This window comes from Nicotiana tabacum, chromosome 8 (genome assembly GCF_000715075.1).
Source record: "Nicotiana tabacum cultivar K326 chromosome 8, ASM71507v2, whole genome shotgun sequence".
Lineage (NCBI taxonomy): Eukaryota > Viridiplantae > Streptophyta > Magnoliopsida > Solanales > Solanaceae > Nicotiana > Nicotiana tabacum.
The window spans coordinates 56,943,135-57,015,223 of NC_134087.1; the positions used below are offsets into that span (position 1 = coordinate 56,943,135).

General features: G+C 39.2%; 1 pseudogene; it reads right to left on the reverse strand.

The window, feature by feature from the left end:
- Positions 1-21,023: 21,023 nt before the first annotated feature.
- On the reverse strand, positions 21,024-45,497 carry LOC107791682 ((2Z,6Z)-farnesyl diphosphate synthase CPT6, chloroplastic-like; annotated as a pseudogene).
- Between the last annotated feature and the right edge of the window lie 26,592 nt (positions 45,498-72,089).

A 72,089-nucleotide genomic window follows, 5' to 3' on the forward strand; every position in this document is an offset into this window, starting at 1 on the left:
TATTTAATAAAAATCGAGATAATTAGGCCAATAATAAAAACAGTTAAGCGACCGTGCTAGAACCACGGAATTCGGAAATGCCTAACACCTTCTTCCGGATTAACAGAATTCCTTACTCAGGATTTCCGGTTCGCAGAATAAATAACAGAGTCATATTCTCCTCGATTCAAGGATTAAAACTGGTGACTTGGGACGCCCTAAAATTCCCAGGTGGCGACTCTGAAATTAAATAAATCCCATTTGGACTGTCCTTCAATTGGAGAAAACTCCCCCACGCGCCCCCGCGGGCGCGGTAAAAAGGAGGTGCGACATATACATCCGAAGGATCTCCCGGGATCCCGTCCCGTAGTCTAACTATCAGTGCGTGGGGATCTACCAGAATCCTGATCTATAGTCCCAAATATAAATAACCAGTACTGGGAGAATCTACCGGATGCAGTCCCGTAGTTCCATATAACTGTGTAGGGGGATCTACCGGAATCACACATTCGTAGTCCTAATTAAATAGATAAGGGGGATTTACCAGAATCCCACATCCGTAGTCCCAAATAAACAGACAAGGGGGATCTACCAGAATCTCACATCCGTAGACCTAATGTAAATACACAACAGCCACAGGAAACTATTCAGCAAATGTCAATTTCATATTAAGGAAAACAAGTAATTCTAGTCTAGCATGTTGCACAAGTATGCACTCGTCACCTCACGTACAAGGTATTTTAATTAACAATAATACAAAATCCTAAGGGAAAGGTCCCCCACACAAGGTTAGACAAGCCACTTATCTTGGACCGGCTCAATAATCAACTCGAAATCACGCTCTTGCTACGAGTACTCGACTTCAAATGGCCCAAATTTATTATATTCAATTGCATAATATAAATAACACTTAAAGTAACTGACTCTACAAAGAAATTCTAAGTTAATACATGAAATTAGGTAAAATGACCAAAATGCCCCTCAAGCCCACGTCTCGAAATCGGTTAAACTTTATATTTTCAGAATCCTCATACTCTTACGAGTTCATGCATACCAAAATTATCCAAATCTAAGGTCATATTCCCACTCAAAAGTTAAATTGTTGGTCTAAGAACTTTCTTCCAGCTTTTCCCCAATTTCATCTCCAATCCGAAATTAAATGATGAAACTAACTATAGATTGATAGAATATAACTATAAAGGGTTAAATAATTGTTACTCAATGATCTCCTCTTCAATTTCCTCTCAAAATCACCCTCTCCGAAGCTCCAAATCGAATTTTTAACTTTTGAAACTAAACCCTCACAATTTCCTATTTCTGCCCAACTGTTACCGCATCTGCGATCCCGCTTATGCGGAACACTGGTCGCACTTGCGACTTCTCACATAAATCCCATCTTCCGCATCTGCGACTCCCCTTCCGTAGATGTGGTACCGCTCCTGCGGAAATCCTTCCGCTTCTGCGGTCCCCGCTAAACTTCCCCATTTCCGCTTATGCGGTTGATCCGTCGCTTCTGCAGCTCTGCACCTGCGGTCCCACACTCGCAGGTGCGGTTATGACAGAAAAATAGCTAAAGCTGCAACTCAATTCCAAAAATCTTTTCGTCAACCATCCGAAATCATCCCGAGGACCTCGGGACCTCAACCAAACCTACAAACATATCTCATAACTTCATTCAAAGTTGTTCCAACCTTCAGAATGCTCAAAACAACATCAAAACACCTATTATTCATCGGATTCACCGGATGAACTCCAGCCAAGCTGGGAGGTAAGGCAAGCTCATAAGCAACCTCCCCAACACACCTCAATATCTCAAAAGGGCCAATAAACCTCCGACTCAACTTCCCTTTTTTCCCAAATCTCATAACGCCCTTCATAGGCGAAGCCCGAAGCGGAACCCGCTCTCCAACCATATAGGAAACATCACTAACCTTCCGGTCCGCGTAACTCTTCTGTCTGGACTGGGCTGTACAGAGTCTATCCTGAATCAGCTTAAACTTCTCCAAAACATCCTGAACCAAGTCGGTGCCTAATAATCTAGCCTCACGCGGCTCAAACCAACCTACCGGGGACCTAAACCGCCTACCATATAAAGCCTCATATGGTGCCATCTGAATGCTGGACTAATAGGTGTTGTTGTATGCAAACTCCGCCAATGGCAAGAATTGATCCCAAGACCCTCCAAACTCAATCACACACGCACAGAGCATATCCTCAAGAATCTGAATAGTGCGCTCGGACTGTCCGTCCGTATGAGTGTGAAATGATGTACTCAACTCCACCCGAGTACCCAACTCATGCTGAACGGCCCTCCAGAACCGTGATGTGAACTGAGTACCTCTATCTGAAATAATTGAAACCGGAATACCATGCAGACGAACAATCTCTCGGATATAGATCTCCGCCAACCGCTCTGAGGAATAAATAGTACACACAAGAATAAAGTGAGCGGACTTGGTCAGCCGATCCACAATCACCCAAATAGCATCGAACTTTCTCAAAGTACGTGGGAGCCCAACTACAAAGTCCATGGTGATTTGCTCCCACTTCCACTCCGGAATCTCTATTTGCTGGAGCAACCCACCCGGTCTCTGGTGCTCATACTTCACTTGCTGACAATTGAGGCACCGAGCTACAAATCCAACTATATCTTTCTTCATCCGTCTCCACCAGTAGTGCTGCCTCAAATCCTGATACATCTGCACGACACCTGGATGGATGGAATACTGCGAGCTATGGGCCTCTTCCATAATCAACTCCCAAATCCCATCAACATTGGGTACACAAATCTGACTCTGCATCCTCAATACGCTGTCGTCACCAATGGTTACATCTCTGCCATCAGCATGCTGAACCTTGTCCTTGAGGACAAGCAAATGAGGGGCATCATACTGATGCTCCCTGATACGATCAAGTAAGGAAGACCAGGACACCACGCAAGCTAGAACCCGACTAGGCTTCGAAAGATCCAATCTCACAAACTGGCTGGCTAAGGCCTCAACATCCATCGCCATAGGCCTCTCTGATACTGGTAAATAAGCCAAACTCCCTAAACTCTCAGGCCTGTGACTCAAAGCATCGGTCACCACATTGGCCTTGCCCGGGTGATAAAAATAGTGATATCATAGTCCTTCAGCAAATCTAACCACCTCCTATAGCACAAATTTATATCCTTTTGTTTGAACAGGTGCTGCAAGCTCCGATGGTCAGTATAAATATCAAAAGGCACACCGTATAAATAGTGGCGCCAAATCATCAGGGCGTGAACAATGGCAGCTAACTCAAGGTCATGGACAGGGTAATTCTTCTCATGTACTTGTAACTGTCTGGACGCGTAGGCAATCACTCTACCGTCCTACATCAACACCGCTCTGAGGCCAATCCTCGAGGCATCACAATAAACCGTATATGACCCCAAACTTGTAGGTAGTATCAAAATTGGGGTTGTAGTCAAAGCTGTCTTGAGCTTCTGAAAGCTCGCCTCACACTCCTCCGTCCACTGGAACGAAGCACCCTTCTAGGTAAACCTGGTCATAGGGGCTGCAATCGATGAAAACCCCTCCACAAAACGACGGTAGTAACCCATCAAGCCAAGGAAAGTACAGAACTCTGTAGCTGAAGATGGTCTGGGCTAACCCTGCACGATCTCTATTTTATTCGGATCCACATGAATACCGTCACTCGATACTATGTGGCCTAATAATGCCACGGAATCCAACCAAAAACTCATATTTCGAGAACTTAGCATATAACTTCTTTTCTCTCAAGATCTGAAGCACTGTCCTTAGGTGCTACTCATGATCTTCCCGACTCCGTGAATATACCATAATATCATCAATAAAAACAATGACGAATGAGTCAAGATACGGCCGAAACACACTGTGCATCAAGTGCATAAAAGTTTCTGGGGCATTGGTCAGCCCAAATGACATGACAAGGAACTCGTAATGACCATACCGAGTCCTGAAAGCAGTCTTTGGAATATTTGGCTCCCAAATCTTCAACTAATGGTAACTTGAGCACAAGTCAATCTTAGAAAACACCCGTGCGCCCTGAAGCTGGTCAAACAGATTATCCATCCGTGGCAAAGGATTACGGTTCTTCACTGTAACCTTGTTCAACTGGCGATAATCGATACACATACGCATAAAACCATCCTTTTTCTACACAAACAAGACAGGAGCAACCCAAAGTGATACACTGGGCCGATTAAAACCCGTATCAAGCAATTCGTGTAACTGATCCTTCAACTCCTTCAACTCAGGAGGAGCCATACGATACGGAGGAATAGATATGGGATGAGTGCCCGGCAACAGATCAATGCCAAAATTAATATCTCTATTAGGCGGCATGCCTAGAAGATCCGCTGCAAATACATCGGGAAAATCCCGTACTACTAGAACTGAATCAACTGAATGGGTATCAATACTGACATCTCTCACATAGGCTAAATACACGTCACACCCCTTCTCAACCATACGTTGAGCTTTAAGAAAAGAAATAACTCTAATAGGAGTGTGATTTAAAGTACCCCTCCACTCAACACACGGTACACCTGGCATAGCCAACATCACGGTTTTTGCATGACAATCAGGAATAGCAAAATAGGGAGACAACCAGTCCATGCCCAAGATAATATCAAATCTACAATGCGGAGCAACAATAAATCGGCTTTGGTCTCAAAACCACTAAGAGCAACAAAACACGACCGATAAATGCGGTCCACAACAAGAGAATCTCCCATATGAGTAGAAACATAAATAGGGGAACTCAAAGAATTCTGAGGTACACCCAAATGCGGAGCAAAATACGAAGACACATAAGGATAGGTGGAGCCTCGATCGAATAAAATCGATGCATCTCTATGACAAACCAGGACAATACCTATGATGACAGAATCGGAGGCGACAACCTCGGTACGGGCAGGAAGGGCATAATATCTAGCCTGGCCTTCCCCTCTAGCTGGTTGAGCAGGTAGAGTAGCAACTGGAGTTGTGATCATATCCTGATAACTCTGCAGAGTGCGCTGTGGCTGAGAAATCTATGGAGGTGCACTCCTCCCAAGTCTATGGCAATCCCTCACCACACTCAAAACAAGTTCTAGAAGGACATGGTAGTGGAAACTGTGCGGTACGGGTACACTGAGACCCCTAAACACCTGAAACACTGTATGAAATCTGAGATGCAATATGAGCTAGCTGACCTACAAAACCTCCACCATACCGTACTCTTCCTCCAAAATAAGGACCAGTGGGTCTCTCCAGTCTACGAGGTCTCCGCACTTCCCTATACTCCCTCTCCTGACCTCGTCTATCCTCTCTCTCCTGGACCCACCTATCTTTTACTCAGAGAGAGGTCCTCACCACCCACTGAACTGTGACCACAGGCTGTGTCGCTATGACACCTGGAACCTGACCAATGAGAACTCGCTGCTCTAGAGTGGGGGTGGCAGAAGTCTGGGTCCCTTCCCCGATCTGTGAAATGGTTGGTACAACCTGAATCAACCCCTCCTGAACTAACGTACCAAACATGCTCAGGAACTGTGCTAATATCTCCTGAAGTGCTGGAGAAGTAGTAGCAGCAGGCGCATCCGGTGCCTGGGCTCTGGCTGGAACTGGTGGTGGCTCCTCGGTGGTAGCTCGCACGGGTGCTCTGGCTGCACCGCGTGCGCATCCTCGACCTATACCCTAGCCCCAACCTCTGACAGCTCTTGTAGCGGGCACATGTGTCTAATCATCTCTGGTAGCACGTGTCCTCACTATCTATGAGAGAATAAAAGCTAAAGGTTTAGGATTCGAGATGTCAAAAATCTCGCATGACAAGGAAATCAAATGAAGTGGAATTTTCCTAACGGTTACATAGTCACTCATAGGTAAGTACAGACGTCTCCATACCGATCAGCGAGACTCTAATAAACTGGCATGTGATTCATGACTCCTATGAACCTAGAGCTCTGATACCAACTTGTCACGACCCCGGTTCGCCCTCCGTGAACCATCGTGATGGCACCTAGTCTATATGACTAGGTAAGCCTAAGATGCGTAAAATAAACCAAATTTGCTAAAGAAAACAATTTAAAATAGAAATAGAGTAATAAAATAGCGTTTTAAAGTACTGCTCGGAATACACAATATTAACTCTTAAAACCAATACACTTTCCCAAAACCCGAAAACCCATGAATCACAAGCTAAGAGATACGTAAGAAGCTCTAACTTTAGAAATGTCTAACAAAAGGGGAATGCTAAAGGACTATACTATAACAGAAAGATAGAAAGAGACTCCTCGGTCTGCGGACGCGGCAGATATACCTCGAAGTCTCTACAGAAGCACCTCGCCTCAAGGATGATAAGACAGAGTGAAAGTACCTGGATCAGCACATGAAAAACATGCGTAGAAAGGGCATGAGTACAGCACAGCGGTACTCAGTAAGTGCCAAGCCTAACCTCGATCGGTTAGTGACGAGGAAGGTTAGGGCTCTACTGAGGTTAAATAAAATATAAGGGTTAATAGTGTAAAACAAAACAAGTATAAATAAGTGCAACAGTAAGAAATAACATAGAATTGAAAGAACAACAACAACTAGAATAGAGACAAAATAAATCACGGGGTAGAAATGCAGCTCAACACAGAGATAACAACCGGGGCACCTTCTAGGATACCGTTCTGTAGTCCCTCATATATATATCCGAAGGATCTCCCGGGATTCCGTCCCATAGTCCAACTATCAGTGCACGGGGATTTACCGGAATCCCGATCCGTAGTCCCAAATATAAATACCCAGTACTGGGGGATCTACCGGGTGCAGTCTCATAGTTCCATATAACTGTGCAGGGAGATCTACCGTAATCCCACATCCGTAGTCCCAATTAAACAGACAAGGGGGATGTACCGGAATCCCACATCCGTAGTCCCAAATAAACAGACAAAGGGGATCTACCGGAATCCTACATCCGTAGTCCCAATGTACACAACAGCCACAGGAAAATAATCAACAAATGTCAATTTCATATTAAGGCAAACAAGTAATTCTAGTCTAGCATGCTGCACAGAATTCAAGTAAAGCATTTTGATCAAATAAAGTAATAAAATCACTTAGACATGCTTTCCTATGCTAACAGGTTTAAAGTGCAAGTAATATAAATAGAGAAGGAAACATACTAGTAATTACTTAATGAAAATCGGATTTTCAACAATTAGCACAAGTACGCACTCGTCACCTCATGTACAAGACATTTCAATTAACAATAATAACAAATCCTAATGGGAAGGTCCCACACACGAGGTTAGACAAGCAACTTACCTCGAACCGGCTCAATAATCAACCTGAAACCACGCTCTTGCCACGAGTACTTGACTCCAAATGACCCAACTCTATTCAATTCAATTGCATAATGTAAATAACACTTCAAGTAACTGACTCTACAAAGAAATTCTATCTTGGGCATTTCCCTAATTACAAAGAAATTAGGTAAAATAACCAAAACGCCCCTCAAGCCCATTTCTCGGAATCGGGTAAAATTTATATTTTCAGAATCATCATACTCTCGCGAGTTCATGAATACAAAAATTATCCAAATTTAAGGTCAAATTCCCACTCAAAAGTCGAAGTTTTAGTCTAAGAACTTTTTTCCAACTTTTCCCCAATTTTCATCTCCAATCTGAAATTAAATGATGAAACTAACTATAGATTGATGGAATATAACTAGAAAGGGTTAAAGAATTGTTACCCAATGATCTCCTCTTCAATTTCCTCTCAAAATCGCCCTCTCCCGAGCTCCAAATCGAATTTCCAACTTTTGAAACTAAACCCTCAAAATTTCCTATTTCTGTCCAACTGTTACCACATCTGCGGTCCTGGGACATGCTTCTGTGGTCCTGCTTTTGCAGAACACTGATCGCATCTGCGACTTCTCACTTAAATCCCATTTTTCGCATCTGCGACTCCCCTTCCACAGATGCGGTACCGCTCCTGCGGAAATCCTACCGATTCTGCGGTCCCTGCTAAACTTCCCCGTTTTCGCTTCTGCGGTTGATCCGTCGCTTCTACGGCTCTGCACCTGCGGTCACACACTCGCAGGTGCGGTTATGAAAGAAAAACAACTGAAACTGCAACTCCAATTCCAAAAATCTTTCCGTCAACCATCCGAAATCATCCCGATGCCCCCCGGGTCCTCAACCGAACCTACCAACATATTCCATAACTTCATTCAAACTTGTTCCAATCTTCGGAACGCTCAAAACAACATCAAAACATCTATTTTTCATCGGATTCAAGCCTAAGAATTCCAAAAACTTTAAAAATACATTTTGGATCAAAAAGTCTATACCTCGTCTGAATGACCTGAAATTTTGCACACACGTCACATTCAACGCTACGGAGCTACTTCAACTTCCGGAATTCCATTCCGACCCTCGGATTAAAATCTCACTGTCGAACCGGAAACTTTGAAATTCGACCTTTTGGTATTTCAAGCCTAAATTAGCTATTGACCTCCAAAACATAATTTGCACACGCCCCTAAGCCCGAAATCACCCAACGGAGCTAACAGAACCATCAGATTTCTATTTCGAGGTCGTCTTCACACTGTTCCGACTACAGTCAACTTTCCAACACTTAAACTCTCATTTAAGGACTAAGTGTCCCAAAACTCTCCGAAACTCAAAACCGAACATCCTGGCAAATCAAAATAGCATAAATAAACTCGAGGAAAACAGTTAATAGGGGATCGAGGCGTAAATTCTTAAAACGACTGGGTCGTTATCCCTTTGTGTGATATTGAAGTATAAAACATCATATACTTTTATTGAAAGCTAGAAAAGTGGGTTGGCACTGGCCCAGCTCTTCAAGAGTGACAAATAATCCATTTTATCATGTGTGAGAAAGTGTGGTTACTAGGATTTAGAAGTTCAATCAATCTTCAGTACTACATTAACCTTATATTCTGTTCGAGTTTTTCTTTCTTTTGTATCTTTCTTTCCTTTGTCCTTTTTCTTTCTCAATTGTATCTTTTAAAACTCAAACTAAGGTTGCTGTTTATAATACACGCCTCAATGTGTAGTCAAAAATATATTGACTATGATTTCAAACTTGGAGTCTTAACAAAAACACGTGGCTTGATAGTAATGAGAGCCTAACTAAAATTCAAACTAAGGCTACTATTTATAGTAAATGCCTCAGTGTATTCAAAAACATATTGAAAGAGACTTCAGCTTTTGAATCTTAATAAAATCTTGAGCTTCTTACTTCTTTTCTTCTTCTTTTTTTCCTTTTTGCCAGTGAATGAAACTTTTATTGGAAGTTAGAAAAGTGGGTTGTCCCAGCTCTTCTAAAAGTGACATGCAACCAATTTTATCATGTGTCAGAAATTATGGTTAAAGAATTTAGAAGTTCAATTAATCTTCAGCACGCACCGTATTAACCTTAATTTTTTGTTCGACTTTTTCATTCGTTCCTTTGTGTCTTTCTTCCTTTTGTCCTTTTTTTATATCTTTCTTCCCTTTGTCCTTTTTCTTTCTTCAATTGTATCTCTTATTTCCTTTTCTTTTTGTTGTTCACATGGGTTTGTTCCCATTGAGTCCGAAACTTTTTTGATGATTTTTTGGACAAAAAATACTTTTCTACTACTTAAAAAAAGTTACATAAATGAGTAAAACGCAGTACTATACTGTGAACTACTTTAACGGAAATTTAGTCATTAAAGTAAAACGCAGTACCATACTGCGTTTTACTTTAAAAATTTTTTTTTGTAATTCGCAGTACTACACTGCGTTTTACTAATTAAATTTGTAAAACGTAGTATAATACTGCATTTTACTTAAACGTATTATTATACTGCGTTTTACTCTGGTTTTTGGCCCCACCAATAATGAACTGACATAACAATAATTCAATACATAAAACGTAGTATTGTACTGCGTTTTACATTCGGACTTGCCTTGTTTAAAGGCGTTTCAATTTTATGAAAATTCATTCAATCTTCAAACTTACGTTCATACTTCTCTCTTCTTCTTATCAATCATTTTTTTACAATGTCTGAAATGGCAAAAATAAGGGTTTCACTATATTGGGGGTGAGGTTGTGTTGGAGAATAACTCTGTGAGGTATAGCTCACCTCCAAAATGTCATGTTAAATTGCTGCTTACTATGGAGTACGATAAATTGGTATCGTTGTTACGTAAAAAAAATGAATGAGAGGTGGCGTTCGGTTAACCTTAAAATAACCGGTAGATTTCCGTATTCAGTGACTCCGCAGGAGTTTGTTTATTATTTTGAGTTTAACATCGAGGATGATGAAACTTTTAGAGATTTTTTGCGGATTCCGGATGTATACAGGGAATTTATTGTAATAAAATTATTGGAAATGTACGTCAAGGTGGAAAACGTTCCCAATAATGAGGGCGTGCATAGTAGGGATAACCCCCAGTCATCGGGTGGTTATTCTGGAGCAGTGTTTGCCGGACAGATTGCTGATGAAAGAGCTTGCATTGATTTAAACTTGTCACCACCAGCGAATGAGCAGCCGCAAAATAATTTTTCGACTTTATATAATCAACAAGAGGACTGGTAACTTCAATTCCGCGGGTGCTTTAGCGATGTTTATTTTATGTTTTAATTGGATTTGTATTAACACTCATATTTTTCATAGAGGGTACCGTCTGGATACGAATTTTACAAGTTATGACCCCGCCCATAGTTGGAATATGTGTAGTTATGGAGTATTGGACCATGGTGGTCCATCCGGGAGTCATCACCAACAAGCAAATATCCATCATAAAACGTTAAGACAGTACGACTTGTAAGTAAAGTGATATAGCTATATCTAAAGTATTTATCTAGTTGGGTATATTATCATTTTGTTATTTTTGTGCAGTGAAAACGAGATTCTTGAAGCTCCTAACCTCACACAGTTGCCCATAGACGACGTATTTACTCGTGATTTGGCAGATGCGCAGAGTCAGGAAGATGATAGTGATTATGACAACAATACGGATGAGTCTGGGGATGACACACCCTTCCATGATGAGGGTGATGATGAGGAGGAAGTGAATGTTAAACCTGAGCTGACGAGGGAGCATGTTCCTCCACCTCCCACTAGACCAAGAGTGTACGAGTCCCACGTGCCATTTCATGAGCGGAATATTCCCTACCTTGATAATTTGCCAAGCATGCCGAAAGTGGATGCCCTTACAAGGGATGATGATGAATTTCGGTCAGCGATGTGGGATGAGTCTAGACCAGTTGTTCTAACAGAGGGCATGTATTTCCCTGATAAAGCTCGCTTAATTAGGGCTGTAAAAATCTACAGTATAAGAGAGTGCCGTGAGATGACGGTAAGTGAGTCAACTACGGAGAAATACAAGGCTGTATGTCGTAGAGACTTTATGGGTTGTCACTGGATGTTGCGTGCCACCAAGAAAAAATCAGGTTTGTAAAAAGTGGGTAAATTTATTAGCGAGCACAGATGTGAAATGGACACATACAATGAGAATCACTTCAACTTAGATGTGGGCTTGATTTCTCTTGTCTTGATTCCATATTTGGAAGTGTCCATTAGGTTCAAGATTAAAGAGTGTATTACAGCCGTCCACCAGGAGTATGGTTGTATTATAACCAAAAGAAAGGCATATCTCGATCGCAAACGTGCCTTTGAACTTATTTATGGCGACTGGGATAAGTCTTTTTCAAATATGCCCAGGTACATGGCCGTACTGCAACACTTTAACCCCGGTACTGTTGTTGAATGGAGGCGTGAGTGGAGTCCGGACAGACCCGAATATATTTTCAACTATGTGTTCTAGTCATTTAAACCAGCAATTGATGGTTTTGTGCATTGTCGTCCTGTTATTTCCATAGACAGTACTCATGTCTATGGAAAGTATGATATTAAGCTTTTGACTGCAGTTGCAGTAGATGCCAACGGGCAAATATTTCCACTAGCTTTTGCCATATGTGCCAATGAAAGTGAAGAGATATGGATACTTTTTTTGAACCACTTGAAGCAGCACGTTGTCAAACAATGTTCAAGTATTTGTCTAATATCTGATCGGCATAGTGGTATTTTAAGTTCTGTACGTCACTTGCCTGAATGGCAGGAACCATATGCATACCACCGTTACTGTGTGCGTCACCTGAAGGCCAATTTCCAGAAGAAATATCCTGACAAGGCATTGCATGACTTAATGTGGATGGCTGCAACTGAGCACCAGCAGTGCAAATTCACGAGGCGCATGGAAGCGATCCGGCAGTTAGAACCACGAGCCTATACTTGGTTGATGGGGCATGAGCTTCACATGTGGACATTGCATGCTGATGGCGGAAGACGATGGGGAGCCCTCACTATAAACGTGTCAGAGTCATTCAACGGCTTGTTGAAGTCTGCCAGTGGACTGCCTGTCACTGCCATGGTCCGCATGACATTCAAACATAGTGCGGAGAGGTTTGTTGAAAGGCATGCAGCTGCATCAACATTGATGGACAGGGGTGTTCAATTTATGCCAATACCCATGAGAAGATTTGAAAGGTCCAGGAGGCGAGCACAGTGGCATTCATTTCTTCAGTACGATCATGAACGGGGTGTTTTTGAAGTTAAGACCGCTATCCGCGGACACCGTGGGAATAATCTATAGACGGTGAATGAAAATAGAAGGTTATGTTCATGTGGGAAATGGACCATCTACCACATGTCGTGCGCACATGTGTTGAAGTGCTTTCAACAAGTTGGATATGGGGCAACAAACTATATTGATAGGCAATACAGTGTTGCTGCATACATAGACACGTATAGTGGGAAGTTGCAGCCATTAGGTGCTGAGCATTATTGGCCGCCGGAACCTTTTAAGATGGTATGTAACAAGGACTATTTGCGCAAGCTGCAAGTGCAAAAGAGAACGCGTATACGGAACCAAATGGATGTTGGTGACACCGTTTATGCGCGTAAATGTGGCATATGCTCGCAAACAGGACACGACCATCGTAAATGTCCTTCAGGTGGTGTGCGTGGCGGTGGTAATCCAGCTCATAGTTCAAGTTCGTCGAATGTACCCAACTATCAAGGATATCCCTAGTCTTTTATTTTGGTATTGTTTTTTGTAATACGTGTTTGTACTTGTGTATGCTGCAATATATATCAAATAAAATTATGTTCCACAATTTGGAATGAGTGAAGAAAAAGTTGTTTAATTGTAGGAAAATGTAAATAAAACATTACTACAGCACAAACACAAACATAACAGGCCAACATAATAAAAATACATGAAATATGAAAAATACACTAAACACATACATGCCAATATTTAGTCCCGGTTGCCATTTATTCTTCGCTCCAACCACTTAAATCGTTCTTCCATTCGTTCTTTTTCTTCTTCTACCTCTTTCAATTTCGCCTTCACCTCCGCAAGTTTCCGTTTATATTTTTCTTTTCGTTCCTTTTGTGTTTCACAATTCCATTGTGCTTTCCATTTTTCTTCTCCCACCTCCTTCAATTTCGCCCTCATTTCTACAATAATTCTATTGCTTTCTCTTTGTGTTTCCCATTGGTATAAACACATATTATGAAGAAACTGCAGTTGTTCTCTGTAGCATTCCTGATAACATGGTTCATCAACCCATTCCTCAAAATCACAAATAGGTTCGTCGGGAACCTTGTATAACTGGTTCATACAGCACCAGTAGCGGCGTGCAACTTCACCATCGTCCCAACAATTTTGCATCGAGCATTCTTTTCCACAGTTGCACTTTGGTTGACGAAGAGGTTGAGCCATTTAATGAAATATTTGCTTTTAGTAAAAAAAAAAACCTTACTTTTAATGAAATATTTGTTTTTACTAATTTTTGAGCACACAAAATAACTACAATGATGTCGTTATTTATAGGCGAGACAAAATACATAAAGCATGGTATAGTACTGTGTTCTATGGAGTTGTCTTGTCGTTCTGAAAAAGATGAAAACCATGTGAAAAAAGATGGTTTATTGCAGAAAAATTTAATACATAAAGCGTGGTATAGTACTGCGTTTTATGGAATTGTCTTGTCGTTCTGAAAAAGATGAAAACCATGTGAAAAAAGCTGGTTTATTACAGAAAAATTTAATACATAAAGCGTGGTATAGTACTGTATTTTATGGAGTTATCTTGTCGTTCTGAAAAAGATGAATACCATGTGAAAAAGCTGGTTTTAGTTATCCTTTGTGCAGTGATGGTTTTAGTTCTACTGTTTGTTTTTGTGTTACGTTTGCAATATTTGTGTTTCTTGTGTACTGTTTAAGTAAAACTGTTGTTCAAGCGCAATTAAAATAAAAATGTTGTTAAAAGATAATTGTTATCATTATTTACATAATGCACTATTTACACAAACTAAAAACCTAAGTAGATCAGTGTGTCCCGCAGCTGTGTGCTTCAGTGCTGCTGCTGGCCTGAGTCGCATCCCCTGTCGCCCGGGTACACTATCTGGATCATCATCATCAAACCGCCTCTTTATGTGAGGATGTGCAGCAACATCGACACCACAGCTGGCAGGATCGGAAGAATAGGTCGCCGGGCCGTCAACAACCTACAAAACAAGTACTAAACTTAGCAGGTGACAAAGTATATTTGTATTGTACGTGTTAAGTCAAAAATATATTCCCACCGCGGTCTCGTCGGCCTCCTGAATATATGCATCTGTGGTGTCCTCATCAAAGCATGTAGTGGCCTCAAAGATGGGCTGGGACGAAGCCTTCATAAGAAAGTTAAAAATTAATTAATGGCAGCTCATTAAGGAAAAGAAAACAAATTGAAATTTTAAAGTAATACAAACATACCTGCGCCTGTGGTAGATCCGCATCAACTGCCGGGGATGAGGCATAACTCAACCTGCGCCCGCCATCCACGTCCTGGGTGGGTCGATCCTCAGCTGCGGTAGATGGGCATGCAAAGTACTGGTATACATCCCTATTGAATGTACCCATGATCGATAATGCTCCTGACGGGGTGACCTGCGATACTGGAAGAGATAGCTGAAGGTTGTACGAAGGCATGCTGCTGGAAGGCTCATCTTCCTGAGGTATATAACCCGGCTGATCATCTCCAAGCGCCAAAACTCCAAAGTCCTCATCATGTCCCTCAACAGGTGGGTCGACAGGTGCCTCAACGCCCCCTTGCTGGGGACCACTTCCTCGCCATCCCCCGCGACCCCCGCGACCCCGTGGGGCACCCCTACCTAGTGAGGCACCCCTCCCTCGTGCCCTACCCCTGCCTCATGGGACACCCCTACCCCGATGGTAGTCCTCTGGCGCCGCATACTGAGCCTCGTGGTCCAACCTCGCGACATCTCGCCTGAAACAGGGTCCGACGAGCCAACTGTGCCACCCGCCGGCCATAGTCAACGACTGCAGGGATGTCGGTATGCTGCTGTATCTCCTGTCCCAACTGGTAGAGGTGATGATGCCCAATAGCCTGTGAAATATTTAAAATATTAATTAAATAATGCTATATTACAATTATACGATATTAATAAGACAAAAAACATACCAGTGCCTCGTGTCTCCCGGCATATGGTCTGTAGCGCTCGCCAATTACATGAATGGGGTTCCCGATAATCAGTCGGGTATGACGGCGGTACCATGACGCATACATATGAATAGTGGCCTCCTGGGTAAATGTAGGTGCTGGCGGAATACGGTCAGCTCGCTGCTCCTCCCAAATAAGGGCCTGTTGCTCTAGCTATCCCATATATATATCGTCCAGCCTGGCACGGTCATCACGCTGATAGTGTATAGCCACCCATCCAGGATCCCTCGGTATAGGCTGGGGACGGTGAAACTGGCGAAGCACATGCTCTGTGGCATGATACTCAACCATATCGAAGAAGATCATCGGGACGGAGGTGCTCCAAAGCATTCGATCGACTGAGCAATAAAAGGGCAGCTAAGCTACCAACTCGTCGTTGTATGGCGTCCAGATGAACTATCAAATAATAACATAAAAGTGAGTATGTCCAACACAACTCAATTTAAAACAAGTAAGTGTAGGTACATATCTACCTGTCCATCCACCAGCATATCTAGCACATCCCTGATAAGGGGGAGATTATGATGAGCATCGGTCCCTCGGTAGTTCCCACGCCGGAGAATCTACCTAGAAGCTAGAGGGAGAAACGGATAAGCCTCACCAGGCGCAAGTGCTGGTAGAGGTGGCTGCAACGGCATGATCCGCTGCCAGGCCCAAACCTAAGATAAAAGGTTGATGTAAAATTTATGAGTAATTTGGACCATATAGAATTCGGAGAAATGAATAGAGTATTCGAAAATGTTGTCACCTGTAGGAGGGGCAGAAAACCACATATGTCCACCGCTGGGCCCATGCTCGCCCGGCACATGCTCCTATACAGGTATGCGAGAACAGTAGCACCCCAACTGTACTGGGTTAAACCATCCAGCTCCTGAAGATGATGGAGAAAGCGCATATTCACTTTACTCCCCGAAGTGTTCGGGAACAAGACACACCCAAAAAGCAGGAGCAGCGCCAACCGCGTGTACCTCTCAATATGGAGATCCTCCGTCTCGCCGGTAATGTCTGGGTGCAAAAATGCCATATGATCTCTGATGGCTGACAAAGCAACGCGACTGCGCCCAGCGTCACCCTGAGGTCTATAACTAGTAAAATGCCTCATCATATCCAAAAACTATGCACGCGTCATGGATCTAATGTACTGGGGCAGTGCTACGGCCCGTCCATCTACACGCAGCCCGTACAAAACCTGAACATTCTCCAGCGTGATGGTGGCCTCTCCAGTGGGCAAGTGAAAAGTGTGTGTCTCCGGTCGCCACCGCTCTACCAAGGCCGTGATGAGAGACCAATCAAGCTGCATCCGTCCAAGCTCAAAAATCGTATAGAAGCCCGTAGCATGTACGCGCCCGACTACGCGGGCATGGAAAGGATGTTCCCCGATGAACTCCCACAAATCGTCAGGTCTCCTGGGGCGGAGAGGCTGCATCGATAGTTGTCCCTCCCATACAAAGGAGGACCTATGGTCGCCCTGCAATACTAGTAGCTGATCCTCGGCAGGTCCGAGATGCGCATGCGGAGGAAAGTCCATGTCGTCTACTATAATTTAAACAAAATTAATTGTGTGTGTGTTAGCTTAATAAATTAAATAATTAATTATGTTTAAAATTGGACTGATTAATTATGTATGTGTTCCAGGCTCGATATTTGAGGTCCGGTAGCACCGAGTTATCCTTAATTATTATGCGTGTCAATTTCAATATTTTTTGAATTGTGTGTGTTAGCTTAATAAATTAAATAATTAATTATGTTTAAAATTGGACTGAATAATTATGTATGTGTTCCATGATCGATCTTTGAGGCCCGGTAGCACTGAGTTATCCTTAATTATTATGCGTGTCAATTTCAACATTTTTAGAATTTTGTGTGTTAGCTTAATAAATTAAATAATTAATTATGTTTAAAATTGGACTGAATAATTATGTATGGGTTCCAGGCTCGATATTTGAGGCCCGGTAGAACCGAGTTATCCTTAATTATTATGCGTGTCAATTTCAACATTTTTAGAATTTTGTGTGTTAGCTTAATAAATTAAATAATTAATTATGTTTAAAATTGGACTGAATAATTATGTATGGGTTCCAGGCTCGATATTTGAGGCCCGGTAGAACCGAGTTATCCTTAATTATTATGCGTGTCAATTTTAACATTTCTAGAATTTTGTGTGTTAACTTAATAAATTAAATAATTAATTATGTTTAAAAATTGACTGAATAATTATGTATGGGTTCCAAGATCGATTTTTGAGGCTCGGTAGCACCGAATTATCCTTAATTATTATGCGTGTCAATTTCAATATTTTTAGAATTTTGTGTGTTAGCTTAATAAATTAAATAATTAATTATGTTTAAAATTAGACTGAATAATTATGCATGGGTTTCAGGCTCGATATTTGAAGCCCGGTAGCACCGAGTTATCCTTAATTATTATACGTGTCAATTTCAACATTTTTAGAATTTTGTGTGTTAGCTTAATAAATTAAATAATTAATTATGTTTAAAAATAGACTGAATAATTATGTATGGGTTTCATGCTCGATATTTGAAGCCCGGTAGCACCGAGTTATCCTTAATTATTATACGTGTCAATTTCAACATTTTTAGAATTTTGTGTGTTAGCTTAATAAATTAAATAATTAATTATGTTTAAAAATAGACTGAATAATTATGTATGGGTTTCAGGCTCGATATTTGAGGCTCGGTAGCACCGAAATATCTTTAATTATTATGCTTGTCAATTTCAACATTTTTAGAATTGTGTGTGTTAGCTTAATAAATTAAATAATTAATTATGTTTAAAATTGGACTGTATAATTATGTATGGGTTCCAGGCTCGATATTTGAGTTAATTTTACAACATATATTAATTTGTTACTTTTGTAAGTTTATTGTTATAAATTAAATAATTAATTTTGTAAAGTGTAATTGGATAGAGTTTGCAGTTACTACATACTTAAACTACATAGACTCTACGCTAAAAGGCTCTACATTTTACTACGCTAAAAGGCTCTATATTTTACAATACTAAAAGGCTCTATATTTTACTATGCTAAAAGGCTATATATTTTACTACGCTAAAAGGCTATTTATTTTACTACGCTAAAAGGTCAATATTACATATAAAAACAACTAACATAAAATACAAATATGAACAACAAACAAAATAAATAATATTAATTTTTTAACAATACAAATAATTTATCAAATTTTAACATTTTTTTGTACCAAAGCTAATAAATCAATCCGGATATAAATAAGATACAAATTTAAACACAAACATAACACAAATTAACATGGAAACACATTAAACAATACAAATATGCATGTACTATACGAGTTTCGACATAAACAAAATCGAAATACCTTGATTTAAGTTTTTTGAATTTGATTGAAATCGAATTTTTGCACCCGAAAGAAGGAATCCAAAGCTTGTCTTGTATGTGGGACCTACACTCCTTGCTCTTTAGGTGACGGGTGGGGCCAATTTTTTTTTTTTAAGTTTGTCGCGGGGTGGGGGGGGGGGAGGGGGACCAGCAGAATCGGAGTTTTTAAAAGAGGGGGTGCGTCAGTTCAGTGGTCCAAGGAAGAAGAAGGGGGTTTAAATTATTAAAGTTGTTCGCAGTATTATACTGCGTTTTACTTAAAATGCAATATAATACTGCGAACAACTTTAATAATTTAAACCTGGGCCTAGATTTTGAGTAAAACGCAGTTTAGTACTGCGAATTACAAAAAAAAAATTAAAGTAAAATGCAGTATGGTACTGCGTTTTACTTTAACGGCTAAATTTCCGTTAAAGTAGTTCGCAGTATAGTACTGCACTTTACTCATTTATGTAACTTTTTTTAAGTAGTAGAAAAATATTTTTTGTCCAAAAAATCATCAAAAAAGTTTCGGACTCGTTCCTTATTAGCCTGCCACCCAGATACTGAAATTATGGCTTACCATACAAATCTGTACTTGTCTGGATTGGATGGCCTCGTAATTATAACTATTTATGATTGATGGAAGAACTCTTTCAAGTTTGATGGAAGAACTCCGAAAAAGATATATATTAATATCTTTTGCCTAGTTTAATATTGGGTCCACACGCACGTACAAATATATACAATCGACAATTAGTAAAGTGATAAGACAGTATCATTTCCACAAAAATTTCTAATTTACTATCGACTAACCTAAACTAGTTGCGAGCATTCAAATGATATTTTGAAAGATGATTGTGATTTTTCTTAACTAAAGCTACTACAAAAATTTATAAAATCAAGGAGACAAGAATGCAAGCAGAACACACGAAAAACTTAGAAGCAAAATTAGGGAGATGGGGATATTCTGGGATTATGAGATTAATATCTATCTTTTTAAATTTTTCGTTTTAATTAACTACTTGATCTATATGATTTGTTGATTAGTAGGGTTATATTGCTCGCAGCGTTCTTTCGAAGTCTCTCTCACCTATCATAGCCAACCTAATACTATATGTCTATAAGATCAGAATCGACAAGAATGCATAAGTAATTTCTGCAATAATAATCAAGTAACACAATTAGCTTATGTGTATCCTACTTGCGAATTATTATCCGATACCTGGATTCAAGAACTTACTTTATTCAATCCTATATGCAATCTATAATTCTCACTTTGGAGTTTAATTATAAATTTGTAGATAGTATTCTACTATTAGTTACGCATTGAAATAATTACAACAAGATCGAATAAGCAAATCAATATGATATAATCTAGTAATCTCAACAACCATTAAACGTTAATAATCAAGAACTACTCATAACCCAGGATAAGAGACATTTTATCCACTCATAGTCATATGAACAATCATCAAAGCTCTTAGGAGTATAAAACTGCAAATACTAGAGGAAGGAATGAAAGATGTGACGATTTTGTGCTCCAAACTTATTCTATACCTCTTCTTGCATCTAAAATATGTTCAATAACGTCCAAAACGAGTTTAGAGGGTAGTTATAAGTTAGGATCAAAGTGTTCAAATACAAAATCAATAAGAAAACCAACTCTTCTCTAACACATGGGACAATGCCGCGAGGCGCTGCCTGGGAGACTACTTTTCCCTCAATAGGTTTAATTTTGTCCCTCGCGAAGCGTCATGGGGGAACGACTTGGTTGGTGTCCTGGATGAAGTAAGGCGCCGTTTGGAGGCAGGCCTTTCCATCCCTTGCATCGTTTTTCTTCTCGTGCTCTATTTCTATGTCTTCGACACTACCTTGTGACACTTTCTTTCCACTCGTATTCAAATATTCCTACATATAAAATTAACTCAATTAATTTTCAATGTCGCAAATATTATCATTAAAATATCAATATGTATATCATAAAATATATAATTATACCCAAATATCATCACCCTACACTTAAATGTTGCTCGTCCTCGATTCAACTAACTAATTACTCTATCTTCAAGTACATTATAATTTAGCACATTCAAAGCACGATGTACTTATGACCATGGTTGATAGCAACAATTAAACTCTAGTATATGCATTCAATACACATTTCCCATAACACATGCCATACTTTAAAATATTCAAAATACTGACAACATGCTCATTACAATCTCAGTCTCAAATAAAACCGACTCAATATCACAATGCACTCAAGGCTTGTAGGGGCGGACGCACATGGGTGGAAGTGGTTTCATCTGACTCTGCTTTGCCGGAAAAATATATTAAATGCTTATACTAATGTTTCAATATGTGTGTCCACCAGAACGTCTGTGTCTTCGTTGAAAGGAAAGTATCACCTCTTTCAAATCTTCTTCCCCAAAGTCAGGAAATAGAGTGTTTGTGAAGTACACATTCAAAGTAAGCAAGTTGCCACAGTAAGAAGTTACTGATTCTCTGTTCTCCACCAGTTCTTATGAGTAAATCAGGTTTAGCAAACTTGGCACACTTGGTAGCGAGTTCTTGCTCAAATAATTTGTTGTCAATATCCTCTAACCGCAGAAGACCGTCCTTTTGCTTTACTGGCAATGCTCTTGGTTGCTTCTAATATATCATAATGTCCTCCATAGTTTATTGCCAGCATAAGATGAAGTCTTGTGTTGGCTTTTGTTCCTCTGTTAACTCCATGCATTTCTGTAAAGTGATGGGAAGATTGGATCTACCTCCAATAACAGGCACTCGTACCCCAACCTTGTTGATTTAAAGTAATATGAAAATTGGAAAGTAGCACTCTCTATATCCCAGTTTATGTGATAATTTAGTATGTTCCAATAGAATGGGACATTTATATATTTAGAAGCAATTTGTCTTTAAACACTCATTTTACCAATGAGACTATTTATAATCACAGTAATGTCTTGGCATCTTCTAAACTACAAATTTCAAAAGAATTTATTTCTTTCATTCTCTTTTAAACTTCGTGTTCAGTTAAATATCCTCATATAAATTGAGACTAAGGGGCTTTATGATTGGAGGAAGAGAAAGGGTGTGTGTGGTTAGTGTGTCACTTGGTTGGGGGACATCCCCTCCCCCTCCCCACAAATTCACATAAAATATTTCTAACATAAGCATAAACGAAATCCTGAATTGCGTATAGAAACAAAACAAATCACTTTTATTATCGGTGCTGGGTACATGAAGAATGGCTTTTTGGTCCTTTTTGTCCAATGATTCGGACATGTCTGTTCATGTAGGATTACCGTAAGAATAATGGAGTATTTATAAATATTTCTTTTTGTTTTCAACATTTTTAATGGAATCCACTTCCCAAATATTCAATCGATGAATAAATGGCAAGTGGGGGGACTATCTGTATTGGAAAAAATTGAGTTTATATATTAAAGTGGTGTAAAGATGACGTGTCATGACACATAGACTGGTCAAAGAGATACAACTGGAAAAGAGGCACGAGTTGCAACAGATGCGAGCAGAGGCAAAGGAAGAGGCACGAGCGGTTATGTAAAAGACTCAGCGCTCGTACTTATTTAAGTCCAAGAATTAAGGGGAATGAATCTGACATTACATGGGAGTATAGATACAATATTTATTGAGCCTTAAATACTAAAAACGTTAGAGAATCTGTATTAAATGCAATGATTATGTATCGTAGCATTTAATGTCTTTAATTATCCATAATAGTCTTATTATGACAAAAACAAAACGCATATCCCCATAATAGCTATAAAAGGGGAAGAGTGGGTCAATTGTAAGGGACACGAAAAAAACAATCTAAATATACTGGTTTACTTGCTTTCTTTTGATTATATCATTGCAAGTAAAATTACTCTCTTTCATATATACTTTTGATTATCAGTAACCAGAGTTCTTCTAAAATTAAAGCTTTGGCCAAAATCTCATTTTTTGTTTAAACAAATTGGTTCTGTCACCGGGAATCTAATAATCTACCCTCTTTTAGCTTAACTCTCCTTGTTGCATCAACCATGTCGAACAACAATGACCGCATTCAAGGAAACCAAGAAAACCAACAACTTCAGGGAAATCCACAGGGTAATAAAACCCCGGTCCATTCTCCATGAGGCTCTCCTCGGCGGTCTCGTGAAGGCTCTCCTGATGGATCTCAAACAAATGAAAACGCTCAATTTGAAAATGTTGAAGCTATAGATGAAGCTTTGCAGAAACTAATTGCTTCACAGGTCAGTAAAACTCTTGAGGCTTTTGCTAGCCAGTTACATGCTGCACCACCCACACCCACTCCAAAAAATAACACTTTGGAGAACCCTCGTTCCCAGCTTGTCAACTCAGGTAATTTAGTACCAGGTAACTTAGTCAATTCTGATTTACAAAATTTAGTACTAACATTGCAGAAACAGCTCAAGGAGCAAAGTGACCGCATAGAGCAAAAACCCGAGGTGCCGCCCGTAATTAAAGGGATATATACGGATAAATACTCGCAACAACCCTGGAAGCCAAGTGCTGCTCCCCTCCTGATTCCAAAGAAACTCAAAATGCCTGATATTCCAAAATACGATGGAACAACAGACCCACGAGACCACGTGACTGCATTCACAACAAGCGTAAAAGGCAACGACTTGACCAAGTAGGAGATTGAATCAGTATTAGTCAAAAAATTTGGTGAAACACTCACCAAGGGTACATTAACATGGTATTCCCTTTTACTCGAAAATTCTATAAATTCTTTTGCTGAGCTTACAGATTCTTTCATCAAAGCACACTTAGGATCTCAAAAAGTCGAAAAAAGAATGGAAGATTGCAAGGGGACTTAGAATTGCTTAGGGAGTTCGTGGACAGATTCCAACGTGAAAGAATGACATTACTACATGTACCTGATAATTAGGCAGCTATAGCTTTCACAAGTGATTTGAATGAAAAGAGTACAAAAGCTTTGGGGCGACTCAAGGAAAGTCTTCGTGAATTCCCAGCTACAACGTGGAATGACGTTTACGACAAGTATAGCACGAAGCTAAGGATAGAAGAAAATACTATTCCACGATTCCAAAAAGAAGAAAAAGTAAGTTCGAGATGGGCGAAAACAGAAAAAAGGTCTGGTAAAAACAGGTACGAGCCATACATGGGACCTGTAGGAAAAGATTCACGGTCAAAACAGGACAGTCAAATGTATGATCACATATCAAGGAATAGAGAGTCAGGCTCTTCATCAAGATTTAGGAATGACCGAAACACCCATGAGTCACGAGATGATGATAGAAATTTGAAGGCGAGATTTGGCGATTACAATTTCAATGTGAGCACTTCCGAGCTCATAGCTGTTTTGAGAAACATGGGTGACAAGGTACGTTGTCCAAAGGAGATGAGATCAAATCCAAACAGGCGTAACCCTGATCATTTGTGTGAGTTTCATAATGATCACGGTCATAAAACAGCAGACTGTAGATTTCTACAAAGTGAAGTTGATCATTTATTAAAACAAAGGTATCTCACCGAGTTATTCAGTAAGAAAGGTAAGCAAGCTTACATGAAGAATAAGCAAGAACCCCCTAAACCACCGTCTCCAAAAAGGTTCGTCAACATTATAATCGGGGGTGAAGACATCAATGGCGTAACGTACACTGCAGCTAATAAAATTTCAAAAGTCACAATTACCCAAGGAAAATGGGTGCGACATGTATTAGAAGAAGACAACATTACATTTGATGATACTGATGCGGATGGCGTATTATCTCCTCATAACGATGCCCTGGTAATATCTTTAATTATACATGATTCTAATGTGAAACGAGTTTTGATTTATCCAGGTAGTTCCGTGAACATTATTTTGCTAAGAGTATTACGTGAGATGCAAGCTGAGGATAAATTAATACCAAAGGCGCATACTTTATCTGGATTTGACAATTCTAGTGTTGTGACGAAAGAAGAGGTAACACTCACCATATTCGCAGAAGGAGTTGTTAAAGATACAAAGTTTCAAGTAGTAGATATGGAGATAGCTTACAATATAATCCTTGGGAGACCATGGATCCATGAAATGGATGTTTTTCCTTCAACCTTACATCAAGTTATTAAATTTCCATCACCATGGGGAATATGTCAAATTCGCAGGGATCAACTTACATCTAGGAGCATCAATTCTGTAGTAGATTCAAGTACGAAAAAAGAAGAAAAATAGCAATCACAAAAGACAGTTAAGGGCACCACAGCACAAACCTCAACTAAACAAGGGCGAACAGATGTGGATTCGAGGCCTGATACCATTCAAGAACCAGAAGAAAAAGAAAATATCAAAACAACAATTGAAGAATTGGAGGCTATGACGTTATTTGAACAATAGCCTGATAAGAAAGTCTACGTAGGGGCTAATCTAAGCCAAGGCATGAGAGGTAAGTTAATTGAGTTTTTGAAAACTAACGTGGACTGTTTTGCTTGGTCCCACTCTGACATGACTGGAATACCACCGGAGGTAATGACTTACAAATTGAATGAAGACCCAACGTACCCTCCTGTCAAACAAAAGAAAATAAAGCAAGGAACTTTCAAGAATCAGGTGATTCAAGAAAAGTTTCAAAAATTGCTAAAGATTGGATCCATCCGCGAGGTGAAGTATCCTAATTGGTTAGCTAATACTGTCGTAGTTCCAAAGAAGAATGGTAAGTGGCGAGTTTGTGTGGATTACACAGACCTTAATAAAGCTTGTCGTAAAGATTCTTTCCCACTACCACATATAGATAAGCTAATTGATGCTACTGCAGGGCATGAACTATTAAGTTTTTTAGATGCATATTCAGGGTACAATCAGATCAAAATGGACCCGGTAGATGAAGAAAAAACTTCATTCATAACAGACAGGGGGACTTACTATTATAAAGTAATGCCTTTTGGTCTCAAAAATGCTGGTGCAACATATCAAAGGCTGGTTACTAAAATGTTTCAAGAACATCTGGGAAAAACCATGGAGGTTTATATAGACGATATGCTCGTTAAACTCAGCATTCAATAGATCATATATCACACTTGTCTGATACATTTCAGATTTTATGCAAATTTAATATGAAATTAAATCTGGACAAATGTGCATTTGGTATCGCGTCAGGTAAGTTTTTGGGTTTTCTTGTTTCTAACCATGGTATTGAAGTGAATCCCGCACAGATTAAGGCCATTGAAGAAATTCCTAATATGCTTTCAAGCAAGAAAGAAGTGCAGAGGTTGACAGGACGAATCACAGCCTTGAGAAGATTCATTTCTAAATCATCAGAAAAGTGCTTTAAATTCTTTTCAGCTCTTAAAAAGCAAGATCACTTTGAATGGAACGAGGAATGTCAGCAGGCACTCAGAAATTTGAAAACATATTTATCAAATCTACCATTGCTCGCAAAACCAAAGGCTGGGGAAAGACTGCTCATCTACCTTGCTGTTTCAGAAGTAGCGGTGAGTGCTGCTTTAGTCCGTGAGGACCAAGGTAAACAATCTCCAATCTATTATGTTAGCAAATCTTTGTTAGATGCGGAGACACGGTACCCTCAGTTGGAAAAGCTTGCACTTGCATTAATCATAGGATCTAAAAAATTAAGGCCTTATTTTCAATGTCATCCTATTGCTGTAGTAACTGCTTATCCATTACGCAATATATTACATAAGCATGAATTGTCAGGAAGGTTAGCTAAATGGGCTATAGAATTAACTGAATATGATATCACCTACCAATCTAGAACTGATATAAAATCGCAAGTATTAGCTGATTTCATCGCTGATTTTAGTCAAGGGATGCAATTAGAAGCAGAAAAAGAGTTGCAGGTGTTCAACGGAGCTAACCCAGGAACTTGGACCTTGTTTATTGATGGTTCATCTAACGTAAAGGGTGCTGGTTTAGGGATTGTTTTGGTACCACCTACGGGTGAAACTATTCGACAAGCCATAAAATGTCACTCTATAACTAACAATGAGGCAGAGTACGAAGCTGTGATTGCAGGTTTAGAACTGGCACGAGAACTCGGCATAAATCAGATTATAATCAAAAGTGATTCACAGCTCGTAGTTAATCAAATGCTGGGGACTTATATGGCTAGGGAAGCAAGGATGCAACAATACTTAGAGAAGGTACGGGATTTGATAAAGAAATTTCAAACCTGGAAAGTAACACTAATACCAAGGGATGAAAATGTTGAAGCCGACGCTTTGGATAATCTTGTATCTGCGGAAGACGTGGCAAGCAATGAAAATGCTTCAGTTGTTCATTTGTTTCATTCAGTTCTCGACCTCGATAAGAATGAGGTAAGTTATAATAACTTAACTTGGTATTGTAGAAATGAGATTATTGCTTTTTTGTAGTATGGTACCGTCCCTGAAGATAAGAAAAAAGCTCATGTGCTTCGAAAAAAGGCTGCTTGGTATTGCTTAAAGTAAGGACATCTTAACCGAAAAGTTCGGTGGTCCCTTAGCAAGATGCCTCAGACCTTCTCAGATGGAATATGTAATGAGAGAAATACACGAGGGACATTGTGGAAATCACGCAGGAGGAAGGTCATTGGTAAGAACCTTAATTAGGGCAGGTTATTATTGGCCCAAAATGGAAGAAGAAGCGGAACGTTTCGTGGCTAAATGTGATAAATGCCAAAGGTACGGTAATAATATGCATAGGCCTGCAGAGTTACTACATCCGATCATTGCACCGTGGCCATTTATGAAGTGTGGGATGGATATCGTGGGTCCACTACCACAAGCAAAAGGTCAGGTAAAATTTTTACTCGTACTCACTAATTATTTTACTAAATGGGTCGAGGCAGGAGAATTCAAATAGGTGCGAGAAAAGGAAGTTAGAGATTTCATTTGGCGGAATATCATATGCCGATTCGGTGTGCCAAAGGAAATCATGTGTGATAATGGCCCTCAGTTTATAGGCGCTCAAATCACAGAGTTCTTTCAAAGTTGGAAAATCAAAAGGATTACATCCACACCTTATCATTCGGTGGGTAATGGGCAAGCTGAGTCAACAAACAAAGTCATTATCAACAATTTAAAGAAACAATTAGAGGAATCCAAAGGTAATTGGCCAGAAGTGTTACCTGGTGTTTTATGGGCATATCGCACAACAGCAAAAACAAGTATAGGAGAAACACCATTTTCATTGGTTTATGGAGCTGAAGCTTTAATTCCAGTTGAGATAGAAAAACCGAGTACACAATTCACACAGGCGACAGAAGAATCTAATGACGAGGAAATGCGTGTAAATCTTGATTACTTGAAGAAAGAAGAGAAGCTGCACTAATAAGAATGGCAGCACAGAAGCATGTCATAAAACGATACTACAACCGAAAAGCACGCCTCAGATTCTTCAAAATTGGGGACTTCGTGCTCAAAAAGGTTTTTCAATAAGAGAACCGAGTACACGATTCACACAGGCGACAGAAGAATCTAATGACGAGGAAATGCATGTAAATCTTGATTACTTGAAGGAAGAAGAGAAGCTGCACTAATAAGAATGGCAGCACAGAAGCAGGTCATAGAACGATACTACAACCGAAAAGCACGCCTCAGATTCTCCAAAATTGGGGACTTCGTGCTCAAAAAGGCTTTTCAATCTACGAAGGCAGCTAACTCAGGGAAATTAAGTCCAACATGGGAAGGACCCTATAGAATTCATGATATTGCAGGTAAAGGAGCATACGAGCTGGAAACAATGGATGGCAAGATACTTCCGTCACATTGAAATGTTGTTCATCTAAAAATATATTATTTCTGAAGAATACCCACAGTCAGGTATCCATATTTTAAAATTTAATTTTTGAATTGTTAAAATTTTACTAACGGTTTTAGATGGTAGGCAAAACGCTAACCCGTACTAAATGATGAGCCACGACGTACAAGGCACGTGGAATAAATTAAACTTCCTGGCCTAGGGTTACAATTATTCTGATAGAAATTCAAACGGGTTAAGCAGTCTTCATCTATAATCGTACCTCCGAGTCCCGTATATTTCTCCTTTACAGGGAAAGGACCAAATGAGAGGAACAATCAAGTGCTCGAGGCTTCATACTTCAATGCTCAAACACTTGGGGGACTACATAATATACACAGACATGTGTATAAGGAAGGCAAAGAAGATCAAGCTCTGAAAAGTTCACTCATTGTATGAAGTATAGAGCAAAGTCATGAGCTAAGGCCAAAGAAAAACCTTACCATAGTTAGGGTAAAGGCTATGTACTGAAACGGGTTATAGATAAAAACCTTGTGTAAAGGCTATGTACTGAAACGGGTTATAGATAAAAACCTCGTGTTTATTTTTTTTTTTAAATCTGTTACAAGAAAAATAGTTACGAGAAAGTTATAGATGTAATTTAAATACATGTAAAGTGTTATTCAAAACTAGACAAAGTTCAAATAAAAGCTTGTCAAAGTTATTTTAAAGAAACATGTGTATTCCTATTTCTTTTGTCGTATGTTAACACCATTATGAAGTTGAGACGTCTTCTTCGTTAAGTGTCGAATATAAAAGGGCCCTCTTTTATAAATTCATGATTAATGCAAATATTCATGAAGTTAATAGAAACATTTTTAAAGAATAAAAATGCAAATTATTTTATAAGTCCTTAGAAATAAAGGCAAGAATAAACTAAATGGAAGTTCAAGATAGTAACGAAAAAACTTCTTAGTAATTAAAAGCTTAAGACTTAGTACGAACTTAGTCATAAACTGCGAATTGTTTATACAAATTTCCCCGTGAAAGGTCTGGGGACTTGAATTTCCAAAACAAATCCTTAAATGAGACCAAGGGTTTTACCACAATGCTTTTAAAAAAAAACAACACAAAGAAATTCAAATGACTTAAACTTATCACTAAGAAGATGTAGGAACTAAAGTAGGTGCATCAACAACAACGGGCTCAACTGGGCTTGAAGGAGTTGGGATACCCGTATCAACTTCAACATTCACGGAAGCTTCGGCCATGGGAGAAGGAAAATCTTGAGTTTGCTGAGCTTTCTCAATAGTTTCATTAATTTTAGCTAACTCAGATTCCAAGTTAAAATTTTCTTGGCTAGCTTCAACTAGGGTATCACAGCGAAATTCAAAATCGCTCAACTCACTTCAATGACAGATTTATCCTCAAGGATTTCATAATCCCTTTCCCAGTCAGCAATTTGATTCTTTAATTTATCATTTTCAGCCAAGGCAGAAGTGTAAGAAGCTTGAATAGAGGCATGGTAACTTTCCATGGCACAAACCTTATCATAAGAAGCTCGGAGGTCTTCTTGTGCTTGAGTCAAATTCTGCACGAGCTCTCCAGCATAAGCCTCTTTCTCACCCAAGAGAGCCTTAAACTCTCTAATCTCTTCACTTGCCTTGGACAGCTGCTCGGAGAAAGAGTTTTCAAGATGAGCCTTTTGTTTATCAGCTTGACTTGAGGAAGCCTTTTCAACTGCCAACTTTGAAGTCAAGGCCCGTACTTGCTGCTCCAAGGTACTCTTACTTTCTTCTAAGTACTCCACATCAATTTGAAGGCTTTCATACTATTCCTTCCAATTGCACACCTCTAATTAAGAATCACGCACTAATTGGTCTGAGAGGGAAACCCTTTTCATCATCTCTGTGCCGATAAGATTGGCTTATAAAAAAAGGAAAAAGAAGATAAATGAGAATCTCAAAGATTGGAAAATTTTAAAGCACAGCAAAGGAAAAAAGAGAAGGGGAATACCTTTAAAGATGCGTGCACAATATCATTCATCAAAGTCAAGAAGATATGACTCTCTAGCTTGGCTCTTTCAATTGGTCTGATTAAGGGCTTTAGCCATACATCTGCTTGACCCGATTTCCTTAAGAGATTGCCCTCAGCAGGGACTTCAATGATCACTTGCCTCATAGAACCACTCCTACTTGAGGATCCAACTTCAGCACGGCGAATGATTGGGGGAGGAATTGTTGAAGGAGGAACAGTGGAAGAAGGGACAATGGAAGTAGTAAAGACAGTCTGGGGAGGAACGGAAACAGCCGAGATCGGCAAAGAAGGAGTCATAGATACAGGAGTAGAAAAAGAAGCCAGAGGTGCTTCATCCAAAACTGGGCCTAATCCTTCACCACCAAACCCGCTGATAAAAGGTTGCTCGATAGAGTCATGAGCAGCAACGGGAGCAACATCATCGTCAAGAATCACTACTGGGGCTTCAATAGACTCGGTGAGGGGAATAGAACGGCAGGGGGATGCTTCTTCTTCATCATCAGAAATGATGCATCTTCGAGCCCGTGGTCTTGTTATCAAAGAACCCCGTCTTCCTCTTCTTCAGAGCCTTGGTCATTAACGGATTTTTTTTCCGATGAAGAACCCAAGATTATTTCTTGGGCCCTTTCCAAAGAGATACGAGAAGCCGTGACCTCCTCGACAGTAACTCCTCGAATAGCAAATCCTGATAGAAAGAAGGATTGAAATTAGTTCAGAGAAATAAAAAATATATGTAAGTTAAAAGCTCTTACCATGAGTTTTTACTTTCTAACCAAATCGTTGAGAAATGGTTTTCCAAGATCTACCATCCATTGGTGCAATCTTCAATAGCTTGTCTACCCAAGCACAGAAATTGGGAATATCTTCTACAACTCCTACGGTTGCTGAAAAAGAAAGGCAAAATTAGAAATATCAACAAAATTGAAGAAAAAGGTACAGGAAAGTTAGAATACTCACGTGCAAAAGTCCACTTCTCAGGGAAGGGAACGTTCTCATCACCCACTAAACCAACAGTGGAGGCAGCAACAAACCTGGCATACCAGCCATGGTCTTTGTCATCTTCAGGGCTAACTAGAACCCTTTTACTCATGGCTACTAGTGTAAAAATACCATTGCGAAAGAGTCTAGGGGAGTAAAGATGAATTAGATGCGGGAAAGTAAAAGGCACACTGGCTATGTTGGTCAAATGCCTCAAACATGCGACAACCCTCCATATTATTGGGCCAATTTGACCCAAGAAAACATCAAAGAAACGTCAAAACTCGAGAATAACAAGATTGATAGCAGGTTTGAATCCTAAAGTGAAAGGGTACGTTTAGACAAATGAAAATCTGGTTAAGTAGGAGGTAATTCTTTGATTCGGATTGGGAATAATGATAGGAAAGTCATGATCCCAATGACAGTCTCTACGAACTAAAGAAATCAAACCTTCAGTAATTTGAGTGGGATAAATGTCAGCACGGTCTAAAGAAGATACTTGATTTCTAAGAGATTCTCTGTCATTGAAAAAAGATAATTCCGCAGGAACTATTTCTTCTACTAAAGGTTCACGAGGAGGTTCAGATGGTTCTTTACTCCTAGAAGAAGATCTTTGTGAAAGAGAACCCCTAGTTCTAGAAGAGGGGCCAGAACTAGGCGAAGGAAGAGAAGAACCACGCAAGGATGAAGATCCCAAATTACGAAGCCTACCTCCTCTTCTGCTCTTACTGAGGACATCAGGGAAGTTATCAACTATAGGGACCCTTCTAGGGTTAGGGTTTGATGAAGACATGATGATACGATGAAGAAGCAAAAAGAGATTTGAGAAAATGGGATGTTCAGAAAACTTTATGTGGTAAAAACAAAGAAGGAAGTTATATTTATACTGATACGCAACCGCCAAAAGAAAAGGTACAATGATGGAAGGACCATAATAATGATAACTGACACTTCGTGAATAGTGAAGCCGTGAAAAAGCCTTGAAAGAGCTGCAAAACTGCAAAACTAATGAAAAGATGACACGTGTGAAGAGTATTAATTGGAAGGGACAATTAAAGCATCGATTTTGTCATAGCATTAATGGTGACAAAAATCCTCATTTTTAATGAAATCCACTTCCCAAATATTCAATCAATGAATAAATGGCAAGTGTGGGGACTATCTGTATTGGGAAAAATTGAGTTTACATATTAAAGTGGTGTAAAGATGACGTGTCATGACATATAGACTAGTCAAAGAGATGCAACTGACAAAGAGGCACGAGTTGCAACAGATGCAAGCAGAGGCAAAGGAAGAGGCACGAGCGATTATGTAAAAGACTCAGCGCTCGTACTTATTTAAGTCCAATAATTAAGGGGAATGAATCTGACATTACATGGGAGTATAGATACAATATTTATTGAGCCTTAAATACTAAAAATGTTAGAGAATCTGTATTAAATGCAATGATAATGTAATGTAGCCTTTAATGTCTTTAATTTTCCATAATGGCAATATTATGACAAAGACAAAACGCATATCCCAAAAATAGATATAAAAGGGGAAGAGTGGGTCGATTGTAAGGGACACGAAAAAAACAATCTAAATATACTGGTTTACTTGCTTTCTTCTGATTATATCATTGCTAGTAAAATTACTCTCTTTCATATATACTTTTGATTATCAGTAACCCGAGTTCTTCTAAAATTAAAGCTTTGGCTGAAATCTCATTTTTTGGTTAAACACATCTAAGTTTTATTTGTGTTGGATTTTTGTTATTAATAACAAAAGAAGTGTGAATGGAAAATAGTGGGAAAAGAAATGGAGGGAAGTGCAATTTTGAATGAGTTCACTTTACTAATGCACTTTGTCCCTCATTGGTAGAAGGAAAGAAAATCTTTGTGTATATATAGAGAAGCTCATCTTTTAGCTCTTAAAGAGCTAAGAAGAAGGAAAGCCTCGCGCTGTCGTCGTCGCTCGGCTCGGCTTCGGCTTCGGTTAAAGATTGATTGATTAATCTTTTTGAACAAAATTCTTTTCAAATATTTAATTAATTAATTAAAATTAATTAACGAAAATTCAAATCACCCATGACCCGGGACCCGGCCCGGTCCAATTTTTTCTTTATCTTTTAGCTCTTAAAGAGCTAAGAAGTAGGCAAGCCTCGCGCCGTCGTCGCGTCGTCTCTCGCTTGGCTCGGCTTCTAATTAGGATTCAGATACAGATTCGGATTTGGATTTGGATTTGAGTTTGGTCAAAGATCGATTAATTGATTGATCTTTTTGGACAAAATTCTTTTCAAATATTTAATTAATTAATTAAAATTAATTAACGAAAATTGAAATCACCCATGACCCGCGACCCGGTCCGATCTGGTCCCATTTTTTCTTTCCCGGATTATTTTAAATCCGTTTAATTTTCCCGCAATATTTCCAACAGCTAATGGCTGTTCAGAAATAGTGTCAAACCTGTTCCAACAACTATAGCTTTTCTGAAAGGTTGCAAACTTTTAAGAAACAATACCAAATTGGCTATAAATATTCCTTCAAATCCTAGATTATCTACTTACGAAATTTTCTGATAATCTTCTTCTTCTTCTGCACAAAAAATTCAGTGTGTTTTACAGCCTTCGAGTGGTTCACTGTTCATTGGCATTTTTGGTACCAACACTCCGGTGAGTTAAATCATTCTATCCTGGGAGTATATATTCCAGAACCTCGGGTACTTGAGGGAAATAATTTCCTTAAGGACACACTGTGTCAGTAGGCTCGATTTGTTACTATACCGTTTTTAAAATTTATTTTGAAGTTCAAATATTGTTTTCAAAATTTATTTCTACTAACTTTCTATTTCTATTTTCAGAAAGATTATTATTTTATTTATTTACAGCAATACAGATTATTAACATTTAATTTAGTAATCTTTGATTGATCGTAGATCTATTTTTTTCAAGAGAATTTAGTCCATGTATTATCATTACTTTTCTCGTGAGCCTTCATCTGTTTCTCACAAGTTCTATTTTATTTATATCGTTACGATATATCACTGGGATTGTAAAAGAACCATTAATTAATAATTTTAAACAATAATAGTTGAAAGCTTCCTTCCAGAAAGACTTAAATAATCGCGAAGAATTTCTACGTGAAAAAAGAAAGGAGGAAGACCCGAAACTGGATTTAGATATATATTGGAGTATAGTTTAACCAAACAAAGTACCTCATAAATTCTTCAAAGAACTCCTCGAACAGTTGCATTAAGAAATCAACCTCCTCCTGCTCAAACTCAAATTGTTATGCTTGTACAACAGAAACAGATCTTTAATTGAAATCATGTAAAATACAAAACGCAAATTCATGATGGATGAAAAACCGATACCATTAAATTGCAAACGACAATATTCGTGTTACTTCATCTGCACTGGTTTGTACCCGATCGTATGCGTGAGGCTTTAATTACTACTAATATCGAGGCAACTTAATCGAATCAGACAGAAGATTCATATATTTCGTCAGAACATGCTTGCCATCATCATAAGAGAAAATATATAATTCAACATAAACAATTAATATCATAAACATGAAAGGAAAATTACAATTCCAAGTTTAAAAGTAAGCGAACAAAATAGGAATATACAACAACAACAACAACAACAACAACAGTAACGACGACGACGACGACCCACTGAAATCTCATTAGTGGGATCTGGGGAAGGTAGTGTGTATGCAGACCTTACCCCTACCTCGAAGGAGTAGAGAGGCTGTTTCCGAAAGACCCTCGGCTCAAGAAGACAACTAGACAAAAGAAGACAATATTAGTAACACCACAGATATAATATGAAAAATACGAAAAATAGGAACAACATGAAATCAAGAAGAATGATACAAAGCAAAAGCAAAATAGTATCCCTACCAAACTAGTCATACAAAGTTATGGCATAAGACAAGACACAACTACTTCCTAACCTGCAACCCTAATACTCGACCTCCACATGTTCCTATCAAGTGTCATGTCCTCGGATATCTGAAGACTCAACATATCCGGCCTAATCATCTCCCCCAATACTTCTAAGGCTGCCCCTACCTCTTCTCGTGCCCTCCACAACCAGCCGTTCGCACTTCCTCACCGGAGCATCTGGGCTTCTCCTCTGAACATGCCCGAACCATCTAAGCCTTGCTTCCCGCATCTTGTTATCAATGGGAGCCACGCACACCTTCTCCCGAATATCATCATTCCAAATCTTATCCATCCTAATATGCCCACACATCCACCTCAACATCCTCATTTCTGCTACCTTCATCTTCTGGGTATGTGATTTCTTAATCGGCCACCACTCAGCCCCATATATCATGGCCGGCCTAACCATCACTTTATAGAACTTACCTTTGAGTATCAGTGGCACTCTCTTGTCACACAATACTCTAGATGCTAACCTCCACTTCATTCATCCTACCCCAATACGGTGTGTAACAACCTCGTCGATCTCCCATCCCCCTGGATAACCGACCTAAGGTACTTGAAGCTGTCTCTACTCGGGATGACCTGTGATTCAAGCCTCACATCCATGCTCACTTCCCTATGCTCAGCACTGAACTTACACTCTAGGTATTCCGTCTTTGTCCTGCTAAGCTTGAAACCCTTAGATTCAAGAGCCTGTCTCCAAACGTCTAACCTCTCGTTAACACCGTTCGCGGCTCATCAATCAAAACTATGTCATTAGCGAATAGCATGCACCATGGCGCATCCCCTATATTGTGATGTGTTAACGCATCCATCACCAGGGCGAATAGGAACGGACTGAGCGCAGAACCTTGGTGTAACCCTATAACAACCGGAAAATCCTCAGAGTCGCCTCCTACTGTCCTAACCCGAGTCTTTGACCCATCATACATGTCCTTAATTGCCATAATGTAGGGAACTGACACGCCTTTTGCCTTCAAGCTTCTCCAGATAACTTCTCTAGGAACCTTGTCATACGCTTTTTCTAGGTCAATAAACACCATGTGCAGGTCTTTATTCCTATCTCTTTACTGTTCAACCAACCTCCTAACAAGATGTATGGATTCTGTAGTAGAACGACCCGGCATGAAACCAAACTGGTTGTCGAAAACGGACACCGTCATCCTCAACCTTGATTCAACCACCCTCTCCCATACTTTCATAGTATGACTCAGTAATTTGATACCCCTATAATTGTTACAACTCTGGATATCAACCTTGTTCTTATACAATGGGACCACCGTACTCCACCTCCACTCATCCGGCATCCTCTTCGCCTTAAAATAACATTCAACAACCTAGTCAACCACTCCATACCTGCTTTCCCCACACACTTCCAAAATTCTACCGGAATCTCGTCAGGCCCGGTCGCGTTGCCCCTACTCATTTTACTCATAGCTTCTACGACCTCTTCAACCTTGATGCGTTTGCAGTACCCAAAGTCACTGTGACTCTTGGAATGCTCCAATTCACCTAGCACAATATCCCGATCCCCTACTTCATTAAGAAGTTTTTGAAAGTAAGTCTGTCATCTCCTCTTAATATGAGAATCTTCCATAAATACTCTACCATCGTCATCCTTGATGCATCTCACTCGGTCTAAATCTCGAGCTTTCCCCTCTCTCTCTCTCTCTGCTTGGCCAGCCTAAATAACTTCTTCTCCCCTCTTTTTTCCCTTAGTTCCTCGTACATACGACTATAGCCGCAGTCTTAGCCTCTGTGACCGCCAGCTTTGATTCATTCCTAGCTACCTTATACGTGTTATCGCTACTGTATTAAACGGAAATTAGAAAACTTTTAGAAGAAACTGAAAAGCTGTAAATGATAAGAAATATTCCGAGTCCTCAATTTCCTTGTGCGTCCTTAAGGAATTTTAACCCCCTCACAATTTGCCAAGGTAATGGATTAAATCCTCCCAGGATGAAACGGAATAAACCCTCCTGCCATAGTGGCAATACAAACTGCAAGATACCAACAAACTCAAAGAATGGAGCAAAATCACACTTACGAATTTGAAAGAGAAACTGCGAAGTAGAATGTAGGATTTTCAGAAGGAAGTTCTATATTTTCCAATATGTGAAAAGGAAGCCATGCCTCTGAATTTATAGGCAATTATCAGAAGAGGTGTGATGTCTGTTCATAATGTGAACAGATCTTTGAAAAGAAAAAGTGTCTATTTATAATGTGAACAGAAGGGAAAAGCAGCGTTCAACGTTTTGGATTATACATTATAGTTAATTCCATTAATGAACTGACTGGCACTTAATTAATTCTTAAATAATTGATTAAATAAACTTTGTCCAAAATATTAATCTCATAGATCGATCATTTGATAAATCCAAATCCAAATCCAAATCCAAGCCGAAGCCGAGCCAAGCGACGACGACGATGCGAGGCTTCATTCTCTTCAACTCCTTTAAAAGCTCTAAGAAGTGATCCTATATTTATACACACAAGTGTAGTTGTCCCTCACCAATGTGGGACAAAGTCTATTTGTCATAAATGACATAGCTCATTTGATTCAAATTTTTCATTTCCCTCCATTTTATTTCCCACCATTTCCCAATTCACACTTCTACTCTTTAAAGACCAATGGCTTAAAGTCCAACAATCCCCCACATGAATGGGATTGACTGTAACAAGAATGAACATAGATAAAAGCTGTGTGATTTGCAAGTAAGGATTAATTACATCTGGATAAGTAGGTTTCCCTTTAAACTTTACGTAGTGAGCATATTTCGGATATACTCAGTCAATCGGTAGATTTGATATCTTTGAACCGTTGAACTTTAGTGTATACCTAGACAATCATATGTCACACAACCAACCCTTAACCGTCTTTTGGTTCTCATTGTTGTGTTCATTTCAGCCATAAACACCGCCTGGTTTTATAAGTGCGTAGAGAATTGGCCTTACAGAATTCTCATTGAAGCGGCTTCCACTTTACACCTACATAGGTGATTCCTAAATGTGTAATCCTTTAGATTGACACTATTTTATAAATACCACATCAAACTTAGGTAATCATTAAAGAACGTGTAAAGTTATATCCTTGTTACTGAACATTGTCTTCACCACGAGAAGGGACCAAAGATTTTAATTTGACAATGTTGAACTGGTCAATCACAACTTAGTTTGAGCTCCTTGAACCTAGATCTCAGAATATCCAAAATTCTAGGTAGAGTTACCGCCATGATGACTTATCCTCGGCCAGAGTCCAATTCCCTTAGATGATTTCTCAACTCCCTCTCTAGTTAGTCCTTTTGTAAGCGGATCCGCCACATTATCCTTTGATCTTACATAATCAATAGTGATAATTCTACTAGAGAGTAGTTGTCTAATAGTTTTATGTCTTTGCCATATATGACGAGACTTTCCGTTATATATAGCGCTCCCTGCCCGTTCTATTGCAGCCTCACTATCGCAATGTATACATATAGGAGCCAAAGGTTTTGGCCAGAACGGAATGTCTTCTAAGAAATTTCGAAGCCATTCAGCTTCTTCATCGGCCTTATCCAAAACTATAAACTCTGATTCCATTATAGAGCGAGCGATGCACGTCTGTTTGGAAGACTTCCAAGATACTACTCCTACGCCAACAATAAAAACATATCGACTTGTGAACTTTGTTTCTATTGAGCCGGTTATCCAATTTGCATCACTATATCCTTCGATAACCACATGATATTTATTGTAGTGCAAAGCGTAGTCTTGGGTATATTCCAAATATCCCAGAACTCGTTTCTTTGCCACCCAGTGATGTTTGTTGGGATTACTTGTGAATCGACTAAGTTTACTTATTGCACAAGCTATATCAGGACGTGTACAGTTCACGATATACATTAAGCTTCCGAACACACGAGCATAATCCAATTGAGATATGCTTTCACCTTTATTCTTTACAAGATAATGGTTTAAGTCAATTGGAGTTCTTGCACTTCTAAATTCCAAATGTTTGAATTTTTCCAGTACCATTTTCACGTAATGTGGTTGAGACAAAGCCAGACCCTGAGGAGTCCTCTGGATTTTAATTCCTAGAATTACATCGGCAACTCCTAAGTCTTTCATATCAGTTACTAGCAAGCATACGCTTAGTAGCTTGAATGTCGGCAACGTCTTTGATTATTATTAGCATATCATCAACATATAAGCAAACAATGTCTATATGATTTGGAACGTTCTTATTGTAAACATATTTATCACATTCATTAATCTTAAAGTCATTTGACAATATTGTTTGGTCAAATTTTGCATGTCATTGCTTGGGTGCTTGTTTTAGTCCATAAAGAGACTTAACAAGTCGGCACACCTTCTTTTCTTTTCCCGAAACCACAAACCCTTCAGGTTGGTTTCATGTAAATTTCTTCCTCTAGATCACAATTTAATAAGGTTGTTTTTACATCCATTTGATGGATTTGAAGACCATACAAGGCGGCTAACGCTATTAGCATCCGAATGGATGTAATTCTTGTTACTAGAGAGTATGTGTCAAAATATTCAAGACCTTCTCGATGTCTAAATCATTTTACAACAAGTCATGCCTTGTATTTGTCAATAGTACTATCGTCTTTCATTTATTCTTGAAAATCTATTTAGAATCCAAAGTTTTGTTACCTGGAGGAAGATCAACCAATTCCCAAGTGTGGTTGCTCAATATGGATTCTATTTCACTATTGACAGCCTCTTTCCAATATTGTGCTTCTGAGGAAGACATTGCTTCCTTGAAGGTTCGAGGCTCATTTTCTAGCAGGAAAGTTAGAAAATCTGGACCGAATGAAGTAGATGTTCTTTGACGTTTACTTCTTCTCAGATTTTCCTCATTAGGCATACCATTTGTTGTTTCCTCCCGAGGTCGTTTTGACTTTTGGTAGGACAATTCACTTTCCTTTTTATACGGATAAATAGTTTTAAAGAATTCAGCATTATCTGATTCTATTACCGTATTAACGTGGATCTCAGGATTTTCTGATTTATGAACCAGAAAACGATATGCCTTGCTATTGGTTACATATCCAATAAATACACAATCAACCGTTTTTGATCCTATCTTCCCCCTTTTAGGCTTAGGAACATGTACTTTAGCTAAACACCCCCACACTTTGAAGTATTTCAAGCTGGGTTTCCTTCTTTTCCACTTTTCGTACGGAATGGACTGTGTTTTACTGTGGGGCACGCGGTTGATTATTCGGTTTGCTGTAAGTATAGCTTCCCCCCACAAGTTCTGTGGTAAACCAAAACTTATCAACAAGGCATTCATCATCTTCTTTAATGTTCGATTCTTTCTTTCTGCAATTCCGTTTGATTGAGGAGAGTACAGGGCAGTTGTTTGGTGAATAATGCCATTTTCCAAATATATTTATTCAAAAGGAGATTCATATTCGCCACCCTTATCACATCTTATCATTTTGATCTTTTTGTTAAGTTGTGTTTCAACTTCATTCTTGTATTGCTTGAATGCATCAATTGCTTCATCTTTACTACTAAGTAGGTATAAATATCTCGTACTATCGTCAATAAAAGTGATGAAGTACTTTTTCCCATTACGAGATGGTGTTGACTTTATATCGCAAATATATGTGTGAATTAAATCTAAAGGACTTGAATTCCTTTCAACAGACTTATACGGATGCTTAGCATACTTTGAATCGACACAGATTTGACATTTTGAGTTAATATAATCAAATTTTGGCAATACTTCCAAATTAATCATTTTCCGTAATGGTTTGAAGTTGACGTGGACTAAGCGTACATGCCATAAAGTATTTGACTAAACTAAGTAAGAAGAAGCTTCAACTTTATTGATAGGAATAACTATTACATTTAGCTTAAAAAGGCCCTCATTCAGGTAACCTTTGCCTACATACAAATCATTTTTAGTTAAAACAACACTATTGGAAACAAACACACACTTAAATCCATTTTTGACAAGAAGTGCCGTAGATACTAAATTCTTGCGAATTTCTGGAACATGGAGTACTTGATTTAAAGTCATAATTTTTCCGGATGTAATCTTCAATGCAATCTTGCCAACTCCCTCGATTTTGGCCGTAGATGAATTTTCCATGAAAAGAGTCTGGTCGGGTCCTGCGGGAGCATAAGAAGAAAATAATTCCTTGTTAGCACAAACATGGTAGGTGGCTCCAGAATAAATCCACCATTCTCTCGGATTTCCTACCAAGTTGCATTCAGACAACATGACACACAATTCCTCCACTTCTTCAAAGTTTTCCACCACATTTTCTTGATTCTTCTTCTTTTGTGACTCTTTCTTTTGAGACTCTTTCTTTGGAGCACGATAATCTATGGCCTTATGCCCGGGCTTTCCACAGTTGTGACAACTACCTTTGAACTTTTTCTTGTTCGGGTAATTCATTGGTCCCGATGCCTTCTTTCTTTTCTTTTTATTTCCCGGTGCTTCCTCAACAATGTTAGCTCTCATTATTGCCGAGTTTCCATGTGACTTCTTTTCAGCATTTTTGTTGTCTTCTTCTATCATTAGACGAACAATTAGATCCTCAAGTGTCATCTCTTTGCGCTTGTGCTTCAAGTAGTTCTTAAAGTCCTTCAATAAAGGAGGTAACTTTTCAATGAAGGCAACAACTTGAAACATCTCATTTATAACCATACCTTCAATAACAAATTTATAATTAATAATACTATTAATATTTTAATAAAATTATTGACTCGGTTCATACCTTCAGCAAGGAGGTCATGCACGATGACTTGTAATTCTTGGACTTGAGTGATGACCGACCTACTATAAATCATCTTAAAATCCAAAAATTTTGTAGCAATGAACTTCTTAAGTCCAGCATCCTCGGTCTTGTACTTTTTCTCAAGAGCGTTCCATAACTGTTTTGAAGTTTTCATGACACTATAAACATTATACAAGCCATCCTCCAAACAACTTAAAATGTAGTTTCTGCATAGGAAATTAGAGTGTTTCCATGCTTCAATTACCATAAACCGTTCAGCCTCAGGAGTATCTTCTCCCACGACTAGAACATCCTCCTTGATGAATCATTGCATGCTTTGTGTAGTTAGATAGAATGGCATCCACAAGTTATCCTAATATGCCCGCACATCCACCTCAACATCCTCATTTCTGCTACCTTCATCTTATGGATATGTTATTTCTTAATCGGCCAACACTCAGCCCCATACATCATGGTCGGCCTAACCACCGCTTTATAGAACTTACCTTTGAGTATCAGTGGCACTCTCTTGTCACATAGTACTCCAGATCTTAACCTATACTTCATCCATCCTACCCCAATACGGTATGTAACATCATCGTCAATCTCCCCTCCCCCCGGATAACCGACCCAAGATACTTGAAGCTGTCTCTACTCGGGATGACCTGTGATTCAAGCCTTACATCCACGCCCACTTCCCTCCACTCAGCACTGAACTTACACTCCATGTATTCTGTCTTTGTCCTGCTAAGCTTGACACCCTTAGATTCAAGAGCCTATCTCCAAACCTCCAGCCTCTCGTTAACACCGATTCGCGACTCATCAATCAAAACTATGTCATCAACAAATAGCATGCACCATGGCACATCCCCTTGAATGTGATGTGTTAACGCGTCCATCACCAAGGCGAATAGGATCGGACTGAGCGCAGAACCTTGATGTAACCCCATAACAACCGAAAAATCCTCAGAGTCGCCTCCTACTGTCCTAACCTGAGTCTTTGCCCATCATACATTTCCTTAATCGCCATAATGTAGGGAACCGACACGCCTTTTACCTTCAAGCTTCTCTAGATAACTTCTCTAGGAACCTTGTCATACGTTTTTTCTAGGTCAATAAACACCATGTGCAGGTCTTTCTTCCTATCTCTGTACTGTTCAACCAATCTCCTAACAACATGTATAGCTTCTATAGTAGAATGTCCCGGGATGAAACCAAACTGGTTGTTGGAAACGGACACCGTCATTCTCAACCTTGCTTCAACCACCCTCTCTCATACTTTCATAATATGACTCAGTAATTTGATACCCCTATAATTGTTACAACTCTGGATATCAACCTTGTTCTTATACGGTGGGACCACCATACTCCACCTCCACTCATCCAGCATCCTCTTCGCCTTAAAAATAACATTCAACAACCTAGTCAACCACTCAATACCTGCTTCCCCACACACTTCCAAAATTCAATTGGAATCTCGTTAGGCCCGGTCGCTTTGTCCCTACTCATCTTACTCATAGCTCCCACGATCTCCTCAACCTTGATGCGTCTGCAGTACCCAGAGTCACTGTGACTCTTGGAATGCTCCAATTCACCGAGCACAATATCCCGATCCCCTACTTCATTAAGAAGTTTTTGAAAGTAAGTCTGTCATCTCCTCTTAATCTGGGAATCTTCCATCAATACTCTACCATCGTTGTGTTTGATACATCTCACTCGGTCTAAATCGCGAGCTTTCCTCTCTCTCTCTGCTTGGCCAACCTAAATAACTTCTTCTTCCCTCCTTTTCCCCTAGTTCCTCGCACATACGACTATAAGCCGCAGTTTTAGCCTCCGTGATGGCCAGCTTCGCTTCCTTCCTAGCCACCTTATACCTGTTATCGCTATTGTGTTAAAACATAAATTAGAAAACGGTTAGAAGAAACTGAAAAGCTGTAAACGATAAGAAATATTCCGAGTCCACAATTTTCTTGTGCGTCCTTAAGGAATTTTAACCCCCTCACAAGTTGCCAAGGTAATGGATTAAATCCTCCCAGGATGAAACGGAATAAACCTTCCTGCAACAGTGGCAATACAAACTGCAGGATACCAACAAACTCAAAGAGCGCAGCAAAATCACACTTACGAATTTGAAAGAGAAACTGCGAAGTAGAATGCAGGATTTTCAGAAGGAAGTTTTGTATTTTCCAGTATGTGAAAAGGAAGCCATGCCTTGGAATTTATAGGCAATTATCGGAAGAGGTGTGTTGTCTGTTCATAATGTGAACAGATCTTTGAAAAGGAAAAGTGTCTGTTCATATTGTGAACGGAAGGGAAAACCAGCATTCAACGTTTTGGATTATACATTCCAGTTAATTCCGTTAATGAACTGTCTGGCACTTAATTAATTCTTAAATAATTAATTAAATAAACTTTGTCAAAAAAATTAATCTCATCGATCGATCATTTGACAAATCCGAAGCCGAAGCCGAGCCGAGCGACGATGACGGCGCGAGGCTTCATTCTCTTCAACTCTTTTAAGAGCTCTAAGAAGTGATCCTATATTTATACACACAAGTGTAGTTGTCCCTTATCAATGTAGGACAAAGTCCATTTGTCATAAATGACAAAGCTCACTTAATTCAAAATTTTCATTTCCCTCCATTTTATTTCCCACAATTTTCCAATTCACACTTTTAGTCTTTAAAGCCCAATGGCTTAAAGTCCAACAATACCTCTCCATGCACGCTCGTCTCTCCTCCTCACCTATGCTCCCCACTAACGTCCGGCACACCTCCTTCTTCGCCTCAACTTTACCTTGTACCACTTCATTCCACCAATGAGGTTAAAATTGGAGTTACAATGTAGGATATGTACCTGGGGACGATTCCAGTTTTCAGTAGAGAAAGCAAAAGCAGTGATAACTTGTATTCCCAGTTTCGAAGAAATGTTACAAATATTTTTGAGATTAGGAGTAAGAAATGTGTGGCCCTCTTGCACAGGTAAACCTCGAGCCTTAGCCCATCTCCAGTTTCCGTCCATTATCAAAGCAACATGTTTAGGGATAATTAGTTGGATATTATGGTTTTCCAGGTTCAGTGAGTTTGAAATCTTACAAAAACCATGCACAGATACTGATGAATTCAATGGAGATGGAGATGATGATCGAAGACCCAAATTAGAGCTCTTTCATGGGAGGAGCTGCGAGCACACTAACAAATTACTGCTCATTTCCTCAACCTTTAATTTCATTCTATTATAGGAAAGTTAAACACGGGGGTGAAGGGTATAAGGGTAGTAGGTACGTAGCAAAGAGCTAATTTCCTCAACCTCAGCTCGTACTGTTTAAATAGGCATATGGTCAGAGTTAAAACACACATCACATGAAATCCGACGCCCATCTCTGATTTGGGGTTTAAAAAGATACTGATTCTTACCAGTTTCCTTTGATTCTTTTCTCTTTACACTTGATAAAAACTCTGTGGGCGGTGTCATATTTGAATAGAACTTTAAAAAGCTTTTAGTAAGTTTTATGTTCTATTTAAACATAATTTAATTTTAAACTTTTAATTATATCCTTAATGGGATAATTTATAGTCACACAAATGTCTATGACTTATTTTTGTCCACAAAATTTAAAAGTCTTCCTTTTGAACTCCAAACCAAATCAAATATATTCATCAATTATATTCATTCACATGTAATCACGTGTATTATATAGTGCAGTAGATTCAAGATTCCTTATTATCCATACTGTTTCTTAATTAGCAGTTCTTAAGAGATAATTATCCCTCAATTAGCGTCTAATCTTGACCACGTCATCGCCAAAGTGTGCTAATTAAAACACTTGAATGCCACACAGAAATTGAAGAAACCCTGAGTCTTACAAATCTATTGGAAAAATTGCTTTAATGCACTTAATTCTGCTTCATCAGGAGTGAAAGTTTTGTTCATTTAACGGACTTAATTGTCCTTTCCTTCGTCTAGTGAATTCACGTTCAATGAGGACAAAACTGTCATTACATTATGGCTTGTAAGTTGATTCTAAAATGAGCCTATCGTAAATATACTCATTTCCTTTTCTTTTAAAATAAAAAATAAAAAAATTCCACTCCATATGATCAATCGTGAATTTTCACTTATTGACTCGAACTTCTAACTCAAAGCCAACATCTCCCATCTAAGGCACGTTATAAAGCTCTTAATTATTAGAGTCCCTTCACTTTAATTTGTCTAAAAACTGCGAAGCCACATACATTGGGAATTATATGGGACCAAAGCTGCAATTAGTGAATTTACAGCATGCATAGATCTTTTTTGTCTTGACGTGGCGGGATTTGGGACGCATCCGTGGAAATACCACATGTGGGTAATTGAAGACTACAGCAGCTGGAAGTGAATTGACAAACACACCAACACGTCTATGATAAGAATTTAAATAAACTTAGTCAAATATCATAAATACCAAAATTAGAATTTACCAATATTTGAGGGACAAAAAATACTATTAACCATTTATCAAATATATCCGTCTATATAGAATAAGAGAAGCAAATTAATGTGATGATGTCAAGTGTCACAATAAAAAATAAGCAAGTGTCAAATTTTAGGACAATAATAATTCATATGATCATGCTATATGCTATATGGATAAGATAAAAACATAAACAATAATTTCAAGAAATAAATAAAATATATAGAGATATAACTTATGTATTAATCTTAAAAAAATTAAACTTTCATATTAAATAATAAAGGGATGAAGTATTCAATTTAATTTCTTATTAAAAATAATAACAATTACAATTATTAATAGATTTATGACTTATCTATCTATATTATATCTATATAGAATATGAGAAGCAAATCTATGATGACCCAAAAGGTCATTACTTGTTTTAGAAATAAATTCTGTGTTCCGAGGCTTTAAAAACCTCTTTCAGTATCACCTCGATTTGCGTGCGCAGTCCGGGCGTGTATCCAGAAAGCCATTATGTGAAAATCTGTGAAAAATGATGAATTTTTGCCTTTCAAATGAATTTAAGTTGACTCGGTCAACATTTTGGGTAAACGGACACGGACCCGTGATTTGACGGTCCCGGAGGGTCCGTAGGAAAATATGGGACGTGGACGTATGCCCGGAATCGAATTTCGATGTACAAGCCCGAGAAAATTTTTTTTAAAGAAAATTATTTTCGGGAAAATTTATGAGTTTTTGAAAATGAAATGTGTTTAAAAGTTGATGGTATTCGACCCGTATTCTGGTTCTGGAGCCCGGTACAGGTCTTATATGTGATTTAAGTTGTGTATGTGAAATTTGGTAAGAAACGGACTTGAAATAACGTGAATCGGACCGTATTTGAGAAAATTGGAAAATTTGAGGTTCTTAAGTGATTTCATGATTTTGATGCTAAATTCGTAATTGTTGATGTTATTTTGACGATTTGATCGCACGAGTAAGTCCGTAGGGTATTTTTGAGGTAGTATACATGTTTGGGTTGGAGCCCTGAGGGCTCGGGTGAGTTTCGAATAGGCGTCGGAGTGTTTTTGGACTTAGAAATCTGGTATTTCTGTTGTTGCTGGTGTCTGAGTTTTTACTCTTTGTGAACGCGTGGTAACCCATGCGAACGCACAACAAAAATGGGGAGGGGGCAGGTTTGCACTATGCTGACGCATAGACCTGGGTGTGAACGTGAAGCTTTAAGAATTTACTCTCCGCGAACGCACCGGGTCAGTCGCGAACGTATAAAGTAGGAATGGGGCTGGGGCTAGGTAGTTTTAACTCTATGCGAACGCATCCCTTGTGATACGAACGCGAAGGGCAGGGGAGGGGAAACCTATGCGATCTCATAGGCTTTGTTGCGATCGCATAGCCTATTTTTGCCCAGTCTTTTAAAACAGTAGAAGAAACGGGATTCTTAAAAAAATTCGTAACTCTTTCACTTAAACTCGAACTTGGTCGATTTTTGAAGAGGGATTTCACCACAAAATCATAGGTATGTATTCTTAAACTCATTTTCTTCCATTAGATTTCTAGGCCTAAATCATGTTCTTAAGGGTAGAAAATTAATGATTTGGGTAGAGATATGGCTTTTGAATAATTGAAATTTAGACCTCGTTTGGGGTCGGATTTCGAAACTAATTACATATTCGGGCTCGTGGGTGAATGAGTGATTGGGTTTTGGTCCGAACCTCGTATTTTGACCAAGCGAACCCGGGGTCGATTTTTTACTTTTTGGGGAAAATGATATAAAACATATAATCAAGCATTGGGTATGAATTCTTTAGCATTTATTAATGTTTTTAATTCAATTTGGACTAGATACGAGTTATTTGGAGGCAAATTCTAAAGGAAAAGCGGTATTTGAGGCTTGAGTTGGCCGTGGAAGTTAGAGGTAAGTGTTTGGTCTAACCTTAGCATGAGGGATTAGGAGTCGTATCCTATTTGCTATGTGCTATTTGTTGAGTATGATGTATAGGCATGGTGACGAGTATCTATACGTTGGTGTCAAGCATGCCCGTGAGTCTTATATTGAAATCATTGTGTTCTTAATAAGTACTACAAATGCCTAAGTTGTTGATTCTCTGTGTTGGGCAAGAATTATGATTATTCTCGTGGAAATAGCTTACAGTTGAGTATTGGTGTTGGTTGAGGTTTCTTTTGTGAAGCTAAATGTTAGAACAAGTTTGGTTATAACTGATTCCCTTGCTGGGACGTATTTACTTATACTGTCGATTTTCTTGCCGGAATAGTGTTGTTTCCTTATTGTTCCCTTGCTGGGACTCTTTGGTGATTGGTGTTGAATTGTATATTGCGATCGGGTTGCACGCCGCAACAATATTATATTTGGATCGGGTTGCATGCCATAACAATATTATGATTAGATCGGGTTGCACGCCGCAATAGTGATAAATGATATGGATCGGGTTGCATGCCGCAACAGTATTTTTATGATTTGGATCGGGTTGCGCGCCGCAACAATTAATGATAAAAGTGGTTATTGACTGGTTACAGTTTCCTTATTCTTTCTGCCGCAGATATTAAATTGTTCTTTACGCGTTTCTCCTGCGTTACTGTTGGCAAATGATACTCTTCTGCTGCATGTCCCCCTCCCATCCTTAATTGTATATTTCTGTTTTATTTTCTGTATATTATATAACTACACAGGTTTATTTGGTAGTCTAGTCCTAGCCTCGTCACTACCTCATCGGAGTTTGGCTAGACACTTACTAGCACGTGGGGTCGGTTGTGCTGATACTACACTCTGCACTATGTGCATATCCCGGATCAGCAACTTTCGGACCTTAGCTTGGGTGGTTGCCTTCAGTCCACTCGGAGATTCTGAGGTAGTCCTACAGGCGTCCTCAAGCCCCGACGTCTCCCTCTATCCCTCCCTCTTGTTTCCTTTACATATTTCAGAAATAGTGTATTATTTATCTTTCAGACCTTGTTTGTAGTAATTCTAGACCATCTGTGGAGTTGTGACACCAGTTTTGGGTAGATTTTGTTTAAGACATTGTATTGGATAAATATTTTGATTGTTTTATTGTTTCTTCCACTTGTTTACAACTTCCCTTTTTATAAGCTTTTGTTCCATACTTGTTAAAGGATTAAAAATGGGAAAAAGATAATTTGTTCAAACAGTTGGCTTGCCTAGCTTTCATTAGTAGGTGTCATCACGACTCCCGATGGTGGGAAATCTGGGTCGTGACAAGTTGGTATCAGAGCTCTAGGTTACATGAGTCTCACAACTCACAGACAAGCTTAGTAGAATCTGAGGGATCAGTACGGAGACGTCTGTATTTATTCCCATAGGCTACAGAGTTACGAAAAAACTTCACATTTATCCTTTCTTATCGTGCGGTTTTGTTTCTCAATGCTAATTGAATGTCTACTCTATTCTTTCGCAGATGGAGAGAACACGCGCTTCCTCATCCACCGATCAGCATCCCGAGCCCCCAACAGCTGCTCCCACGAGGGGTAGAGGGCGAGGCCGAGGCCGTACTAGAGGCCGAGGTAGGGGCAGAGCTCAGCCTAGAGCAGCAGCATCAACAGCGGAGCCTCAGGTTGACTTTGATGATGAGGTTCCGACCCAGGCAGTTCCGGTGGGCCAAGCTCATGTCCAAGAGGGGTTCATTGCTACCCCAATACTCCAGAATGCTGTGGTCCGTCTAGTGGGCCATATGGAGAGTGTCACTCGGGCAGGATTGCTTTCTGTAGCACCATCCATCTCTCAGGCTGGAGGAGGAGCCCAAACTCCTGCTACTCGCACTCCGAAGCAAATGGCTCCCCAGTTTCAGACTCCAATAGCTCAACCAGTTGGAGCAGTTCAGCCGAGTGTGGTAGCTCAGAGCGGTGATAGAGCAGATATGTCTACCGATGAGAGAGAGAGTGAGGAGGTACATTGAGGGACTCATTCAGCCTATTTGACTTCAGAAGGCTAAGGAGGCGGGGAGTGAGATTTCTTTTCAGGAGGCGGCCAATGTGGCCAGGAGATTTGAGATGGTTCTGTGGCAGGGGGTTGGTCAAGGGTCTGACAAGAGGCCTCGTCATTCAGGCAAATTCAGTGGTGCCTCGCCTGGAAGTAGGAATTCGTATGGTAGAGGCCATCCTCCTAGGAATTTTCAGTCAGCACTTCAGGTTTCTCATGTCGCTTCAAGTGGTCGTGGTTCTCATATGCAGTATGATGATAAGCAATCCTACAGTGCACCACCAGCTCCTATTAGTAAACCACCGCTCCAGAGTTTTCGGGGTAGTCATTTGGGTCGCCAGGGTCAGTCTCAGTTTCCTCAGCCGCAGCACTCAGGTGGAAGCTTTGAGTGTGGTGAGTATGGTCATATCTAGAGGGCTTGTCCTAGATTGGTGGGTGTTCAGTCGCAGCATCAGGGTTCCCGTGCTATAGTTCAGGTGCCAGGTGTTCCACAGCCTGCTATGCTAGCTAGGGGTGGGGGTAGAGGTGCTAGAGGTGGAGGTAGAGGTATTAGAGGTATAGGTCAGGCAGCTAGAGGTGGAGGCCAGCCAACAGTAGGCCGTCCCAGAGATGTAGTTTAGGGTGGAGGTGCTCAGCCCCAATGTTATGCTCTTCCAGCCAGGCCTGAGGCTGAGGCTTCTGATGCAGTTATCACAGGTACTGTTCTGGTTTGTAGTAGAGATCCTTCAGTTCTATTTGATCCAGGGTCTACATACTCCTATGTGTCATCTTATTTTGTACCGTATCTGGTCATGCCTAGCGATCCTTTGAGTGCTCATGTATATGTGTCTACACCGGTGGGTGATTCTATTGTGGTAGATCGAGTCCATCGTTTGTGTAAAGTTGTGATTGGGGATCTTGAGACTCATGTAGATTTGTTACTTCAGGACATGGTTGATTTTGATGTCATATTGGGGATGGACTGTTTATCGCCTTACCATGCTATCTTGGACTATCATGCCAAGATTGTGACCTTAGCCTTGCCGGGTGTACCTAATTTAGAGTGGAAAGGGACTCCTGGTGATTCTACCCATAATGACATCTTATATATGAAGGCTCGACGTATGGTCGAGAAGGGGTGTTTGGCCTATTTGGCATATGTTTATAATTCTAGTGCCGAGGTTCCTTCTATTGATTCTGTGCTTATTGTTCGTGAGTTTCCTGAGGTATTTCCTTCAGACCTGCCGGGTATGCCACCCGACAGGGATATTGACTTTTGTATTGATTTGGGTCTAGGCACTCAGCCCATTTCTATTATGCTGTATCGTATGGCCCCGCCTGAGTTGAAAGAGTTGAAGGAGCAGTTGCAAGACTTGCTTGAAAAAGGTTTCATTAGACCTAGTGTTTCCACTTGGGGTGCACCGGTGTTGTTTGTTAAGAAGAAGGACAGATCGATGAGAATGTGCATAGATTACCGATAGTTGAACAAGGTTACAATTAAGAATAAGTATCCATTGCCGAGGATTGATGATTTGTTTGATCAGCTTCAGGGTGCCAAGGTATTTCGAAGATTGACTTGAGATCTAGCTACCATCAGTTGAGGATTAGGACATCCGATGTCCCTAAGATAGCTTTCTGCACTCGGTACGGGCATTCTGAGTTCTTGGTAATGTCATTCGGGTTTACAAATACCCAACAGCTTTTATGGATTTGATGAACCGAGTGTTCAGGCCTTACTTGGATTCATTTGTGATAGTCTTCATTGATGATATCTTTATTAACTCCCGCAGTCGAGAGGAGCATGAGTAGCATCTAATAGTGGTTCTTCAGATTTTGAGGGATAGTTAGTTGTATCCTAAGTTTGCGAAGTGTGAGTTCTGGTTGAGTTTAGTTGCATTCTTGGGTCATGTTGTATCAGCAGAGGGTATTCATGTTGATCCAAAGAAGATAGAGGCAGTCAAGAGCTAGCCTAGACCCGCATCAGCTATAGAGATCCGGAGTTTCTTGGGTTTGGCAGGCTACTATCGTCGGTTTGTGGAGGGGTTTTCGTCTATTGCAGCCCTGATGACCAGGTTGACCAAAAAGGGTGCCCAGTTCAGATGTTCGGACGAGTGTAAGGCGAGCTTTTCGAAGCTCAAGACAGTTTTGACTATGACACCAGTGTTGGTTTTGCCCACAGGTTCCGGGCCATATACAGTTTATTCTGATACATCTTGTATTGGATTTGGTGCGGTGTTGATGTAGGATGGCAAGGTCATTGCCTATGCTTCGCGGCAATTAAAAATTCATGAGAAGAACTATTCGGTTCATGATTTGGAGTTAGCAGCCATTGTTCACGCATTGAAGATTTTGAAGCATTATCTGTATGGCGTGGCATGTGAGGTGTTCACGGATCAGAAGAGTCTGCAGTACTTGTTCAAGCATAAGGAGCTAAATTTGAGGCAGAGAAGGTGGTTGGAGCTGTTGAAAGACTATGATATCATCATCTTATATCATCCGAGAAAGATCAATGTGGTGGCTAATGCTTTGAGTAGGAAGTTAGCCAATATGGGTAGTCTTGCTTATATTCCGGTCGGTGAGAGACCGCTTACTTTGGATGTTCAGGCTTTGGCCAATCAGTTCATGAGGTTTGATATTTCTGAGCCTAGCCGTGTGCTAGCATGCACAGTCACTCTTTATTGAAGCGTATTCGAGATCAACGGTATGATGATCCTCATTTGTATATCCTTAGAGACACGGTGCAACACGGAGGTGCCAAGCAGAATACCTTAGGAGATGATGGAGTTTTGAGATTGCAGGGTTGAGTTTGTGTGCCTAATGTGGATGGTCTACGAGAGTTGATTTTAGAGGAGGCCCATAGTTCCCAGTACTTTATTCATTCGGGCGCCGGTAAGATGTATCAGGATTTGCATAAGCATTATTGGTGGAGGAGAATGAAGAAGGACATTGTTGTATATGTGGCTCGGTGTTTGAACAGTCAGCAAGTTAAGTATGAGCATCAGAGGCCCAGTGGTTTATTCCAGAAGATTGAGATTCCTGAGTGGAAGTGGGAGCGTATCACTATGGACTTCGTTGTTGGACTCCCACAGACTCAGAGGAAGTTCGATGTAGTGTGGGTTATTGTTGATAGGCTGACCAAGTCAGCACATTTCATTCTTGTGGCAGTCTTTTATTCTTTCGAGATGTTAACTAAGATCTATATCTAGGAGATTGTTCGTCTTCATGGTGTGCCCGTGTCTATCATTTTAGATCGAGGTACGTAGTTTAACTCATATTTCTGGAGAGCAGTTAAGCGGGAGTTGGACACACAGGTTGATTTAAGCACAGCGTTTCATCCTCAGACGGACGGGCAGTCCGAACGGACTATTCAGATCTTGAAGGATATGCTCCGAGCTTGTGTCATTGAATTTGGAGGCTCGTGGGATCAGTTTTTGCCCTTAGTAGAGTTTGCCTACAACAACAGCTACCAGTTGAGTATCCAGATGGCCCCTTATGAGGCTTTGTATGGTAGGCGATATCGGTTGCCGGTTGGATGGTTTGAGCCGAGAGAGGATCGATTGTTGGGTACGGATCTAGTGCAGGATGCCTTGGACAAGGTCAGGATTATTCAGGATAGGCTCCGTATAGCTCAGTCTAGGCAAAAGAGTTATGCCGACCATAAGGTTTGTGATTTGGCATTCATGGTTGGCGAGTGGGTATTGCTTCGGGTGTCGCCTATGAAGGGCGTGATGAGATTTGGAAAGAAGGGAAAGCTTAGCCCTAGGTTCATTGGCCCGTTTGAGATTCTTGATAGAGTGGAAAAGGTGGCTTACAGACTTGAATTTCTGCCAAGCTTATCAGCCGTGCATCCAGTGTTTCATGTGTCCATGCTTCGTAAGTATCACGACGATCCATCCCACATATTAGATTTCAACACTGTTCAGTTGGACAAGGACTTGTCCTATAAGGAGGAGCCGAGAGCTATTCTAGACCGGCAGGTTCGTCAGTTGAGATCAAAGAGTTTTCCTTCTTTTCGTGTTCAGTGGAGAGGTCAGCATGCTGATTCATCGACCTTGGAGTCCGAGTCTGATATACGGAACTGTTATCCCCATCTTTTCCCCAACTCAAGTACTTTCTTCTTATGTCCGTTTGAGGACGAACAGTTGTTTTAGAGGTGGGCAATATGATGACCTTGTTTTAGAAATAAATTCTATGTTCTGAGGCTTTAAAAACCTCTTTTAGTATCACCTTGATTTGCGTGTGCAGTCCGGGCGTGTAGCCGCAAAGCCATTATGTGAATATCTTTGAAAAATGATTGCCTTTAAAATGAATTTAAGTTGACTCAAAGTCAACATTTTGGGTAAACAGACCTAGACCCGTAATTTGAGGGTCTCGGAGGGTCCGTAGGAAAATATGGGATGTGGGCGTATGCCCAGAATCAAATTCCGAGGTCCAAGCCCGAGAAATGAATTTTTAAAGAAAATTGTTTTCTGGAATATTTATGAGTTTTTGGAAATGAAATATGTTTAAAATTTGATGGTATAGGGCCCGTATTCTGGTTCTGGAGTTCGACACAGGTTTTATATGTGATTTAAGTTGTGTATGTGAAATTTGGTAAGAAACGGACTTGAAATGACGTGAATCGGACCGCATTTGAGAAAATTGGAAAATTTGAGGTTCTTAAGTGATTTCATGATTTTGATACTAAATTAATAGTTGTTGATGTTATTTTGGCAATTTGATCACACGAGTAAGTCCGTAGGGTGTTTTTGAGGTAGTGTACATGTTTGGTTTGGAGCCCCGAGGGCTAGTGTAAGCTTCGAATAGCCATCAGAGTGTTTTTGGACTTAGAAATCTGGTATTTCTGCTGTTGTTGGTGTCTGAGTTTTTACTTTATGTGAACGCGTGGTAACCCACACGAATGCACAACACAAATGGGGAGGGGGCGGGTTTGCACTAAGCGTATGCATAGACCTGGGTGCGAACACGGAGCTTTGGGAATTTACTCTACCCGAATGCACCGGGTCAGTCGCGAACGCATAGAGTAGGAATGGGTCTGGGGCTGGGTAGTTTTAACTATATGCGAACGCATCCCTTGTGATGCGAACACGAAGGGAATGGGAGGGGAAACCTATGCGATCGCATAGGCTTTGTCGCGATCGCATAGCCTATTTTTGCCCAGTCTTTTAAAACAGCAGCAGAAACGGGATTCATCAAAATTTTCATAACTCTTTCACTTAAACTCAAACTTGGGCGATTTTTGAAGAGGGATTTCACCACAAAACCATAGGTATGTATTCTTAAAGTCATTTTCTTCAATTTTCATTAACTCCCATTAGACTTCTAGGCCTAAATCATGTTCTTAAGGGTAGAAAATTAGGGATTTGGGTAGAGTTAGGGATTTTTTAATAATTGAAATTTAGACCTCATTTTGGGTTGGATTCCAAAGCTAATTACATATTCGGGCTCGTGGATTAATGGGTGATCGGGTTTTGGTCCTAACCTTGTGTTTTGACCAAGCGGGCCCTGGGTCGATTTTTGACTTTTTGAGAAAAATGATAGAAAACCTATAATCAAGCATTGGGTATGAATTCTTTAGCATTTATTGATGTTGTTAAATCAATTTGGACTAGATACGAGTTATTTGGAGGCAAATTCTAAAGGAAAAGTGGTATTTGAGGCTTGAGTTGGTCGTGGAAGTTTGAGGTAAGTGTTTGGTCTAACCTTAGCTTGAGAGATTAGGAGTCGTGTCCTATCTTCTATGTGTTATTTGTTGAGTACGACGTATAGGCATGGTGACGAGTATCTATACATTGGTGTCAAGCATGCCCGTGAGTCTTAAATTGAAAACTTTGTGTTCTTAATAAGTACTGCGAATGCCTAAGTTGTTGATTCTCTGTGTTGGGTAAGAATTATGATTATTCTCGTGGAAATTGCTTACGGTTGAGTATTAGTGCTGGTTGAGGTTTCTTTTGTGAAGCTAAATATTAGAACAAGTTTGGTTATAGTTGATTCCCTTGCCGGGATGTATTTACTTATACTGTCGATTGTGAAGCTATAGTGTTGTTTCCTTATTGTTCCCTTGCTGGGATTCTTTGGTGATTGTTGCTGAATTGTATATTGGGATCAGGTTGCACACTGCAACAATATTATATTTGGATCAGGTTGCACGCCAAAACAATATTATATTTGGATCGGGTTGCACGCCGCAACAACATTATGATTGGATCGGGTTGCACGCTGCAACAGTGATAAATGATATGGATCGGGTTACACACTGCAATAGTATTTTTATGATTTGGATTGGGTTGTGCGCCACAACAATAAATGATAAAAGTGATTATTGACTGGTTACGGTTTCCTTATTCTTTCTGCCGCAGATTTTAAATTGTTAATTATGCTTTTCTCCTGTGTTACTGTTGGTAAATGATATTCCCCCGCTGCATGTCCCCCTCCCATCCTTAATTGTATATTTCTGTTTCATTTTCCGCTGTATATGATATAACTGCACAGGTTTATTTGGTAGTCTGGTCCTAACCGCGTCAGTTCTTTGCCAGGGTTAGGCTAGATACTTACCAGCACATGGGGTCGGTTGTGCTGATACTACACTCTGCACTGTGTACAGATCACAGAGCAGCAAGCATTCAGACCTTAGCTTGGGTGGCTGCCTTCAGTCTAGTCGGATATTGTGAGGTAGTCCTGCAGGCGCCCGCAGGCTCTGGCGTCTCCATCTATCCCTCCCTCCTGTTTCCTTTACATATTTCAGAAACAGTGTATTATTTATCTTTCAGACCTTGTTTGTAGTAATTCTAGACCGTTTGTGGAGTTGTGACACCAGTTCTGGGTAGTTTTTATTTAAGACGTTCTATTGTATAAATATTCTGATGGTTTTATTGTTTCTTCCGCTTGTTTAAAACTTCGTTGTTTATAAGCTTTTGTTTCACACTTGTTAAAGGATTAAAAATGAGAAAAGATAATTTGTTCAAACTATTGTCTTGCCTAGCTTTTATTAGTAGGCGTCATCATGACTCCCGAGGGTGAAAAATCTGGGTCGTGACAAAATCATTTTGATGATGCCAACTGTTGCAATAAAAATTCAACAAGTATCAAATTTTAGGACCAAATTAGTTAGGTTAGTTAATAATTAGTTACTATTTTTGAATTTGAATTTAAAATAATTAAATATTTATATATTTTTAAGAAAACTATCTATCTATATAGAATAGGAGAAGGAATTCAATGTGATAATGCTAATTTATTTTTTGAGATGAGAAAGTTTTTGAATAATAATTCATATGGTCATGCTATATGCTATATGGATAAGATAAAACTAAAGACAAAAACATAAACAATAATTTTCAATAAATAAATAAAATATATAAAAATATAATTTAACTTCTTATGTAGTAATCTTAATAAAAAAATTAAACTTTCATATTAAATAATACAAACGGGAAGAAGAATTCAATCTAATTTCTTATTGAAAATAATACAAAAATAATAATCATTACAATTATTAGTAGATTTATGACATATAACAAAAATAAACTTTTATGCTTAACCTTTGAACTAATTCTTCACCATCCATTTAGAAAATCTATAAAATATATAAAGATATAATTTAACTTCTTATGTAGTAATCTTAATAAAAAAAATTAAACTTTCATATTAAGTGCAAACAGGAAAAAGAATTGTCACGGCCAGTAATCCCAACCTCGGGGTCGTGATGGCATCTAACATCTACTTGCTAGGTACCCCTTTGTAAAATAAATAATTAACCAAATTTAATAGTTTAGAACAATATAATGGTACACAACGAGAAATAAATACCAAGTCTAACACAGTGCTAATATAAACCACGTGATAATATCTACTCCCAGAAATTCGAAGTCACGAGTGCACGAGCAACTAGAAGTATACAAACAAAATATGAAATAATACAACTGTTCGAAAGAGAAAATGTAACGACTTGGCCAGTCGTTTTGAGTATTTTTAGCCCCGATTCCCTAAATTATGCTTCTTCTATGTTATATTGTGGTTACGTGACTCGTCGGGGTGTTTGGTTTTAGATTCGGGTGAGTTTCGGAGTAAAATGGGACACATATTTCCGAAGTTGAAAGTTTAAGTCGTAGGAGTTGACTGTAGTTTGACTTGTATAAAGATGACTCCAAAATGGAGTTTTGTCGGTTCCAATAGCTCCATATGGTAATTTTGGTCTTAGGAGCATGTCCAGTTATAATTTGGAGGTCCGTAGATCGTTTCGGTGTGTTTTGGCGAAAGTTGAAGATTGGTGGAATTTTAGGAAGTTTGACCGGAAATGAAATTTATTGATACTGGGGTCGGATCCCAATTTCGGAAGTTTGAATAGGTATGTACTATCAATTATGACTTGTGTGCAAAATTTGAGGTCAACTGGACTTGATTTGATAGGGTTCGTCATCGAATGTAAAAGTTAAAAGTCTATAAGTTCCTTAGGCTTGAATTGGGGTGCGATTCGTGTTTTTGATGTTGTTTGATGTGATTTGAGGCCTCTACTAAGTTCATATCGTGTTTTAGGACTTGTTGGTATATTAGGTTGAGGTCCCGGAGGCCTCGGGTGGATTTCGGATGGTTATCAGAATGAAATTTGATTTGGAGTAATGGCTGAAGTTCTAGTTTTTCTCAGGTCTGGTTTCCTTCTATGCGTTCGTGTGGTTTGGTCCACGATCGTGAAGGTATTTTTATGGACTGATAGTTTTTACTCTACGCATTCGCAGAGAGGGGGATGCAATTGTAGTGGTTTGGCTTACAGTTAATCGCAAACGAGTGGTGGAGTGCACGTTCGCGAAGAAGAATTGGCGAAGCTGGGGATGAGGCAGTTGTGCTACGCTATCGCGTAGCCTGTTATGCGAACACGATGTTGAGGTAGTGTATGTATCCGCGTTCGCGAGTACTTTTACGCGATCGTGGAGAGTTAAGTTGAGTTGGGCAGAAATTGTCTTGCAACGCAATCGCGATGTGTAAATAACTGGGCAGCAAACTTAAGTTTCAAAATCGAGGGTTTATTTCATAATTCACAATTTAGACTTAGAGCGCTCAATTTCACACGAAATTTTGAGGGATTTTCTGAGGGATTGTTAGGGTAAGAGTTCTTAACTTGATTTTGATTAAATTCCACTAGTCTATCTTTGATTTCATCATGTAAGCAAAAGTGTAGAAGTTCTTAGACTAAATTTTTGAGTTTTGAAAGGCGAAATGAGGTCGTATTTAAATAATTCTTATATGGTTGGACTCGATATCGAATGGATGTTCTGTTTTTATAATTTTGGTCGGGTTCCGAGATGCGGACCCGGGGTGGCTTTTTGAGAGATTTTTCAATTCTTTGCCAAAATCATAATTTCATTATTTAAATTAGTTTCCTATAGTTATATTTATAGTATATAATTGTTTTGTCTATATTCGAGCCGTTCAGAGTTGAAAAATCGAGGGAAAGGCCTTCTAGTTGATTGATTTAGTGTGGTTTGAGGTAAATGACATCTAACCTTGTGGGGGAGAAATTCCCCTTAGGATTTGGTATTGTTGTGATAATTGTGATATCTGGAGGCCGTGTACGCAAGGTGCCGAGTGCGTACACGGGCTAAATGTTGAGATTCCGATTTTAGCTACGTAGTTTCCTTTTCATGCTTTAATTTAGTTACTTTAGCATGTTATAGTCACTATGTTTAGTCTAATTTTACATGTCTACTTATTTTATCTCTTATTTGCAACTTGTACTACCTGTTTAGTTGAATTACTTGCTTTCTTAATTCCATATTCATTATTTAACTGTGGGATTCCTTACTTGAAATTTGCTATCCTTGAAATATATTGCTGTTGAGCTTGGTATTGAGTTGCAAAGGCCCTGGTTTTTATTGAGGCAAAGTGTATGTTGTGAAACAACATTTTATTGAGTTGTTATGTTTTTGCATTTGTGTTATTGTTGAGAGGATTGTTTGGTTGTTTGCACGAGGTTTCTGCCGTGCTGTTGTAACTATTTGCACGAGGTTTATACTGTGCTATTGTTATTATTGATACGGATACATTGGTATAAGGTCTAGGTGTTGAAATGCATGTTGTGAGATAAGGTGGGCTTGATACGGGTGGCAAGTAGAGGAACTACTAGAAGCCATGCAGTGTGATAAGGTGGGCTAAAACACGGGGGGTTATTTCGTGAAAAATAATTTTTAAAACTAAATGTAAAAGCTCCCGCGATGATATTAGGAAAGACTGTGATATACTTTTATGATTTGGGGCTACAAGGTGGTACCTCGGGAGTACCCATGTTGATCTTTTCTCTATTTACTGTATTTGTTTGGTTGTTGTTTTCCTTAACATGTAAAATCTTTATCTTCCTTTCATGTTGTATTGACTGCCTTGACTCCGTTTTGTTAACTTTCCGTAAATTCTTTACTGTTTCACTTCCTTTGTCATTATCATTATATCATTATGTCTTCTGTCTTATTTATTATTATCCCCAGTAGGACCTTGACCTAACCTCGTCACTACTCTACTGAGGTTAGGCTTGGAACTTACTAGGTATCGTTGTGGTGTACTTATACTGCGCTTCTGCAAATATTTTGTATAGATCCAGGTACATCTTATCAGTCCCGGTATTAGCGCGCCGAGTTGCTTTATTTGGAGACTTCAAGGTACACCTACCCGCGTCTGCAGGCCTTGGAGTCCCCTTCTACCCTGTTCTTCCTTGTTTCTTTACATTTTTTATAGACATTGATGTATAGGATTGTTCGGCACTATATCTAGAGCTTGTGACTTATATTTCACCAGGTTTTGGGAATTGTACATATTAGGTTTACAGTTTCTTTTACGATATTATTGGAGTTTTGAAATTCTAAGCGCTTATTTACTATTTCCGTATGTTGTTTAGGATTACCTAGTTTTAGAGACTAGGTGTCATCACGACATCCTATGAAAGGAAATTTGGGTCGTGACAAGTTGGTATCAGAGCTTTAGTTTCATAGGTGTTATGAGTCACAAGCAGATTTAGTAGAGTCTCTCGGATCGGTATAGAGATGTCTATACTTATCTTCGGGAGGCTATGGAACTATTAGGAAAAATCTTCACTTCTTTGATTCCTTATCGTACGAAATCTTTCACTTTATAATTCTAAATTTCTATCTTTCTATTCTCTCACAGATGATGAGGACACGTACAGCTAGATCAGATGACCGGACACTCGTGCCCCCTACTAGAGCTGCGATAGGCCGGGGCTGGGGCCGGGGTAGAAGTCGGGGCCGGGGTAGAGGCCGAGGACATCCACGCGGTGCAGCCAGAGCACCTACACGAGATGCTACAGAGGAGCCACCATTAGCTCTAGTTGGAGGGCAGACACCTGAGAAGCCTGTTACTACACGAGCACTCCAAGAAACTCTCGCCCAATTTCTAAGCATGTTCAGCACTTTAGCTCAGGCAGGGTTGATCCCACTTGCTCCTACCACAACTCAGGCCGGGGGAGGAGCACAGATGTAACGATTTGGCCAGTCATTTTGAGAATTTAAGCTTCGTTTGGTGGTGTAAGGTCTTGAACAGCTTCATATTATGTGTATCGACTTGTGTGCATGGTTGAATTCAGTTACCGGATGATTCAAAGTCGAATTGGAAGAATGAATCTAGTTTTGGAAGCTTAAGCAGTGAGAATTTGACCGGAATGTGAATTTTGTGTAAATAGCTCCAGAATGAGTTTTGGATGATGTCAACAGCTTCGTATGGTGATTTTGGACTTAGGCATGCATCCAAATTTGGATTTGTAGGGCCGTAGAGTAATTTGAGGCAATTCGGTGAAAGTTAGAAAAGTTGAAGTTTGGAAAATGGAGAAGTTTGACCCATAGTTGAATTTTGTGATATCGGGGTCAGAATGCGATTCCGGAAGTTAGAACAACTCCGTTATGTCATTTGGGACTTGTCTACAAAATTTAGCATTATTCTGGGTTGGTTTGATTGGTTTCGGCACAAGTTTTCGAAGTTAAAAGATCTAGAAGTGCATAGTTCGATTCATGGCGCGATTTGCATTTTCGGTGTTGTTTGATATGATTTAAGACCCTGAGCGAGTCCTTGTTAGGTTATAGAACTTGTTTCTGGGTTTAGACGGGATTTCGGGGGCCTCGGGTGTGTTCCGGGTGGGCTATGGGTCAATTCTTCCTATTTTTGAACTGTTGATTCTGTCTTCTGGTGTCCTTCTTCGCGGTCGCGAAGTGCCTTTCGCGTTCACGAAGTGCTTTTACTGACCACCCCAAATTTCTTCTTCGTGTTCACATAGATTCTCTCGCGTTCACAAAGATCTATCTTTTCCTTCATCGCATTCGCATTCATCTCACGCATTCCCGTAGTTATGCCATGCCACACTTCGCGTTTGCGTACGACTTCATGTGTTCGCAAAGAGTAGTCATTGGGCCATCAGACTTTTCTTGTTCGCATTTGCGAACGTGTTGTCGCATTTGCGAACGTGTTATGGCGTTCGCGAAGCACAATTGGGCAACTTTCATTTTTCTTCTTCGTGAATGCGATCTTTTCTCCGCATGCGCGACGCATAAAAACCTGGGTAGAATATATATCTTCTAAATCGAGGGTTAGGCCATTTTTTAATCATATTTTGCCTTGTAGAGCTCGGTTTTGAGCGATTCTTTGTGGGTTTTTCAAGCAAATCGATTGGATAAGTGTTCTTCACCTAGTATTTAATATATTCCATGATTTTATCTTCATTTTTATCATTTAATTTGTGTTTTGAGTTGAGGAAAATTTTGGTTTTTGAAGAAAGTTTTCAAAATGAAAAATCCTGATTTGAGGGATGAAATGGTATTGGAATTTGATAATTTTTGTATGGTTGAACTCATATCGGAATGAGTGTTCAGGTTTTGTAAAATTTGGCGGGTTCCAAGGTGCGGGCCCGGCGGTCGACTCTTGGACCGATTTTTGGATTTTGTTTAAGATTGAGACTTTATGATCCAGAATAGTTTCTTATTAGTTTTATTTGTTCCTTGAAATTATTTTGGTTAGATTTGAGCCGTCCGGAGGTCTTTTCACCCGAGAAGTTCATTTTAAAGTATCGGTTTGTCTTCTTTGAGGTAACTATCTTGCCTAACATTGTGTGGTGGATTTTCCCTTATGATTTGAGTCTTCTATGTTGATTGTAGTTCGTGTACGCAAGGTGACGAGTGCGTGCTCGGACTTATTTGTGAAAAGCTGGCCTTTAGGGTTCTTAGGTCCTTATATTCACTTAGTATGAAATTGTTCTTGATATGACTGAGTTTTCTATTTACTAGTTCATCTCTATATGCTTAATTGGAATTAATTGCTTCATGATTCACTCTATTACCTATTTGACTCTTATTTGACTTAATTGAAGATTTTTAACTCTCCTATTGTCATGCTATCCTTGCATAACTGCCTATCTTTATCTAAAATTATTATTATCTCATCCTATAATGGTTTAGTCTTAATTGAGGTTGCGATTATCTTTCTGCCATTTATCCTTAATTGAATTGTTGAATAACCTTCCTAATTACTCAACCTTAAAAGAAGTTAGATATTCTATATTTCAGTTGACATAGCATTAATTGGAATTATTTGACCCGTGTTAGCTTCCTTGTTGTTGAATTGTATATTGTGGGATCGTTGCTATATTTTAGTTTTCCCTTGTTAAGCGGTTCTCTTTACACTTAGCATTCTTATCTGTGGTTATTCATTGTGAATGGGTTCTACCATTTCTTTGTGATTTAAAGTTCTTGAGTTGATTTACTTGTCGTACTTTGTATTATTGTCATTGTTGTTGTTGTTGTACTTGTTATGGTGATGCACGAGGTTTTTTTCAACCATTATCTCTGTTGGTTATGCTGCATATTTACATTGGGACTATAGAATGGTTTTTTGGGACATCCCCCTGCAAATGGGATTACAGAACGGTACTCTGGGAGATCCCCCTGTTCTGCATATTTACTTTGGGATTACGGAACGATATTCCAGGAGATCCGTTGCATATTTACTTTTTGACTACGGAATGGTATTCCGGGAGATCCCCCTGTTCTGCATATTTACTTTTGGACTATGGAACGGTATTCTGGGAGATCCCCCTACATATTTACTTTGGGACTACGGAACGGTATTCCGGGAGATCCCCTTGTTCTGCAAATATTCTATGTGTTGTCCATTCTTTTCCTTATGCTTACTAGCTGGTATGAACTATGTTAGGACACTTGCACAAGCATACACGTGGCTAAGCACACTTATCAGATAAGAGGTTTTCTTGATATTGTTGAATATGCACACCCTTGTTTACTTGACTCCAATGTGAGAGTGGCTCTATTTTGCATGTGAGTTGTCAGTATGATTATGAGGTGTGATGAGGGCACGTGATGCCAAGTGTTAGGGTTCAGGTAATTTATCTGAGGTTCGGTACCTTATGAAGGTTGTTGACTAAAATCATATGTGAAAGCTGTCGTAGTTGATGACTTATTATTTGTCCTTGATGTATCTGTGGTTTCGGATTTAGGTAGTGTTTCCGCTTACTCTTCTGTGTCATTATTATGGTATTCCGCTGGTAGTTGTTGCTTTGCCTTTCTTATTGTAATTACTGTATCGTTAGTCATATTGCATAGTTTCCATATAGAAATTATGCACAGTTTATTATCATATCCTGTTCAATTTATTTGATCAGTAGGTGTCTTGACTGTTCCTCGTCACTACTCCACCGAGGTTAGACATGATACTTACTGGGCACCCCTGTGGTGTGCTCATACTATACTTCTATACATTTTTGTACAGATCCAGGTTTTTCTTGTTAGTAGTTGTGCTGACCGTTGTTGTAGAGACTCAAGATAAACATGTTGCTGTGTTCACAGGCTTCGGAGTCACCTTCTTATTTTTATGTTCATATTGTTTTACTTATTTCCAAACAGTTGTATTTAGAAGTTGTAGTAAACTCTGTAGAGCTTATGACTTATACTACCGGATTTGGGAAATTATAAATTTTGTAAAGATTTCTATATCGAGACGGTTAGATTTTCTTTATATTTGTTGTTATTCAGTAAATGTTAGGCTTACCTAGTCCCTAAGACTAGGTGCAATCACGATACCCAACGGAGGGAAAATTGGGTCGTGACAAGTTGGTATCAGAGCTCTAGGTTCATAGGTGCTACGAGTCATAAGCGAGTTTAGTAGAGTCTTGTGGATTGATACGGAGACGTATGTACTTATCTTCGAGAAGCTACGGAACTCTTAGGACAATGTCACTACCTTCATTTCTATCGTGCGAGATTATTGATCTCAAAGTTTGAACTTTTATCATTTCCATTCTCTTAGAGATGGTGAGGACATGAGATGCAGTTATCGATGGCGCTGCTCTTGGAGCAGGTGCCGGTAGAGGCAGAGGTAGAGGCAGAGGCCGACGAGGAGTGCGCGCCGCAACTAAAGCACCTACCAGAGCAGCAGTTGAGGAGCCGCCAGTAGCTCTAGTTGGGGGAAGGTACCGGAGGCGCCTGCTGTTGCCCCCGGACTTCAGGAGATTTTAGCACTGTTCCTGAACATGTTTGGTACATTGGCTCAAGCGGGGTTGATTCCGGTCGCACCCGTTATTTCACAGACCGTGGGAGGGACTCACGCTCTCGCCGTCCACACTTTAGAGCAGCAAATTCAAGTTGGTCATGTTACACCCAATATTTTCGTACGTGAAAGTACGGTATAAGTAAATTGATGAAAGTTCTGGAGTGAGATTATTTTGAGATTACAAGTATTATGCTATTTCAAACGAGCGATAAGTAAATTCGTGAAGGAGAGAGGGTGATCGAGTGGAAGAAAATGTGTTTCGTCAAAGTTTGACATCTTAAGGTAAAATACGGCCCGAGCTAAAATACCCGATATTTATGAACTAGTACCATACAAGGTACCACATGGCCGTGATAGTAAAGTGTATAAAGTGTGTTAAAAGTGATTAGTATTTTAACTAATTTGAGATAATTAGTTATTTATTAATTTAAGTGGGTAAGTGTAGGAATTGTCTTGTCCACGTGGGACCATGACAACTAAACTAAACTATGACTAATATGTGTGCTACGTTGGTGTCATACTTTGTGAGCAAGAAGTCTTGCTAAGCATTAATTATAAATGGGGCCTACCAAACAAGACACTTAAAGAATGCATTTGAAACTAGAGAAATCATTTTGAAACTCAAGTCTTTGGACTTAAGCTTACTAATAAGGGTGGAACCCACCATTTTTCAAAGACCTCTTTATCTTGGAACATCTTTATCCTTAAAGAGCTTACTATTTTTTTTAAACACTTCATTAAATAATTCATATGAGATCATCAAAGATCTATTTATCTACAAAGTAACGAATGGATTTATGAAAGAAAGATTTCATGTGAATTATTCAATTCATGGGAATTCTTTACAAGGAATATATAGAAACGTGATTTCTTCAGCAAACATAACCAAACGTATGTCCAAGACAAGCAACAAGAAGCCACAAAATTCATGCAAGAGTAGACGATAGCAACGTTATTTGCTACAACAAAATTTTATACGGATTTTTCTCTACTCCGATCTTGCCGTCACGTATTTTTTCGCAGTTAACGTGTGTTAGAGGGATTGTTAAGAGAATCGACTCAGGTATGTTAAGTTTATCCCTTCTTTCTTTTGGCATGATCTATACGATCCAAATGAAACGTGCAAATGCACAAATTCCATAAATGACTCTATTCATAGAAGTATTAGAGATATCTATGTTCTTGAATTTTCATGTGTCATAATATTTTATCATCTGTTCATGGGTCTCAAAAAATACGAAAGTTGAAAAGAGTTTAGTTTATGATATATGTATATGTATATGTATATGTATATGTATATGTATATGTATATGTATATGTATATGTATATGTATATGTATATGTATATGTATATGTATATGTATATGTATATGTATATGTATATGTATATGTATATGTATATGTATATGTATATGTATATGTATATGTATATGTATATGTATATGTATATGTATATGTATATGTATATGTATATGTATATGTATATGTATATGTATATGTATATGTATATGTATATGTATATGTATATGTATATGTATATGTATATGTATATGTATATGTATATGTATATGTATATGTATATGTATATGTATATGTATATGTATATGTATATGTATATGTATATGTATATGTATATGTATATGTATATGTATATGTATATGTATATGTATATGTATATGTATATGTATATGTATATGTATATGTATATGTATATGTATATGTATATGTATATGTCAGACTTACAGGTGGAGTCATTTACTCTATATTTCCTTTATGTCTGTTATGTACTTATTTATGTGCCTTACATACTCGGTATATTTTTCATACTAACGTTCTTTTTGCCTGGGGATGCTGCATTTCATGCCCGCAGGTCCCAATAGATAGGTCGAGAGCCCTCCAAGTAGGCTATCAGCTCAGTGGAAGAATTTGGTGCGCTCCATTTGCTTCGGAGTTTCTTGTTTGGTTAGTATGGTATAGACGTATATTATTTAGCATTGCGGGACTCTATCCCAACCTTTATGACATTTATGTGCTCTTAGAGGCTTGTAGACATATATCGTGTATGTGAAATATTGTACGGCCTTGTCGGCCTATGTTTTGAGTTTATAAATGATTATGTTGGCCTATTAGGCCCGTATGCCACATGTATATGATGATGTAATAAGAAAGATACGTTATGTTGGTACTCGGTTGAGTAAGGTACCGGGTACCCATTGCGTCCCATTAGTTTGGGTCGTGACAAAAGTGGTATCAGAGCAGTTCTGTCCTAGGGAGTCTACAAGTCGTGTCTAGTAGAGTCTTGTTTATAGGTGTGTCGTGCACCACACTTATAAGCAGGAGGCTACAGGGCATTTAGGATTGTCACTCATTTTTCTTACTCTAGATCATGTGGTAGAGCTCACTTATAAGAATTCAAATTCTGAAATTCTATTTCATTCGAAATAAGACGATACCTACATCCGGAAAGAAGGTTGGAAAGAGAGATAGTTGAGAAAGAGCTGAGTTAGAAGAATTGGATTTTGTATGATGCCTACGATAAGTAAATGTGAGGTCTTTAGCAGATCATGGGTGTAATGAAAGGTGTAAGCTTCCTGATAAGAAGCCTTAAGGCAAGAATGCCTATCCATCTTTATGGTGAAAGACAATGAGAGATTAAGAAGATAAATACAAGTTTCAACAAGCAAAAGAAGCAAGATGAAGAAGGGTACGAGGCACCTAGTTAATAAAGGTTAACAATGTTTATAATTCAGGTAGAGGAATATAAGCTTTTTGAGTTATATTCAACAGTAATAGAGGTATGTACAATTGGTCACACCCATTTCAGTTATGCCCTGTGGGGGCTAACGAGTATAGTTAAGAGAAGGACGAGATATCAAGATCTAGCTGGGGTTAGGGTAACCCAAATTGGTGAATGGATTGCTTGTGTTAGTTGACATTGCCGAAGGATATTGTAAAGGTGCTAACAAAATCTCCTTATGAGACACCCAGATGATACACTCTGAAATAATATAGCTAGATATGAGTTCTATAAAAAAAAGGCACTGGAAGCCTTGAAAGGATAAATATTACCTTAGTGTGACTCTCGTCCCTAGTAGAGCGAGGACATTGAGCAACCCGAAGAATCGATGAATGAAGCAAGGAAAGTTGAAAGCGACAGAATGTCGTATTGAAGTTTTCACAAGAAAAGTAACAGGCAGAAATATTAGCAGAGTAATGAGAAGAGAGATAAGGAAGCATTATGAATAAGGTGTGATACATGGATGACAACGGTAGAGTGTTACAGAACCTATAGTCAAATGAAGAAAGAGACGAAAGGTGATGGGCCTTAAGACCACAAAAGAGTATAGACCATAAGGTTATATCCTCATTTCGAGAAATAAGTTCGTGACTCCAATGTGACTACCAGAAGTGAGAGTTAATCCCCAGAGTAATAAAAATCGGTATGGGCTAGTAAACAAGATAAACTAAACATGAATTAGGGACTGAATGACTGGAAAATACTCGGCATCATGGAAATTTCAGATTTTGTTCTGACGGTAATAGAATGGACCACAAAAGAAGATTCAAGATGAATTTAGAGAATGGTCATTCAGGGAGATGCTTCCCAAAAGCACAAGCTTAAGAAACTGTATGTTCCAGTTACACTAAGTGTCGCCATCGCGAGCGAGGAATTTTGTTATCCTTGGTACAGAAGGATTGCTGCAAGGTAAGGAAGGATCATCGATGATGTGACAAAATGCCAAAGATAAAGAGGTAAGACATCTATAGGTAAATCCTCATGGCTTTAACTCTTACTACACCCCTAAAAGGGGAGATATGCAGTGATGTGGCATTAAGTCAGAATTAAGTGGTTCTAGTGACTATGGAATGGTAAAGGAAGAATGCGATAAATGAAAGAGGAATGAGATGGCACTTATCCAAATATTACAGATACGCTACGATTCAAGAATATTGTGCAAGCACGACATCAAGGAGAGGAAGTAAAGGTTCCTGTCCGAGCTGTTATTAATAAGTAAGGAGCTAGTGCGAGACGTTAAGACAAATGAAATAACCCAAGAAAGATTACGGGAATATTAATATGAGAATGGGCCAACGAGTAGTTAGTAATTGGTCAGGAAGATCCCAGTTATGGCTAAACAGGAGGCTACAGACGAGTCATCAGATCGTGTAAGATAAACATAGTAGAACCCAACATGGGGAATTCAGCCTCAAAGAATATCATTATAATACTTGAGATATATTCAAATAAAAGTCGGGATAGTTAAAGGTACCTTATGAATGTTATGGAAATAAAAGAGAGTGCCACTGGGAAGACAGTCAAGTATCAGTTCAGAAACAACCCAACAAGCACAAGGGTGAGGAGGTAAGTTACTACGGATAATTGTAGGCGAGGAAGGACATCAACAATTTTATTGGGTATACGATGTAATAAGCTCGCGACTTTACAAGAGTCAGAGGGTTCTACCTAAGTACTACAGTGAAAGACTAGATAAGGAAATGAGAAAGAAGGTTCAACCTAAGCATAGTGACCTAAAGAGAAAATGGTCTTTTAACAATAGTATCACAACAACATTGTACGTCCTCCAAAAGAAAGAGGAACCTACCGTGTCTAGTGAATAAGAAGTAATATTAAAAGAAATATTCGAGATCATATGAGTTGCACGAAAAATCTGGCATGTGTGGGCACTAAGATAAGTTAAGTATGGATGCAACAAGGGGTAGAAAGACTAGGAAAAGTAATAGCTTACGTTGAAAAAAGTCTAAAATGGAACGAAAGAAATTATTCGATCAATGATCCAGAGTTGGTTACGTTATGAACTCGCTTAAGGGTTCGGAGTTTTATACATGCAGCATATACAGCCGTATAAGAATTTGGTATATGTTAAAAGAAAGAATTGAGCCGAGGTAATAGACGAAGGATTGAATTGTTAAAGGATTTTATCATGAATATCCCTCAGCGCCTATGAAAGGTTAAAGTAATAACTAATACCAGGAGTCGTGGATCGGAAGATAGCTTAAGCCTACATAAAGACTAATCAGAAAGAAAAGGAAACTAAAGAGTTACATCGACTAAGTAAAAGAGGAGTGGACCAAGATAATTATAGACCTCAGGATCACTAGTAAATAGTAGAAATATAAGAGAGATAGTAGAGTAACCATATTTTGTAATGACTCTACGATAAAGGTTGTTAGAAGAAATACTAGCCACATAAGAAGTCAATACGAATCTCCCACCGAATTGTGTATGCCCAAAGGTGCAAGTATTATAATAGAGCTTCAGTTCCACTCAAAAGCCAAACCAACCACCCCACACTTCAACTTTTACAAAGTTCGTAACAAATTCAAGTGCTCACGAGAGGTGAAATGGTTCAAATAGGTGGTCAATTCTAACAAATTGGTAAGGCTGGTAATGTGGTTGCCAAAGAAACAAGATTACATGCTCGAAGGGTTTAACTAAGATATATAACAATTATGTGGGTAAAATCATATAATTGGCTCAACAAAGAAACGCCTATATCACTTTCCAGATTAAATAAAACTACTAGTTTGCTTTGCATCCACATCGGGCAAAGTCTAGACATCAAATGCATTGCGCAGAATAACACAAAACCTCTCACACACGTGGTACATAACTCACTCAGGATTGGACTCATCAAGACACTCTAGTCAAAGCAGTTAAGCAAAGTCAAGATCATACAATTTAACGTACTTATACAAGAGTCAAAAACTGATCCTAACCGTCACAACTAAAGCACTCACTATTTTCAAAGCATAACAAGGATAAGAGACATTGCTTCTATTCAAATCATAGCTCAAGGTTTCCTACTCCTACTACTACAAAATAAACTATCTACACCCG